The 60,948-nt window shown below is 51.2% G+C and overlaps 3 protein-coding genes across 8 annotated transcripts; 1 reads left to right on the forward strand and 2 right to left on the reverse strand.

The window, feature by feature from the left end:
- Positions 1-7,810: 7,810 nt before the first annotated feature.
- SFRP5 (secreted frizzled related protein 5) lies at positions 7,811-13,395 on the forward strand (the record flags this gene model as incomplete). Its single annotated transcript, XM_081235411.1, has 3 exons — positions 7,811-8,333; positions 10,495-10,572; positions 12,139-13,395. The coding sequence occupies 3 exons, from the start codon at positions 7,811-7,813 to the stop codon at positions 12,483-12,485; spliced, it is 948 nt and encodes a 315-aa protein (XP_081091537.1). The 3' UTR covers positions 12,486-13,395.
- Positions 13,396-19,503: 6,108 nt separating this feature from the next.
- Positions 19,504-42,849, reverse strand: ZFYVE27 (zinc finger FYVE-type containing 27). Of its 3 annotated transcripts, none has more exons than XM_081243932.1 (12): positions 42,611-42,849; positions 40,919-41,116; positions 36,973-37,043; positions 35,217-35,403; positions 32,626-32,721; positions 31,291-31,403; positions 30,409-30,554; positions 29,079-29,150; positions 26,949-27,093; positions 22,611-22,657; positions 22,192-22,273; positions 19,504-21,142 (listed from the first exon to the last, which is right to left on the reverse strand). In XM_081243932.1, the coding sequence occupies exons 2-12, from the start codon at positions 41,113-41,115 to the stop codon at positions 21,078-21,080; spliced, it is 1,221 nt and encodes a 406-aa protein (XP_081100058.1). In that variant the 5' UTR covers position 41,116; positions 42,611-42,849; the 3' UTR covers positions 19,504-21,077. The 3 variants fall into 3 exon arrangements, with proteins under 3 accessions (XP_081100058.1, XP_081100056.1, XP_081100057.1); XM_081243930.1 differs by lacking the exon at positions 42,611-42,849 and adding an exon at positions 41,813-41,906; XM_081243931.1 differs by lacking the exons at positions 19,504-21,142; positions 42,611-42,849 and adding exons at positions 21,173-21,555; positions 41,813-41,909.
- A 12,227-nt stretch (positions 42,850-55,076) lies between these two features.
- Positions 55,077-59,644, reverse strand: MARVELD1 (MARVEL domain containing 1). 4 transcript variants are annotated; one of them, XM_081242950.1, is made up of 3 exons: positions 58,378-59,644; positions 57,434-58,129; positions 55,077-55,661 (listed from the first exon to the last, which is right to left on the reverse strand). In XM_081242950.1, the coding sequence occupies exon 1, from the start codon at positions 59,490-59,492 to the stop codon at positions 58,971-58,973; it is 522 nt and encodes a 173-aa protein (XP_081099076.1). In that variant the 5' UTR covers positions 59,493-59,644; the 3' UTR covers positions 55,077-55,661; positions 57,434-58,129; positions 58,378-58,970. The 4 variants fall into 4 exon arrangements, with proteins under 4 accessions (XP_081099076.1, XP_081099078.1, XP_081099077.1 ...); XM_081242952.1 differs by lacking the exon at positions 57,434-58,129; XM_081242951.1 differs by having other exon boundaries at positions 57,439-59,644.
- Between the last annotated feature and the right edge of the window lie 1,304 nt (positions 59,645-60,948).

The following is a 60,948-nucleotide window of genomic DNA, read 5'->3' on the forward strand; positions in this document are numbered from 1 at the left end:
GAGTCTCAATTTTCTCATATTAAATGAGGATGATAATGCCTCCCTCCTAGTGCTACTGGAATAATTAAATGAGGTAATATATGGGAAAGCACAGAGCATTATGCCAGGCACCTAGGATGCCCTAAAGAAGTGTTCAAGAGAGTAGGGGGAAGGAGGGAGCGGGGGAAGTCTACATGAGCTTAGGGAGGGGGCTTGTCCATCACCCCAAGTCCCTCAGCAAGCATCTCATGCTACTCAACTTACTCTGCTCAGTCCTCACCAGCTCTCCCCACAGTCACCCTATAGCCCCCCTGATCCTCCCTGGGCCTCCCAAGAATTCCAACAGAGACCAAGAAAGGTTAAAGGAAGCTGGCTGCCACCTGAGCCCATCTGGCTCCAAAGACCCCTTTCTTCTGCCGCCTCCTTCCACCAAGCATTCATGTGTCCAGTCAGTCATTCACTCATGCAGCATGTATTGTGTACCTACTACGTGACTGACAGTAGGCTAGGAGCTAGAGGAGCGGAGATGGACAAGACAGGTCTTGCCTCTGTGGAGCCCTCAGCCTACCGGGAAGCCAGAAATTGAAAAAATTCAACCTAGTGAGATGACGAGCAGGAGATGAGGGCTGCACAGGGAGGTCTGGGGTTCTACGAGTGCGCCCAGCCTGAAGGCCTGGCCTACCTGGAGCCTCGGGAGGAACTTTATGCTAAAAGCAATCAGAGCAACTGAGGGTCTTGAGCTGAAGGGTGAGGCTACCATGTTTGCAGTTTGAAATGATTCACTTCTGCCGCATGGAAAACAAGACCAGAAGGCAGCCCCAAGCAGTGAGGAAGGACAGCATTGAGGAGGAGGAACAGTGAGAAAGGGACAGCACAGGTGTATTTACGAGAAATTTAGGAGCAAGAAGCCACAGAATCTGGTGACAGTCTCTAAAGACCATTGTCATGCCCATGTTCGATAGCTTTAACTAACAATTATATAGAAAGCTCTCCTCTGTGCACCACTCCGAGCACTTTTTTTTTTTTTTTTTTTTTTTTGCGGTACGCGGGCCTCTCACTGTTGTGGCCTCTCCCGTTGCAGAGCACAGGCTCCAGACGCGCAGGCTCAGCGGCCATGGCTCACAGGCCCAGCCGCTCCGCGGCATGTGGGATCTTCCCGGACCGGGGCACAAACCCGCGTCCCCTGCATCGGCAGGCGGACTCTCAACCACTGCACCACCAGGGAAGCCCCCGAGCACTTTTTAAATGAACTCTAATCCTCCCAGTAATCCTATAAGGCACTACTGTTATTATCCTCATTTTACAGATGAGGAAACTGAAGCACAGACAGGTTAAATAACTCACCCAAGGTCAAGTAGCATTGAGGAAATTAGAATCCAGTCTTGCTCCAGAGTTCGTGGTCTTTTTCTTTTTTTTTTCTTCTTCCTCCTTTTTTTTAAAATATTTGACCATGCCGACAGCATCCGGGATCTTAGTTCCCCAACCAGGGATCGAACCTGTGTCCCCTGCAGTGGAAGTGCGGCGTCTTAACCACTGGACTGCCAGGGAAGTCCCTAGAGTTTGTGGCCTTAACCCAAACATTTGGCTGCCTCTCTGATGTGCTTCTAGCTGGGCTGCCCACCAGCCACAGCTCAGGGCTCCCAGGTGTGCTGGGGACCCAGAGAGAAGAGGGGAGCATTACTCAGCCTTCTCTCCATCCCAGCCCTGTCCAGAGACTACCAGCCGTGCCCACCCTCCACCCCACTTCTTTTTGTACTTCAGACAGTCATTCTTAGACTAGACCAAGACACAGGCCCAAGACAAGATGGCCTCTGCTTTTTTTGCAGAGCCACATGAGATCCAGGACAAATGGAGAGGCTGCTAGCGTCCAGGTTCATAGAAGGAAGGACTACGTCACCTCCCTGGCCACTCGATTCAGTGACAGTGAGCCCAGCCCCTCCAGGACCAGGCCCCCACTGCCACCAGGGTACCCAGGCCTTCTTGAACTGCTGCCCACAGCACAGGTTGTGCAGCAGGAAGGCTCAGCGCAGCTGGGGGCCTATGGGACAGATGTTGACTTTGCAATCGACAAAACTAAAATGCTGGAAAGTAAAGCAGTGTTGGAGGTGTGGTAGGAAGAGCACTGGACTGGAAGTCAGGAAGGTCAAGTTCTAGTTGCCTCTTATAGAAAGTGGTGGGGGATGGGAGGATGCTGGGGGACAAGAGAAATGGTTCCCTGCTAGCACTGATAGTTCTCTTAACTTCACAGACCACTCACCCTGCGCTCTTTGCTGAGCACTCAGCAGCAGCTGCTATGAAAACAGGTGTCCCAGCAGAGGAACACTGAGACTGTAAAAGGCAGATTAACTCCAGGAGGCTCTGGAATAAGGACAAGATTCTTTCTCACCTCTTTGGGCATCCCAGCCTTCCAGGAGGCAGGCAAGCCTGTGCTGGCAGGACCTCCTCACAGCCAGGGATGGAAGAGGTCCCACCTCTAGCCAAGGCTCCTCACAGCCTCACCTCCATCATCATCCCAGCCCCCTTCCTCTTCATTATCCTCAAGACAGCCCCATGGAGAATGCAGGGCAGAGACTGCATTCCTCCTCATGTCCGCAGATGAGTAAACTGAGACTTGGGGTGTGGGAAGGACTTGCTATTAAGTTGAAAACACACAACTCAGACCTTCGGAATCCAAGCATGGTGCACTCCCCACTGCTACACACTGCCTCTCCCAGAGGCTTTGTAGAGGCATGAATGGGGCAGATCTCTTGGCTCCTGGCTCTGTTATAGCTCTGATCACAGAGCTACTGTACGCCAGGCACTGTGCCAGGTGCTTCTCTCATCCTTTATCTAGTAAATCTTCACTACCACCCAATAAATAAACGTTACTAACCACATTTTACAAATGAATAAACGCAGGTCTAAAGTTCAATAGACATATGTCCAAAGACACACGACTAGGATGTGGTCAGAATTCACCACCAGTCAGTCTGACTCAAAGCCCTGGCTCCTCCCGCTACACTTCACTGCCTTCATGTGTCCGCGTCCTCCACATGGGCTGGGACTGAGACTCTTACTCATGTATGCCTGGCCCATAGCAGGCATTAGCTAAATGTTAGTTCATGGAATTATTTTTCCCAAGACTAAAGATTAAAAGGAACAAAGAAGGCTATTTCATACAGATCAAAATTACAATCCAACCAGAACATACAATAATCACAAAACTTTATGCTCCAGGGACTTCCCTGGTGGCACAGTGGTTAAGAATCTGCCTGCCAATGCAGGGGACACGGGTTTGATCTCTGGTCCGAGAAGATCCCACATGCTGCAGAACAACTAAGTCCGTGCACCACAACTACTGAAGCCCACACACCTAGAGCCTGTGTTCTGCAACAAGAGAAGCCACTGCAGTGAGAAGCCTGCTCACTGCAACAAAGCGTAGCCAAGTAGCCCCCGCTCACGGCAACTAGAGAAAGCCCGCGTGCAGCAACGAAGACCCAAGGCAGCCAAAAATAAATAAATAAATAATTTTTTTTAATAAAAAGAAACTTTATGCTCCTAACAACACAGCTGCAAAGTATATAAAGCAAAATTGAATCAAAAGAAAAAAAAGGAAAAATTAGCAAACCTCACAAAGTAGATTTTATACACCTCTATCAGAAATGAACAGAGGAAGTAAGCCAGTGGTTCTTAAACTTTTTGGTCTCAGGACCTCTTTACACTCTTAAAAATTATTGAGGTTTTAGATTAAATCAAAGCACTTTTGTTTATATAGATATCTACCATTTATATCAACATCTACAATGGTTAAAATGAAAACTGAGAAAAAATGTATATATTAATTCATTTCAAATAACCATAATAATCCCATTATATGTCAACATAAATAACAAATTTTTCTGAAAAGTAATTACATTTTACAAAACAAAAAAATTTAGTGAGAAGGGTGGCACTGTTTCACTTTTTGTTTTTGGCTGAGTTGGATCTTCGTTGCTGCGCAGGCTTTCTCTAGTTGCGGTGCACGGGCTTCTCACTGCGGTTGCTTCTCTTGTTGTGGAGCACAGGCTCTAGGCGCGCAGGCTTCAGTAGTTGTGGCACACGGGCTCAGTAGTTGTGGCTCACAGGCTCTAGAGCGCAGGCTCAGTAGTTGTGGTGCACGGGCTTAGTTGCTCCGCAGCATGTGGGATCTTCCCGGACCAGGGCTCGAACCCATGTCCCCTGCACTGGCAGGTGGATTCTTAACCACTGTGCCACCAGGGAAGCCCTGTTTTATACTTTTGCAATCTCTTTCATGTCTAGTTTAATAGAAGACAGTCAGATTCTTATATCTCCTGCATTCAATCTGCTGTTACATGTTGTTTTGGTTGACATATATGGAGAAAATTTGGCTTTACAGAGAAATGTAGTTGGAAAAGAGAGTATTTTAATAGCCTTTTTAGATATTATGGCTATCAAGTTGATACTACAAAAAAATTGACAGGTGACACTTCCTTAAATGTTGGCTGTAATGTAGAATCTGAATCCACATCAATAAACTTTTCTTACTCAACAGAGTAAAATCCTTAAAATCCATTGGTCTATTTTGTACCTTGAGTGGATCTTCAAATTATGTACAATTTTGACCTTGCGGACTCCCTGAAAGGCACTTGGGGGCCCTCAAGGGAACCCTGACCACAAGGAGAACCACTGACGTAGGCACTAAAAAAATAGAAAAATGTAGGATTTGATAACATAATTAGCAATTTTTTTTTTTTTTTGGCCGCACCGCATGGCTTGCGGGATCTTAGCATGCAGTCCTAACCACTGGACTGCCAGGGAATTCCCCATAAGTAGCAAGTTTAATCTAAGAGTTCTCTATGTAGAACTTTGCTCACAACAAACCATGAATACACATTTTGAACAAGTGGTTCCCTCCATCAGCTGGGGGAAACGTGTGCCTGGACAGACAGCAGACGCTCCAAGATGGACAGATGCCCAGCATGCCAGATGTCCCACCCAGCTGCCTAGGCCCTGAGACAGCCTCATCAGAAAGGGATACGACACCAGAGCGCAGCCTCCTCCTTTCTCTGGCCACAGGGGGAGAGCGTCCCTGAACAGCTACCCCAGGGTGCAGCCCCCCACCTGGGTTCCTTTCCTGTGAAGGGCTTCCCTCCTCAATCTCATCATGGGCCCCATGTCAGGGCGCCTCGGGGGTCCCCAAGGCAGAGTTGCCGGGTAAAGCCTACCCATCCTTCTCTTCCAGGAAGTTTCTAGTCTGGCCCCTCTGCTCTTTGGAGCCCCTGGAACTGCCAGGTACAGACTCCCCTGGCTCTCAGACCATGTGTAGTTCTTACATAAGCAGCAGCAGGAACAATGCCTCACTCTATCCAGGCCAGGCACTGGGATGCCAAGAACAGCACAGGAGACGAGCTACACAGGGAGCCAGCACCTTGTACAACCATCTGGGAGCTCCAACACCCCCTGCCAGGGACCGAAACCAAACCTCCCCTGGAGTGCAGGAGCCCTGCCAAGCCCAGAGTGGGTGGTAAGGGGTAAGCTGGAGTGCAGGGAACAGAACTGCTGCTGAGAGTCCCAAACCAGAGCCAGGGCCAAGGTGTCCGAGGGAGCTTTCAGAACACACACATTTATACCCTAAAGTCACACATCCCTTGGCAATCTAACATCCCTAGGTATCTACGACGTGCTGGCATTGTGCAGGAGGCTTTCTTTCCATGCACCATCTTGTTTGCCCCACACAATGACTGCTGAGGCGGTTCTATTTTACAAACAAAGAAATGAAGGGTCAGAATGGCTAAGTATTTGCCCAAGGTCACTCAGAGAGTATACACTTGGATTTGAACCTGGCTCTTGCCGTCTGCAGAGTCCAGGCTCTTGCACCATTACTACACCGTCTGGCCCTGCAGGGAGTGGTCCTTCACCTTCTGAGTGGTCACCCCCAGAACCTCTTCACGCTGGGGTTGGGAGAGGGAGAAGGGGCAGGAAAGCTTGTTCTCCCCAGACCCAACTAGGTCATCCTGGACATCAAAAGAACATCGTGTCCCACCCTAGGCCTCTGTCTGCTTCATTTTCTTCTGCCTCCTCTGCCCTGCCTTGTGTCTTTTTCACACAACTGGATCAGATGAAGCAGGGCCTATGCCTTTTGTATTTCTGCAGCCCCAACTGTGGGACAGACACCTCGAGCCTTGCACACAGTATGTGCTTCCCGTGTGTCTGCTGACTATTAAGAGAAGTGATCCTTCACCCCTCTCCACTACCACTGCAAGGATAGATCCATGGGAAGATGGGAGCCTGGAAACATTCATGAGGATGGGTATGGGGAGGATGTTAGGGCAAGAGTGGAGGCGGCAAGTGCCCCAGAACTCCTGCCGCCCCACAGCACCCCAAACCCTCCTACAAGACACCTCCCCAGGGTATCTCCCTACCAAAGGCTGGGGAGTCAGTTCCCCAGCTAGGTTCTCAGGAAGGAGCCCCCCACCCCACCCCCAAGCCTCTTGTCCAAAGCTCCTCCCACAGGAAAGCCAATGGAAGGCAGGGTCCAGACAAGGCAGAGACCCCAGACATGGGGTTCCTGAAAGCTGCCTCCTCTCTGATGCCTCCCTGGATATCTTCTTCAATTCCTTCCTTCTCTAGGCTCCCAGAGGAGGTACAGTTTCCTCTCTCAGCGTTTCCTACCCTAGGCTGGAATTTATCTTCGGGCAGAGTAGTTGAACCCTGGTCTTTGGAACCCAACACCTGGACTCAAATCATGGCTCCTTCATCTATTAGCAATGTGACCAACGGCCAGTTCCTTCACCTCTCTGAGCACCTCCCACCGCAGTCATTAAGCCTGCAGACTCAGAATCCAGACCTCCTGGTCATATCTGAGCTCTGACTCTGGAATCAGACTTCCTGGGTTCAAGTCCTGGCACCAATCTTTACTTAACCTTTTTGTCTCAGTGCCTTTATCTGTAAAGTGAGGATAGTAATAGTATCTGCCTACCTAATAGCATTATTATAAGATTAAATGAGGTAGTTTATGCAATATGCTCAGAACAGACTTGACACATGGGAAGCACCCAATAAGTGTTAGCTATCATTGGAAATGGTTGATAAGGCTGTGAAGTGCTGTGCAGTGTCTGAAGCACTTAATAAGCGCTCACTAAATAGTAGGTATGATTATCTTTGCCCCCACTAAGCTGTGATGTCCCGGAGGTGGGTTCTGGATCATATCCCTCTCTGATTCCCCAGCCCCTCGAGCCTTGCACACACTCAGCACGCTGCCAGGCACCAAGCAGGAGCTCAATAAATGCGTGAGGACTGGGAGTGAAGAACTTGCCTGCCTGGACCAGGAGGGTGTGGGCAGCCAGGAGCCTCCTGCCGAGAGAAGGGAGAACCGAGGTGTCAGGGAAGAGGAAACAGAGCAGAGTGGTAAGGGCCGAGACGGAGAGATAACCAAGTGAAGTGAGTGAGAAAAGGAACAGGAGAGGCTGTGGCGGAGAGAGATAAGGAGGAAGGATGGAGAAGGCGAGGGGCGAGGAAAAAGCCTAGGGAAGTGAGGGAGCTCCGTGGAGAGGCGCAAGGCGAGGCTGGGTCAGTGGCAGGGGAGTGGGCGAGCGAGAGAGAGGCACAGGAGCCGGCCCCGAGCGGGACGCGCAGGCCCCGGGGCAGGAGGCGCAGCGGGGGCGCCACCCTGCCTCCCCGCCTCGGGGCGGGGGCCGGGCGGCCGGAGATTGGCTGGGGCGCGCGGCGAGGCCGGGGCTGGAGCTTCAAGGTGGGAGGCGCCAGGATCACTCTGTGCGCGCGGGCGCGGAACGAGGCTGCCACCCACTTGGGCGACCTCAGCGGCAGGGGAGCATCGGGGGCCTGTGCAGCCATGCGGGCGGCGGCGGGGGGCGCGCGGGCGGCCGCGCTGGCGCTGCTGCTGGGGGCGCTGCACGGGGCGCCGGGGCGCGGCGAAGAGTACGACTACTACGGCTGGCAGACCGAGCCGCTGCAGGGGCGCTCGTACTCCAAGCCGCCCCAGTGCCTCGACATCCCCGCCGACCTGCCGCTCTGCCACACCGTGGGCTACAAGCGCATGCGGCTGCCCAACCTGCTGGAGCACGAGAGCCTGGCCGAGGTGAAGCAGCAGGCGAGCAGCTGGCTGCCGCTGCTGGCCAAGCGCTGCCACTCGGACACGCAGGTCTTCCTCTGCTCGCTCTTCGCGCCCGTCTGCCTCGACCGGCCCATCTACCCTTGCCGCTCGCTGTGCGAGGCCGTGCGCGCCGGCTGCGCGCCGCTCATGGAGGCCTATGGCTTTCCCTGGCCCGAGATGCTGCACTGCCACAAGTTCCCCCTGGACAACGACCTCTGCATCGCTGTGCAGTTCGGGCACTTGCCCGCCACCGCGCCTCCAGGTAGCGCTGCCGCCGCCACCACCTCCCTACCCCCAGCCCCTGGCGCCCCGCGCGCTCCGACGGGATAGATGCCGCTCCCCCAACCCCTTCGCACAGCTCTTCAAGCCCCGCGAGGTGCCACACACACACGTCTTTGCTCAGCCCTGCATGTCGCCCGAAGCCTACCAGCCTTCCCACCTGCGGCTGTGGACATTCCCACTGGTTCTCCCCCATTCCAACTCCGTTCCTGAAACCTCCCCGACTTCCCTCACAGCTCCCACCTTCCCAAGCTTCTGGAATCCCTGGGGGAGCCCAATGCTGTCACTCCATCCTGAGGCCTCCAATAAATGCCCCATCACCTCTCTCAGCCCACAAATGCCCAGGATTGCTAAGCACACTCTGGGCTATGATTTCCACCCTATCCCCATTTTCTGCACGTGGGAACCCTAAATTTTCCCACTCTTTCCCCAGTCCCCCAGGTTGGGAGACCTTTGGGTAAGGCTCAGTGCAGAAGAGTGAGCAGATTGCCAGGCTTGGCCCCTGACAAGGAGCCCTTGGGCAAGTTGCTCAACTTTGAGCCTTGGTTTCCTCATCTGTAAAATAGGAAGCAATCCCAGGTTCCCAAAATTTATGAGATCCTAAGTGCCACCTCCCACCCACCCACCCCCAATCCCATTACCCCTAATTCCTCTCTGGCCTCAGCCTCCCCTTCACTGTGCACCCCCTCTGCCAGACTCCTTCCAGGCAGAGTAAGCCCAGGCTGAGCACCAGACAGGAGGACAAACAGTGGCACCAAGCAGGGCAGCTTTGCCTGGGTGGCTAATACCCAGAATCTAGGGAACCCCTGGCTCTGGGACTTTCCCAAAGGGCAGTACCACTCCTCCATTTTCCATTTGACCCGGCCCCCCAGAAACAACTGGACTCCACCACACCCCACCCACCCCTCAAAGCTAACCTCACCCATGCAGTCCCCAGTCCTACACACCCACACAGGACCTGAGAGTTGCAGCTGGGTGGGGGTCCTGTGACCAAAGAGTGTTGAGAGAAGAGAAACCCCCTATTCCCAGGTTAGTAGTGGGACCAGGAAGCAGGGGAGAAAGACCCAGCTCAAGCAGAGACAGCATAGTCCCCAGCAGGGATCCTAGGCATGGCTCCTTTATTCTGGTTTTCTTGGAGCCCGAACATTAACATCCTGGAAAGCAGGGAAATCCCAGGCTTGGATTCCCACCTGGCTCTGCCCTCCCACTCTCACCCGCTTTGAGCCTCTCTCTCCCCCACGATAGGGCACCCACCAGAAGGCAGAGAGAGCGAGGTCAGATGCTGTGTGGTAGGACCAGAGGCAGCCCGAGGTGTCTGTGTGGCCAACAGACAAAACAATATTTCATACAAAAAGAGTTTTGGCTTCCCTTGAAAATTCGGAAGTTCTGGTAATGCTAAACTGGGTGCTCCTCAGTTTACCACAGTCCCTGCCCTGCCGGCGTCACTTATTTACCCACCTGTCTGGAGCCTGGGTTCCTAGAAAGACCCCGCAAACATCCCCACCCCAGCACTATTCTAGGAGTCACAAATCCTGAGTTCTAAGCTCAGTTCTCACTAGCTTTGCAGACTTGGGTAGCCACTCTGGACCTCAGTTTCCTTTTCTTTAAAAGAGGAATAATGGGGCTTCCCTGGTGGCACAGTGGTTGAGAGTCCGCCTGCCAATGCAGGGGGCGCGGGTTCGTGCCCCGGTCCGGGAAGATCCCACATGGCGTGGAGCGGCTGGGCCCGTGAGCCATGGCCGCTAAGCCTGCGCGTCCAGAGCCTGCGCTCCGCAACGGGAGAGGCCGCAACAGTGAGAGGCCCATGTACCGCAAAAAAAAAAAAAAAAAAAAAAAAAAGAGGAATAATGATATCTACTTCATAGGCTGAGGACTAAATGAGACAAAATTTAGAAAAAGACAGTGCACATCATGGTCGCAGCTGCCGGGGTCATGGGGCAATAGTGCCCACCTGGTCAGTTTTGTCCCTTCACGACCTTTTGAACTTCACGACCGCTCAGTGAGCATTATCATTATCATCATCCTGTTTCCTGATGAGGAAGTGGAGGCTTGGCAGGGGGAGGTGGCTGGTCAGTGGGGGAGCCTGAACCCTAAGTGGCTCTATGGACTCTGATCCCCTCTCCCACCCCTGCTTCTCTCTTCAGTGACTAAGATCTGTGCCCAGTGTGAGATGGAGCACAGCGCTGATGGCCTCATGGAGCAGATGTGTTCCAGTGACTTCGGTGAGTGTAGAGCCCACGTGGCCACTGCCCTCTCCCCAGAGAAATGTACCTCTTTTTTGCAGGTCATCCCAGGGGCTTCGAAAGCCCCTCAAGGCCATGGTCCATCCCTGGCCAGGGCTCCGGCAGCCCTCCCTTGACACTCACTACAGAGGGGCCTCCAGGGCTGGATTCTCTTTAGGGGAAGCAGGCTTGGCCCAGAGATGGATGGAGGCAGCAGAGGGGAGAGATGGGCTCCAGGATGGACGTGCAGCCCCCTCGTCCCTGGGCACCTCTGCCTAGTACCTGATGCACCTCTGGCCAGGGGAGCTGTGGTCACCCGTCCCACAGCCTCATCCTGGAGCCTCCCCATTCCTGGGGCAGTCAGGACTTGGCTCCTGTGCGGACCACGCAGCCCAGCGTGTGGTCTTGGCCAGGTCAGCTCCCCTTTTGTGTCTTAGCCTCCTCTGTCTATGAAAAAGAGAAAGCAATGGAATCCTTCCTGCAGCAGGTCTTTGATGTCGTTAGTCTGTTTGGAAAGAGGACACTACTACTGCAAGGTGTGTGCGTGCCCGAGAGAGAAAGGGGGTGGGGGGAGAAGGAAAGAGATTTTATAACACTGTCCTTCCCTGGGCGGCCACAGTTATTCTCTGGCTTCTCCCTGGCTGCTCCCAGAGATGGGCACCCAGAGGCCCGCAGAAGGAGGACGCTGGCCTAAGTGACCGCTGCCAACTCCATTAGGCTCTCTGGCCTTCAACCACCTCCTCCACTACCCCACACACTCACACTCCTACACACACCGCAGACATTCTCTCACACACAAAAACACACAGCACCACACTCCACACTCCCACCCACACTACACAGTTGCACACAGATTACAGCAGTGGGTTCGCCCAGCAAGAGCTGGTGGTATGCGGTGCTTCCCAACCCTGCGCTCCATGACTCAGTGGGTCACGGTGGGAGCACTTACCCATGGAAATCAGCACATGCGACAGAGAAGGCCCCCCCCCACCGCCAGAGCTGGCTGTCTAGCATTTAGAGCCACCACTGCTCCAAACACCAACCCCTGCAAAACACACACACACACGCACGCACGCACACACGCACGCAGCCAGAAATCCCGTTTGGAAGCATCCCCAGAGATCATGAAATCCAGCCTTCCTCCATCACAAGGACGCCCCCTCCACCAAACCCTCCCTCCATCTGGTCAGCTCCACCCCCAATATTTTCCTTTCCCAGGGAGCCCACACCCAGCTCCACTCCCCACGGAGAGCTCTCCACCCTGCACCTGGTGTCATGGAAAGGCACAGGCCAGACCTCAGTTCAACCCAGGCTCTAGAATTCAGGCATATCACCACCTCTCCAAACCTCATTTCCCCACCATGCTTCAAGGATGAAACATGATAATGCCCATGCGAGTCCAGCACATGATGGGAGCTTCATAACTATCAGCGTGTACACGCAGAAGCTCCATCTCCCCAAGCCCCAGGCCTGGAGCTTCAGGCAGAGCACCAAGCATGGGGCCACCAGCATCCTGAGCAAACGTGACGGTTCTCAGGCCATCCCTCTGTCCACCCCAACACACAGTGGTCAAAATGCGCATCAGAGAGATCAAGATAGAGAACACGGACCGGAAGCTGATTGGAGCCCAGAAAAAGAAGAAGCTGCTCAAGCCGGGCCCCCTGAAGCGCAAGGACACCAAGAGGCTGGTGCTGCACATGAAGAACGGCGCTGGCTGCCCCTGCCCGCAGCTGGAGAGCCTGGCTGGCAGCTTCCTGGTCATGGGCCGCAAAGTGGACGGACAGCTGCTGCTCACGGCCGTCTACCACTGGGACAAGAAGAACAAGGAGATGAAGTTCGCGGTCAAGTTCATGTTCTCCTACCCCTGCTCCCTCTACTACCCCTTCTTCTATGGGGCCGCGGAGCCCCACTGAAGGGCACTCCTCCCTGCCCCACCCAGCCAGCTGTGCCTCGTCTTCTGTCTCCGCCCCTGGGGCACACTCTCTCCTCCTGCCCACCTGGCCTCCCCCTACTCCCAGGCTGACCCAGCCCCTGCCGGAGGGTGGTTCGTGCAGAGCTGCTACCAGCACAGGCACTAAGGGATGGACATGGAACCAGGCTGTCCTTGACCAAGGGGTTCTGGGGCCCTTGAAGGTTTCCTCCCATAGGAGCAGAGGTTTCTCAGTTGGGAGAAAGGAGGCAGAGAGAAGAGAGCTCTAAGCAGCCTGAGGAGGTGGTTTCCAGGATAGCCGGTGGTGTCAGCTCCCCTCTGTTGGCGGTGGGGACTCGCCTGGGAGAGGGAAGTCCTGGTATTAGGCTGAGCTACTTGAGGGACAGTGCTTGGCCCCCAGGGCCCCTTCACGTGTCCTCATTGGAGCCCCCCCGAAAGGAAAGGGTCACAGTGCCCTCCAGCCACGCCTCCCCACCTTCCCCGTCTCTGCCCGTTTCCCTTCCCGCTGGACCGGAGAGAAACCCAGCCCAGCCCCGCTCCCAGACGCGCACTCCTCAGCCTCCGCCTGTCCCTTTTATCCTGATGACCAGTAAACTACTGCTACTGCTGCGAGGCCATAGATACTAGACTGATACAGGTAGGGTTTGGTTTTTTTTCTTTTTTTTTTTTAAGTTTTTAATTAAATCAAAGAAAACAAACTGGTTTTAGCCAGGTGATTTCTTTAACAGCGGGGTCCTCGGTGGGGTGTTCAGAAACGACTTCGCAAAAGAGGCCTTTTCGTAACCCACGGCCTGTCCACACAGACATACTTGGAATGCCTAAAAAGAGCAATTCCCATGTTTTCGCAGGATCCCCTGAGAATACATAGAGAGGGTCACCCTTCTCATCCTCATGACGAGATTAACTGAGCAATGGAGATGACTGTCCTTTTGTCTCAGAGGAAGGACAGAGATGCCAAGTTCCCCAGCCTTCTCCCACCATCAGAAGGCTCCCACAGTCCTGCAGCATCTCCCTGACACGGGCAGTGCCTGCTCTGAGGAGCCCCCAAAAGGCTGGGCCACAGGGAACTACTCTGAAGAGCCAGAGGCCTAAACGTGTCACTCCTACCCCTAAAGCTCAAACACCCCTGGGCACTGGACGTGCAGGAGATGATGGTGTGGACAGGTGCTACTCCAAGCTGGTCCCTGGACCAGAGCATCAGTATCACCTCAGAGCTGGTGAGAACCACAGCAGCTCAGGCCCCACCCCAGACCTGCATTTTTTTTTTTTTTTTTGGTGGTACGCGGGCCTCTCACCACTGTGGCCTCTCCCGTTGTGGAGCACAGGCTCCGGACGCGCAGGCTCAGCGGCCATGGCTCACGGGCCCAGCTGCTCCGCGGCATGTGGGATCTTCCCGGTCCGGGGCACGAACCCGCGTCCCCTGCATCGGCAGGCGGACTCTCAACCACTATGCCACCAGGGAACCCCAGACCTGCATTTTAATACATAAACCTTCGAATCATCTAGGGAGCTTTTACAAATTACTGGGCTCTACTCTAAATCCATTAAATCTGAACCTCTGGAGGGTGGTCCAAAATCAGCATTTCTAGATGCCCACTGGGGCAGTGTGCAGCCAGAGCTGAGAACCTCCATCCGGATAAGCCGACCGCTAAGGCAGGAGGGCGAGGGGCTGAGGTTACCTCAGGCTGGAAGGGTCCTGGTCCTGCGTGCGGGGAGCGGACCAGCTATAATGCCTCAGGGGGCTTCTTCAGCGAGCTCAGTGCAGATGGAGGCTGCTACCTTGAGCTGGATGAGGCAGCGAGGGGAGAAGGCTTGAAACGGAGGCGACAGGCTGCTGTCAGTAATGCGTCCAGAATTTGGGAGGGGGGGTGCCCGGAAAGAGTCCTGAGGGGACCGTCAGCAGATGCTGAGGGACAGGGCAGACGTACCCAGAGCAGGGGGCTGGGGACACCCCCAGAAGGCTTTCCTCACCAACTGGGGTACAGCTGGGATGCCACGTCCAGTCAAGGCCTGCTGATCCTCCAAAACAATGGAGCCACGTTCTCTTGAGGCGAGGAAAACCCTGGCTTGCTTCCGCAGCCCTCAGAGGAGCGCGCTGCCACAGAGAAACAAGGGGCCAGTGCGGGCTAACAGGTGGTCTGACAGCCTGCCCATAAATCACCTCCCTGGCAGTCAGGTGCCCCACACAGGTCAGGGGCGGCCGCGGCCTGTGTGTTTCTCCTCACCTCTGAGGAAGCCGCTGCCTCCCACCCTCGCCCAAAGCCTGCCCAGCCCACATGGCTCCCTGAAACCGCCCCTTGTCTCCCAGCCTCCTACCCCGACCAAATATTTACGGGCACTTCTAGGGTCAACCAGGACCAGGGATTCTTTTTTCACTGAATACACAGGACTCAGGCTGCTTCTGGCCAGAGCACAATACTGACCTCTGTCAGGTGCTGGCAGCCCACAAGAGGGAGCGGGCGGGGAGGGGTGCCCTTAGCCCATCCTGCGAGGCACCCCTCACCCACCGCCACTAAGGGGTCAGGCCCTGCCCTGCACCTTGGCTCTGTCCCTGGCACCTGCCACCAGAGCCCCCGGCAGTCTCTTCCCTGGGACCAAAGACCAGGGAGGCCCTGCAGGGCCTGAGCGCACCCTGCATTCAGTTCAGCCACAGAACACTCCCTCCTGGCCAGCCTGAGACAGGCGGCTGGTGGTGCCCAGTGAGCACCTGCGCTGCGTATCAGTGAATGATAGCATCTGACCGCGGGGAGCAGAACCCGCCAGAAACAGCGGGGCTTCCCCACTCAAGAGGTCTGGAGGTGGGAGGTCCGTGTCCCAGGCTCATTCTGCCTTCCTGCTCTGCCAGGGGGTGGTGCCTCCTCCTCCCAACTTCTCAGCCACATTCCAGGGAGCAAGGCAGGAGAGGGCTAGGAGCAGAAGCGGCGCGTCAGCTGCCTCTGGCCCTTTTGATCAGGAAAACAGTAATTTCCCAACAAGTTCCACCTGGTAGATTTCCACTTCTCGCTCACCAGCCAAAACTAAGTCACATGGCCAGTCCTAGTTGCAAGGGAGCAGACGAAGTGTTTCAGCTGGGTGCAAAATGAGAGTTTTGATCGAGAACAGAAGGGATTTGGGGTAGGCCCATGACACTCAGGATCAGGCGAGAAGAGGCCAATTCTGGGTTCCAGTGCTGTGAGTTAATGACCATGTGACATTGGGGACATTTCCCAGCTGGAAAACGGAGTGATCATGGCCACTTCACAGGGTGGCTGAGTGTTAAGCAGGGAAATGTATGAAAAATACCTGGAAACAATGCCCAGCATTTAGAAGATGCTCATTAAATGGTAATTAGTATTTTTATTAACCAAAGGCCTTGACCTAGCACAGTGCCTGCACAAAATAAGTGCTTATTAAATTCCTAACTGATTTGTTAATCAACTAAGAAATGCTACTGGCAGGAAGGCAAGGAAAAGACAGGAACATCTTATCTAAAGGCCAGAACTGTTACTTCCAGAAGGGGGAGAGAATTCACATGTGTGGTTTTGCATCAGAAAATACATCCCCAGGTAGTATGTAGGGCAATAGAGGAGAGAAGACTTACAATACTATAGTAGCATTCAGTATATATCCAGCCCATTAATATATAAATATTCAAGCACTTGGGCATTTTAGTTTAAGCCTCCTGAGGTAGGTACTATTATTAGCCCCATTTTAATGGTGAGGAGACTGAGGTTCAGGAAGGTTAATGAACTCACTGAAGGACATACAGCTGTACTTAGCGGCGTGGTTAGGATTTGACCCCATGCTCTTAGCCCCTGTACTACTGCCTGCAGGGGGCAAAGCCGAGGACAGGTGGGCAGGATTGGTGTACAAGCAGCCATGCGTCTGCTACCCTGCCTCACAGGAAGATTTCTGGGGACCCTGCTCAGATCTCACTCCAAGGGCCCTGAGAGCAGCAGAAGAGCCATCCTTGAACCATGGCTCTTCTCCCGAATCCCAGGGCAGCCCACCCCTTCGCCCCTCCTCCTCTCTCAGCCCCATCAGCATCCAGCCTCTCGGGTCCCACAAAGGAAGCTCACATCCCACAGCTGTTTAGTCGGCTGTAATCCTGGCTAAAGTTCACTCCTTGGGAAATCCAACGTGGGGGGTGGTTGCTGCTGGAATGTGCGTGGCTGGGACCCAGTGTCCCAGCCCAGACGGCAGGCTCTGCTGGGGCCAGGGGAATCCAGAACCTCTAGCCCCCAGCTGTGCCAGAGAATGGAATGTGCTACTCTAGGGTTTTGAAACAGACCCAGCCAAGGAGATGGGGGGTGCTGGGAGCTGGGGGAGCTCCTGCCACAAGGCTGCCTCTGTTCCCCTGGAGGTTGAGCCCACTTCACTAGGGCTGGCGGTGGGCAGGCCCTCCTGTTAGCTCAATGGCTCAGAACCTCCTGGAGCTAGTGGAACAAGGCGGAACAGAAGGGAGGTGACAGCCAGGACTGCTATGGTGACCAGTTTCTCTGAGGCACCCACAAGCACGTGTGGCACAGTTCAAATCGTGGCTCCATGGCTTACTAGCTGTGTGACCTGGGGCAGGTCACTTAACCTCCCTAGGCCTCCACTTACTCATCGGTGAAATGGAGTTAATAGTAGGACCTAGCTTTGGGGACAGTCACGAGGTTTAAATGAGATGACACACTCGGCACACTGCCCAGTACAAGTGCTCAATAAACGTAGGTATTATGATCTTAGAGCCACCAGCTGCAGGATAGATGCTGGAGCCAGGGCCTCGAAGGTTCCATGGAGACAAAGGGATGAAAATGGCACCTCATTTGGCTTCACCTCTGAGAGCCAGGTGACCAACGACCTCAAATCCCGAAGACCCCACAAACCATGGCCAGTTTAAGGTCCGTCAAGGCTCACTGGAGGCTGCGCCCCACCACTAGCAACCCATGAAAAGATGGCCAGAACCCTCAACCCAAGCCAGGCCGTGGGAGCTGGCCATCCATCCAGGTCTGCCCAGCAGGTCCCAGGGCTGTCGCAGACCTGGCTACTGTCCCCTCACTGGGTCCCTGAGAACAAACTGGGAAGCATCTTTTAAACCAGGCATCCAATTCTACAATGGACAATCTGCTTTCCAGGCCATCCTACCTTTGGTCCTCTCCATGCTGTGGACCCCAGGCAGCGGGAAGGCACAATCCACTCCTAGTAAAACCCTCCATGGCTCCATTTTCCCAGTGGCACCTGCACTTTGAAGATGTCCATCACTGGCCTGCTCTGAGGCCCTCACACGCACCTCAAGGGGACAAGGAGGTGGCTTTCCTTCTATGAGGCCACTGACCCCAAATGATGAAAACCACGTTTCTCACACTCTGAATCCCACGTCCTGAAAGCTACTCGTGCTATAGTCTGTATTTCACCATTAGACATTGTTTTCATTTTCCCAACATAAAATATTGACTCTGCTTTTTCAAACTATACTCTGGCTTCATTCTTTCCTGAAAATAATCTATGATTATTCTCTAGTTTAAAAAAAATTGCCGTTCTAAGCCATGCAGGGCAGAGTTATTCTGATATTCCTAAAGATGGCCAGAATGAGAGAAATGAGTTAGTGTTTATTGAGCATTTACTCTGTGCCAGGCACCTCGCTTCCCACCTGGAGTGGACTATCTCATTTAATCCTCACAGCAGCCACACGAGATAGAGATCACTATCTACCCACTTTACAGATGAGGAAAGCAGCACAAAAAGGCTTGGGGGCAAGGCCCCTGCAGCAACTCCAGTGTGGCTGCAGCCAATGGTAGAACAGGGCCAAGTGTGGAGCCGGTCCATCGCAGCACCCGCCTCTACTGTCACCGGGATGCTCTCTGGCTAGTGCAGGCTGCTCCTGCTCTAAGGGAAGTCCCTTCTGGTTCCATCCTCCAGTGCTGAGGGGAACCCGCATCTTCAAATGGGTATGGTGTGGCTCCCACAGTGAGGGGCTGCACTGGATTATCTCTGAGCATCCCTCCAACTGACCTACTATGACACACGCCCTCCATGAGGAAAACCGCCTTCCTGGGCCTGCGCTACCACTGCTGTCCCCTTTTGCTCAAGCCCTACTTCCCACTCCTCCAGCATCTTTACTCTTCCTCTGGACTACCAGGCTACTGAGGTCGCTTTGGTACCTTTTTTTGCCACTTTGGTACTTTTTAAATACTTGGTACTTTTTGGTACTTTAAATTTAAAGAACATGCTCTTCTGTAAAAACTCCTAGGACAAGGTTCTGGCTGCTTCCCTGTCTCTTGGGGCCCCCTCGTACTAGGGGAAGTTCCCAGACCGAGGCCCCAGTGTGCTGCAAGGACCCCTCAGGCACCGCAGTCTGAGTTGCACGTGCGTGGCGTCATGAGGATGTGGCTGCAACCTGACCTCGACTCCAAGGCAGAGTCTCTCCACCCCCCTTTGCTGCCTCAGGCCCAAGGTCTTGAAGACACCGCTCATGTCCAGCTGTGGTCTGCAAAGTGCCATGCCAAGCTTTTTGCAGCCACTGCTTAACCTCCCTGGGCCTCAATTTCCTCCCCTGTAAAATAGGAAGAAGTGCCTACCTCTTAGGGCCGCCTTGAGGGTTAAATGAAATAACGTGTGTAAAGCACGTATCACAGCGCCTGGCACCCAGTAAACACCCCCCAAACCCCAGCTCCCAGAGAACTGCTTCTACTTCCCATCTCACAGCCAATCCTCTTTCCGGCTGGTTCTCAGCCTCCCCCAGGGCTGATCCTTTTCTGCTTTCTCAGAGGGATTAGCTAAAATCTTTCCATTCTAAAGCCTGCATTGCTTAGTATTTACCAAGTTCTGGTCAACCCAACCCCCAGCCCCCACAATGTGATCACAAGTCAATCCAACAGGCATCTCGCTGAGCCCCTCCTGCGCAAGGCACAGCTTTCCTCCCCCAACCCCAGCTCACACCCCAACTTCAGCCTCCGCAGCCCCTCCACCCCGTCTTGCAGACACAGCCCAGGCCTGCAAACTCGGCCAGTGCTGGGTGGGACCTGGCTCTCCAGCCTCAGGGAGAGGGGGCATGCAAGGACCAGGACGAAAACATAGGAAGCTTGAGGCCTTTTTATTGACAATTCTCCATATACACAGACATCCTTTTAGTTCCTCTCCAGTGTAAATAAAGCACAAGCACTTAACTCTCATATCTCCACAGGACAAAGGAGCCCAAGGAAGGGGATCTACCAAGGCCTGCCTGGTTCCCCAGGGACTTGCCCCACTTGGCCTGGAGAAGTCCCCTGGCTCCTAGACTGGTTGGCCTGGAGAGAAAGCTGGCCTAGCATGATCCTTGTCTCCCCAACCTGCCACCTTGTGTCCCTGCTTAGGGTATAGAAACGTCTCCGCCTCCCAGGGTTCTGAGTCCCAGGCAGCCCATGAGTTCAGGGAAGCATCCTAGGGTAGAAGAAGCCCCCGTCCTCTTTATCCCATTCCTTGTGCCACGTGTTCCCGGGAACCATGCAATAAATAAATAAATACTTCAAAAAGGCAGGGAAGCTCCTGGGGAAGGGAGGGGTGCCTGAGCCTGCTCATGGCTTAGGGAGAGACACTGTGCCCCTAAGAGCCCAGAGTGAACGTGAAATTGCTGGAGAGGGGATAGGGACCCCAAGTGGCCTTATCCCATAACTGCCGTCCTGCTGGAGAACAGCCCTGGAATCTGAGACCCAGCCCAGCGAGATCCTACACTTCTCAGGCCCCCAAAGGTTGAGGGCTTCAGGACCTCTGCTCTGCTTGCTGGTCTCACACTCCATGGGACAAGGGGCCAGGGAGGGGAACTGTAGCTCCAGGCCAGAGAAGGGGTGCCCAAGGCTCTGAACGCGGGAAGCAGGAGTGATCTGAGTGCCCAGCATCTACCCGGCAGAGCTGAAAACACCAGAATAACACGTGGGCTGAGATTCTGTAAGTCAAGGTCCCTGCAAGGTGGGGCTGAGGCCCTCTGAGCTGCTGGGGTGCCCATTTTGCTCTGCTTAACACTGAAGGATTCTGCCAGGCCCTCCTAGACACGTCCTCCTCTGGGGGAATTTGGGAACTTCAACCCTGTTTCTAGAAGTACTTTTGGTCTTGAGAGCCCTCGCCACACCCTCTGGTGGGGTAAATGATGAGGTCCTGATGCCTGAAGGGACATTCGAACAGAACTGGGACACGTGCAAGCCCTTCTGCAGGCTCTCAAAGGGCAAGGGCTTGGCCTAATACCCAGCAGGGGAAGAATCTCTTTTCCCAATCTCTGACCTCCAGTCTTCTAGAATTCCCAGGCCTGCAGGGACACCCTGATCCCAGGTGAGGCCAGGCCTGGCTCACTGCTGCCCTCTAACTTATATTCCCTGCCCAACCCTGAGTCTACTAACAGCCCAGAGCAGAGCAGGGCAAACACTCCAGTCCTTGTTTGAGAGCAACCACTACTGGCCATCCGTAGGAGTGGAGAACAGCTCCAGAACCCGGCTGGAGTCAGCGAGGGCAGGAAGGGGAAGCCTACCTAGCATTCAGGCCCCATTTGCCCAGCACATGCCACACGGGGCTAAGGGTGGGGAGAGCGGGCTCTACTGCTGGCCCCGGGAACAGGCGCCCGCTTGGACCCTGGGCCCTCTTCTCACTTGCTCAAAGTCTGGTTACACGAGGCACACACAAACACAGTCTCTCTCTGGGCTTCAGGGGCTGAAAAGGAGGAAGAACTTGGTGAGACGCTTCCTCGTGCCCTCTGGCTCATGGCCCCAAACACGAGAACCTCCTCTCCACCCCCCGAAGCCCCACACAGACCACCCATCGCCCAGCCTACAAGCCCGCTGTCCCAGCTCACTAGCCTGCCCTCAGAGAATTCTCTTTCCATGGGAACTGGGGGCTTTGGGGGTGACCATACCAACAGCAGGCCTCACCCAGATGTTCTATGCATTAGAAATTATTTTAGCACCAAAAGAATACCTTTAAAAATGTTTTTTAAATAAAATACCAGAAGAAAATTTTCCAGAATGTTTTAACAGTGGTTATTATCTCTGGGTGGTAAGATTACAAGATTATTTTTCTCTTCCTTCTTCTGTAATTTCCAAATCTTCTAGAATAAGCGTATGTTACTAGCATGACCAAAAGAATGAAAAAAGGACACTCAATTTAACATTGTAACGTAGTGCAAAGCAGTATGTAATACGTGCTCCCATTTTTTTTTTAGAACATGCACATGTATTTATCCCGTGTGTGACGGCATTAATGACCGGGAAGGGTCCACGCCTAAGAGTTCTCTCTGGGAGAGATTAGGAATGTTTTCCTTTCTTTGGCCTTTTGTTTTGTTTTGTTTACAATGAGCAGGTATAGCTTTTATAGAAGGAAAATAAATTATTTTTTTTTATTTAGTTAAATGCACTACCAAGGCAATGAGAAAGAGAATGAAATTCAGGATGGTGGTCTACCTGGGGAAGGCAGGCGTGGCACTGGGGGAGCCCTGGTGGTGCTGCTCATGCTCTATTTTCTAACTTTAGTGAGCGGTAGGAGGCAGTCATTACCGCGCTTCACGATTCAGATGCGTTATATATATACTCCTGTCCGTGCATCAAATGTTTTCATTTTTCTTTTGTTAAAGGGAGATGGAGGAGATCCCGAGTTCCCTGGACCTCTCGCTGACCCCTGGCTCCCTGCCCACACAGCAGCCCCCAGAGGAGGTGGGAGGCAGGCACGCCCTCCTGCTGCCCGGACCCCCAGCCTGCACCACTCACCTGTGGCCCCCATGGAGGACCTGGGTACCTTGAAGGAGCAGCACCGAGAGCAGAAGCTGTTTCCACAGTTACTGCAGTTCCGCTGCAGACAAGAGCCAGGGTCAGTCTTGGATCACCTGCCCCCGGGCACCTGGAGCTCCTTTCCACCAGCTGGCCCCACCCAGAGAACCTGGGACAACTATGGGAGTGGGGAGGTGCCCGAGCGGGGCAGGACTGAGACCAGATGGGACATCCCACGAGAAGGCTGGTGAAGGCATGGGCACAGGGGCAGGGCTCCGGAGACCCACTCATTTGAGCAAACCTCCGACCAGACCCCAGGCCCAATGTGGCCCAAGCAGTCAGACTTCATCTGTGACCTCGAGCTACTCCCCTACATCTCGTCCCAAGTCCCCAGCAAACACACCCTCAAGAAGACTTACCCTCTTCTTCAGCACTGAGAAGGTGGCCGAGCAGCCCGAACAGCTCCCTGAGAAACAAAGGCAGCAGCTCAGCTTTGACCCAGCCCAGGCCTTGCAACTCTTGCCTTCTCCTGACTCTTCTAAATGGGGACACTCAGGGCGCCAGCCCAGCCTAGACTCCTTGGCTGGGAACGGAGTGCAAAGTCCAGATCCAGAGCCAGAAGGAGGGATTCAAACTAAGAAGGAAAAACGGATGGCCACCGAGAATCAATGTCCCAGACTATACACTGCTGCTGCCCCTGCTCCCACCTGGGGCTTAGAGACCCCCCACCTGTAGGTGCAGCCCAAATCGAAGAGCATCCAGCAGAATCTACCCCCTGGAAATCACACCAAGTTGGCAGGGACTTGACAACAGGCATCCCTCAGAGAAGGTGGCTCCAATGATCTCTAAGGAAACCTGCCTGACACAACCCTTTCCAAAGTGTCTCCTTACAAGTACTCGGTCCACAGCTAAAGACAGAAACGCCTCCTAAAACCAGACTCCTGCTTTCTGTCATCTGAAGATTCCAGGAGAGAAGCTCAGAACCAGGCACCTTCCAAAAAGACGCTCAGGGCAAGAGGTGCAGGCACGAAGAGTGGTGGACAGACGGGGCGACATACAGCCGGGAAAGAGATCCTGCCTAAACCACCAGACACAATGAGTCGACAAGGTTTCAGACACGGTTTCAAACAGAGAAGTCAGTAGCAGCTTAGAAAACAGTTGGGAGGAGGCAAGGGGGTGTGTAAGAAGAGATGAAAGATGGGGAAGAGGGGACCGATTTTTTTTTTTTTTTCCTTTTCTAGCCACGCCACGCAGCATGCAGGATTCTAGTTCCCCGAACAGGGATCAAACCCGTGCCCCCTGCAGTGGAAATGCGGAACCCTAACCACTGAACCACCAAGGAAGTCCCCCGACCATTCTTTTCGAGGTGACGTCAAGGCAAAGGGGCTTAATAGACGCTGTGCTCACCATCCACCCATGCTTCCAGGAAAATTAAAGAAGGAAAAGGTGGGCTGCAACAAGGACACAGATGATGAAGCGGGCACATGCAGGTGAGCGAAAAAAATCAAAAGGATGGAGAAGGAGAGAAAAAGCCACACTGGACCCTTATGACTTCAATGAGCTCCAGAAGCAGAAGCAAAAACTTATGAGAACAAGGAAAGTTGCAAGGGCTGCCGCCAAGAATACTGACTATAATTCAACACAGAAATCTCCATGCAGATGGGGGGCGCTGAGCCAGGGGAGGAAAGGCAGGGGTCCACACTAGGCAGGAGGGTGGCTCACAAAAGGGGACCAGAGAGGCCAACCAAGAGCTGTGGGTCCAGAAGAGAGCCGGCTAGGGTCCTAGAAAAACCTGAGAGGGGACAAGATTACTGATGGAGGTTTCCAGACTTGGGGCCCAAAGGCCTCCTGTGATCTAACCAGAGGAATTATCAGCTTCAGGGCGCACTGCTGGGCCTCTTGGACCACCTGTGTGGCCAGGTACACAGCACCAGGCCTCACCTTCACACAAAGGCCCAAAGCAATGTGGTCCCTTTCTCTGTCCAGCCAGCATCCCCTGCAGCTCTTGCTAAGGGACACTCCCTGCATTCAAGGAGAGGGGACCCTAGCTAGAGCAGGAGAAATCTGACACCAATGGGCTTAAGGTAGATGCTGTTGCTGTCAGTCAGCCCGTGACCCTGGCAGAGGAAAAGAGAGAAGAGCATAGCACCCCGCTGGCTGGTAATGCCAACCCAGGAAACAGGCTGCTCCAAGACTCTGTCCCCCACACTATGAATTAGGTCAAGGCAGCCCACCTCTGGCTCTCCTTAGCAAGGGGCATGGGACAGGGGAAGGGAGCTGCTCAAAGACTGACACTCTGGCCCCTCTCAACTGGATGGAGTACCAGGGCCAACCGCCCCAAGGCAGCCACATGGTTTAGTGAAACAGCCCCGTACCACGCACAGACCTGGAACCAGGGAGGGCTGTGTGTGCCGACGCCAGCTCAGGCAGGCACGTGGAGGAGGAGGGCACCCCGGTCCCTTCCGACACCGACCAACTCTTCCTGCCCCTATTTTCAGCCAAGGTCCTGACTCACCATGTGAGGATGCCACGGGGGCAGAGAGAGCAGGAAGGAGCCTAAGACTACACAGACCTGCCGAGGCAATGGTCACGGAGCCTCCAGGATAGAGGGGGCCCTTCCCACTAGGACTCTCCCACTCGGAGTTCATGGAGAAGCTCGTGAGCAGCCTGCCCTCATTCCTCCCGTGCATCCCCTTCATCCACTCACAGCCAGAATGGAACGGTCCCAAAAGCAGCTCACTCACCCCGGCCTGTGGGAGGCAGACCCAAGACAGAGCTGCTACACTTGCCCTCATGGCCCAGAGCTTAAGAATATCTCAAGGGAGGGACAGCAAGCAGTCCTGAAGAATGGAGAGCTAAGGGGGGCTTAGGAAAAGAAGCATTTTCTGCCTTTGCCATCCTCGTGGGAACCTGACAAGCCTTCACCTGTCCTGGTTGGGATTATCTGAACCAAAAGCCAAATACAGAAACAGGATAGGCATAAAACCAGGGCACTTCAGACACCAGGGCAAAGGGAGGATGACGAGTTAGAAAGAACATGGGGACTTCCTTGGTGGCGCAGTGGCTAAGAATCCGCCTGCCAATGCACGGGACACGGGTTCAAGCCCTGGTCCGGGAAGACGCCACATGCCGCGGAGCAACTAAGCCCGTGCGCCACAACCACTAAAGCCCATGTGCCTAGAGCCCATGCTCCGCAACGAGAAGCCACCGCAATGAGAAGCAGGCGCACCGCAACGAAGAGTAGCCCCTGCTCTCCGCAACTAGAGAAAGCCCGCGTGCAGCAATGAAGACCCAGTGCAGCCAAAAATAAATTAATTAATTAAATTAAAAAAAGAAAGAACATGAGAGTCAAATCAGATGACCTGGATTTGAGTCACAGCTCGACCATGTACTGGCTGAAGACTCTGGGCAAATCACTCTTGTCAACCTCAGGTTACTCACCCACCAAATGGGAACAGCTATGGGGCTATACTTACAATTCATAGATATAAAAGTATAATTTGCCAGAACAAGAGTATTAAGTCTTGTGTAATGTCACTTGGGACTTCCGGAACCCGGCTGCTTCTAAGGACTAAATGAGACAGTGTACGTGAAAGCGCACTGAACACAGAGCGCTCGGCAGCAGTCAGCGATCATCACAAATAAAAGCAAGGGATCTTGAATGACTGGGGATGTTCACAGAGCAGAAAGAAACAGCATGTCCAGGAGGTCTAACGCTCAGGAAACAACTGCCCTGGCTGCTGCAGGGGCAGGAAGGTAGGCCCTGAGCGCCCGGGGTCAAATGCCTCAAGATAAACCCCAGGGGCTTCTCCCAGGGCACAGCACCCGGAACTCGCTCCCACCAGAACCAACAGCGCAACCAGACCAGACTGTCCTCCTCCTGTCAGCTGACAGCAGGCAGAAGCAAGGTTCTGCGTCAGGACCAGCGTGACTCCCAAGTCACCGGCTCCCCCAGGCTTCAGCTACGACGTCATCAAAATGGCTCAGCTTGACTCCCACTCTCCTGATCGGAGCCAGGTCTCTGAGCTGTGCTAACAGCCAAGTCCGCCCTTCTCCAAAGCTACCTTCCTGGGAGCACCTCCGTGCCCAGTACAATAAGGACTAGCCAATCTACCAGCTTGGCTGGCGAGAAGAAACATCAGGGCTCCATCATCCCCAGGGGAAGACACTGTTTCCTTTGACTTGCTTCCAATCAGACTGCAAAGATCCAGACAGGCTCCTAGGCACCTGCGGGATGGACCAGGGCCTTTCGCGGCAACAGCGCCCCTTACGAAGCACTTACTGCGGACGTGCCAGCACCTACCAAGCATTATCTCGCTCGAGACCTACAACGACCCTGCGAGGTAAGAACGTGTACTATCCACCTTTTACAAAGGGGAAACTGAGGCACGGGGAAGTGAAATAATTTGCTCAAGGACATCCAGCAGCGCTGCAGTTTGCACCAGGCACTCAGACTCCACACTCAGTTCCCAGCCATTATGCTCCGCTGCCCACCACAGCTCTGCCTGCCTCAGGACCACACCTCTCTGCAGTCCCGGAGTGGCGCTTCTGGAACTGAATTCCTCATCTTGCCGCAAGATTTCATAAGGACAGAGACACAAGAAGGAACCCACATTCCCTCCCTCTCAGTCCCTCTGTGCACGTGCTACCTCCCCAGGGTCCTGTGGACACAGCTTTACTCCTTGCTCTCCTCGTAACCCAGCACCTCTGGCCCCACGGCTGGGGCGCCCCCCAGCCAGCCCTCCCCTGGGCCGTACCGAAGTTGTTGGTCGGGTACCGCTTGCGGAGCCGCTCTGTGAGCCTCGACACCTTGTTGCGCAGCACCTCGTTCTTGCTCAGGAACCCGTTGTCCTGCAGGGCCAGCTCATCCTCTGCCGGGCACGGGGCCCCCTCATCATCGTCCTGTGGGAAAAGCTGCTTCCAGTTCCGCCCACCTTGTAGCAGGGCTCCGGGATCTGCGTGCATGGCGGACCCCGAGAGGCGTGGCGACCACTGGCTCGGCCACCCTTCCCCCCATCCTGCCAGCCCCTGCCCACCTCACCAAGGCTGCTACTTACCAGCACCACCAAGTGTGTCTCCTGCCTCCCAAGGTGCGGGGGAGAAGGAGAGAAAACAGAGAGAAGATAGCAAGAAGGAAGCTGCTGGGAGGGGGGCCCCCAAAGGAAAGGAAGCACAGAAGTGCTACACTGAGTTGTCTGAGAACATCCCAAAGGGTGACGTTAACAGAGGCCCCTGTAAAAGGACCCCAACATCAAATAAGCTTGGGGGAAGCTGTGTATTACTGTTTTTCAAACTGGGTGAAATTAATTCGGTCATTATCTTAATAGAACAGAATTGAACAGGAAAGAAAATATCCCTTACAATGTATTTTTCAGGAAACTTTCGTTTCATTTAAGTTTTTCATATTTCACAGACGTAAGTGTGAACTGGGTCAAGATGTAAAATGTGTTCCTTACTCTAGGTCATGAACAAACCTGCTTGAAAGCCCCTGCTATATATATTCCCTACCACCACCACCACCAAGACTCAGAGTCCGCAGCCGCTTCAAGTCTTAAGAGAAATCTTAGCAGTTGAAAATGTAAATGCCCACATGGACGAGGCTAATGTAGTAATAGTAAAGCGGGCTGGGTGTAAATCATAGGCCTAGTGAAAACTCACAAAACCTCCATTTCTTGTATCCCCCACTTTACAAAGAGACATAAAGAGAAGTGATTTCCTACTATAAGAAAAGCCATAGAGCTTCCCTGATGTCACAGTGGTTGGGAGTCCACCTGCCAACGCAGGGGACACGGGTTCGAGCCCTGGTCTGGGAGGATCCCACGTGCCGGGGAGCAACTGAGCCCATGCACCACAACTACTGAGCCTGCGCACCTAGAGCCCGCGAGTCACAACTGCTGAGCCCACGTGCCGCAACTTCTGGGGGCCACACGCCTAGAGCCAATGCTCCGCAACGGGAGAGGCCACCGCCGTGAGAGGTCCGTGCACCGCAGTGAGGAATGGCCCCCGCTTGCCTCGGCTGGAGAGGGCCCACGCGCAGCGGCAAGGACCCAATACAACCAAAAAAAAAAAAGTAAAATAAATTTTTAAAATATATATTTAAAAAAAAAAGAAACGCCATAGTGCAAACGTGACAATAAATGGCAACTGCCACTAGGACTCAAGTGACCGGGGATGACAGGAAGTGGTGAGGACTACGTGACTTCTCTAAAGGAGACAGTCACTCCTCGGCTACATTGACTGCTACAGACTCAGGGCTCCCAGAGCTTCTGAGTTTTTAGAAAAACTGAAAATCTAGAGTTTCCACCGCAATCTCTCCATTTTTAAATATCGACTCAAAAAGTTATTTTAAAGCTTCTCATGCCAAATAAAACACTTCTGTAAACTATCAGTGTGAACCACTGTCCTAAAACCAGGAAGACTGTCTAACTCTCTGACTTGGAGCACTTGGCCATGCAACTGCTTTCTCCAACCTCCCATCCTCACACGTCAAAGGGGCATCTTACAGACCTCATCCTTCAGAAGAGCAGGCAGAGACCCCAGCAGTGCCCTCCTCCACATCTGCCTTCCCTACATCTAAGGCACCAAGCCCACAGTCTCCAGCCAAGGCAGTAAATGACCCACCTCCCCCAGCAGGGCGTTTTCCAGAGGCTTCCAGAGCCATCCCTGCCCTGGGCACCCAGGACAGATGCCCAGGTCAGCAAAAGGATGGGTGGAGGTTCAGTGGCACCCTTTGAACCAGTGAGTTTTAGCTCAGAGCAAGTTTCAGCTTCGCACTTGGACGTAAGAGAACTTTAAAAACCCAGACTTGGAATGTGAGAAGCTACATGGCTCCAGGACCACCCAACTTCTGACCTGGTCAGCTGAGGGTGCTGGGGAAGGCCACCCACCTCAATTGCATCTTTAAACTCCTCATCAGGCTCGGCCTCCTCAGCCTCCTCCACACTGCCTGGCGTGAGGTCCTGGGGAGAGAGACTCTATTACAGTCAGAGAGATGGTAGCCCTGCCCCCAAGGTAGAGGCCACCTCCCCGGAGCCAGCATCCCGATTTCTCAAAACAATGGTTCAAGGGACTTCTCTGATGGCGTACTGGTTAAGAATCCGCCTGCCAATGCAGGGCTGCAACTACTGAGCATGCGCTCTAGAGCCCGCGAGCCACAACTACTAAGCCTGCACGCCTAGAGCCCGTGCTCTGCAACGAGAAGCCACCGGAATGAGAAGCCCGCGCACCGCAACAAAGAGTAGCCCCCGCTCACCACAGGTAGAGAAAGCCTGTGCACAGCAACCCAACACAGCCAAAAATTTAAAAAATTTTAAAAATTATTAAAAAAAAAAAAGAGGGACTTCCCTGGTGGCACAGTGGTTAGGAATCTGCCTGCCAATTCAGGGAACACAGGTTCAAGCCCTGGTCCGGGAAGATCCCACATGCCGCAGAGCAACTAAGCCCACGTGCCACAACTGCTGAGCCTACACTCTAGAGCCTATGCGCCATAACTACTGAGCCTGCATGCCACAACTACTGCAGCCCGCATGCCTGGAGCCTGTGCTTTGCAACAAAGAGGAGCCACCGCAATGAGAAGCCCATGCACCGCAACGGAGAGTTGCTCGCCACGACTAGAGAAAGCCCGCGCACAGCAACGAAGACCCAACACAACCAAAAAATTAATTAATTAATTTTTTTCAAAAAAAGAAGGAAAGGAAAACAACGGTTCACGCCTCAGAGTAAATGGCACAACTGCCAGAAAGGAAGAAGTCAGGGGAAAGAGAGCAGTCTCTAACCTAGCAGGACAGGGAGATGGGACCAAGGCCACAAAAGGACGTACAGTGGCTGGAGAGCATTGTGGTTGAGAGCACAGGCTCTAGAACCACAGGGCATGGATCTGAGACCTGGGCCCACTGCCCCTGGACAACCACTCTGTGCCTCAGCCTTCTCTTCTACAAAGGAGAATAATCTCATTCTCAGAAATAACCTACACCTCCTGGGGTTAACGTCTATAAAGTACTTGGAACAGCAGAGTAAACACTCAATAAAGCACAGCGTAGCTCTTGTTACTAGTTAACTATAGTCATTACCATTAAGCACTTCAGAGGAGACGGGCCTGGGAAGGAGCAGGAACTACAGAGGCCAGCCCAGGAGTTATCTGGTATGAACAAGCTGGTAATAGGGAGGCTGGGAAGCCCGCCCGCAGCAGGCTCTGCCCGGGTGGTTAGGGGCGCTCACCTCTGTGGGCGTGGGCGCAGGTGCAGGTGTGCAGTCCGGCAGAGCGCCCTTCCCCCCGGCATCCGACGGTGGTGGGCTCTCAAAGGCACTCTCTTCCTGCTTGGGGTTCATCCGCCGCTGCAGAGATGCCCTATACTCAGACACCACTACCCAGAGCAAGGAGAACAGGGTGGGAGGCAGAATCAGGATGGAATGAGCAGTGCTCTGGGGGTACCCACTACTGCAGCCAGCTGGCCGCCTCCTCCAGCACCCACTCTCGGCAGCAGGAAACAGTCGCCCTCCTAACTCTGAACAAGTCACCTAACCCAAGCCTCATAAACAAGACAGATGTACCAATACCTACCCCATGAGATTGTTAAAGAGAGATTAAATGTAGTAAGTGCCCGATAAGTCATGGCTTCTATGATTAATTTCCAACCACAGGGAGGAAAACAAGTATAGCAATCACCCCAACATATGTACAGGCCCAGGCTTCTACGGCTCAAGGCCCCTCCAGACTGTTTCAGTGCTTTAGAAGCCAGACGGCAGACAGGTACTCTGGGATCACACAGAGATGAGGCAGCAATTCCTGGGGGGCTGCATCCTGGGAGGCGGATGGCAACACCGGGAAAACATCCCTCCCTCATCTCCCAGAAGCCACCATATCATGTGAGCAGTGATTCATCTGTCTGGGGAAGGGAAAGGGACCCCTAGTAGCAGCCTCCCCTGTATCCCACTGAACATCTGAGAGGCAGAGCCCACTGCTCTCCAAGGGAGGACCCTAGTGTGGTGCTGCCCCCTTGTGGAAGGTACAGCAAACAGATGATCGGCCGTAGAGATACCGGGGAGCCTAACCAGCCCTCAGAGCCGGGTCCCATCTCTGTCAGGCTCTCTAGGGCTTACCTCGGAAGAACTCCACATTTCCCAGAAAGAGTGTGCTGTTTAAAAGGGCAAGGACCCAGCACAGCGGCAGCAGATACAGCATGAAAACCGTGCCCAGCAGAGCCCCATAGAACCTGGATCGACAGAGAGGAACCACAGGATCAGAAATTCGTAAGATCAGAAGGAAACTGGTTTAGGGCACATCCACATGGGGGTCTGGGCAAGAAACAGCTATGGGAACAGTTAATAAGCTGACAAGATCTGCTAATCAAACAACTGGAAAGTAAAGTGAGGAGGAAGGATTTACAACCACCAACAGGTCACAACTGACACGGGCGGGGCCGCCTAAACTGGTCCAACACACATCTCCCCTCAGGATCTAGACTCTGAAGTCTAGAATAAGACAGACTTGGATCTGAATCCCGCTCTGCCACTTCTTGCTGTGTGACCTTATGCAAGTCCCTCGGCTCTCTGAGTGTTACTTCCTTCACATGTAAAATGAGGACTAAGTCTTCCCTGGTGGTCCGGTGGTTGAGAATACGCGCTTCCAACCCAGGGGGCGTGGGTTCGATTCCTGGTTGGGAAACTAAGATCCCCCATGTGGAATGGTGCAGCCAAAAAAAAAATGGGGACTGAAATAGCACCTGCCTCATAGGGTTACTACCAAGAGTGAGATAGTACCATGGAAAGCCTTGAGCACAGTGCCTGGCACCAGGGCAAGGCCAAACAAGTATTAGTTGTCATTAGTATTCATAGACAAAGAGCCTTAAAAACATTCATGTCATTGGATTCAAGAGTTCCATCCTAGCATTCTAAGAAAAAAAAATTTCAAAAGATTAAAGCTATACCCATAAAAATGTGCACTACAGGGTTAGTAATAAAAAGTAGAAACTGACTAAATATATCACAGAATGGTTCCATAAATTATAGTACAATCACCATCTATATTAATGTGGTATTACACGTAATTCCAAAAGCTATGTAGCAACATGGAAAACCAGTTATATGATAACAATAAGTGAAAAAAAACGGGTCCTCACATACACTATGAGCTATAGAGAGCATTTGCATGTGACAAACTCTACAAGGCAATCCAAACATGAGACTGGCTGCTATATCAGGGTGGGAGATTCCATGGTGAGTTATTCTTCTATCATTAAAATATTATGACCACACTTAAAAGAAGGTGTCTGAACAAAAGCAGCGCATTCAAGCCCACAAGCCTACGTACAGGTCTGCACACAAGAGCCCAATGGGCTCTTTTCCCCTGAGCTAGGGCATCAGGAGCCCTCTCGAGGCAGCTGGCTTTGCCTGGGGTCCTCAGGGCAGCGGTGGTGGGAGCGGACAGGCACTCACTGTGAGGACACGGTGGGGTTCTCCCAGTGCAGCACGCGGTAGGCGGCTTCACAAGTGCAGCACAGGCGGCTCAGGAAGGCCTCCAGCTGGATCAAGCTGCAGACACAACACAGGGGGTTTGTGCAAGCTATACGCCCTGCTCACCCAGAGGGATCGGAGAGTTTGGGGAAACCTCGTACACTTCAGCCCCCTTTTTTGAACCCTTGCCAAGGTTCCTGCTTTGGTCTCTTCCTAGATGTTGATGTTGGGCTGGCTACTTAACTTTTCCAAGGATGCAGTTTTCCTCTATAATAGGAGGAGCAGGGTACCCACCTCCCAGACGCACTGGAGCTGTGAGGATAAATGGCAGGATGCAGAGCAATGTATCTCCACCTGGGATGTAAGGTAGACTGACCTGAAGAGTTTTTTTAAATGGATGCCCCCCAAAAGCAAAGAGCACACGCTTGTGAAATGAGAACCCAGATCTTGGTTTCTGAAGTGCTCCTCGGAGAAATGGCTGATTCTAGAACAGGGCAGGGAATGTGCAAGATGAATGTGAACATTGTGTTGTACCACAGAATAAGGAAGCACTCAGAAATGATGGGGACGTATTGAAAGAACACAGGGGCCAGTTCAAAAGAGCTCCATTGCCAAATCTAGGACTGAGATCAAATTTAACAATGACAATAATAAATTATAACCCATTGAATAAAATTTAAAATTCCTACGTTCATATTGATAATAAGGAAAAGCTCTTTCTTATAGAATGTCAGGTAATAATGACAATTAGAAAATCACCTTTGCAAAAGAAAAAAAAAGAAAAAAAAAAAGAAAATCACCTTTACAACCATCATAGTAATAAATTGATGAAAGTAAGACCTATCAATGGATGTCAATGTAGTGGGTGTATATTTGATGAGGAACAAGATATTTACAAAGTCTCAAAGTATCCCCCCTCAGATTACTAACTCCAGAGGGTAAAATGAATGGTCACTTTACAGTGGAGAAACCTGCACCAAGGTGACCAAAGTTAGTATCTCCCATAACAGACAGTGACATCATGTACCTCTTGATACGATACAATGACGTCACTTGTCACATTCTTGCCAAAAATGCAAAACCTGAATCTAATCATGAGGAACCAAACTACCACAAATGCAGAGAAATTCTACAAAATAATAAACATGTTCTATTTTAAAATGTCAAGTCATGAGAAACAAAGACCAAGGAACTATTCCAGGCCACAGGAGACTAAAGAGACATAAAAACTAAATGTCATACATGAGTCTGGATTGGAGTCTAGATCAGGAGAAATTTATATAGAAGACCTTATTAATACAAATGGCAAAATTTGATCATGAACAATTATTAGATATTAGTACTAATGCTAGTGTTATCAATGTTAAATTTCCTAATTTTGATTACAGGACTCTGGAAATAGAAGAGAATATCCTTGTTCTTAGAAAATGCATGCTGAAGTATTTGGGGTAAATAGGCAAGATGTTTGTAACTTACTTTCAAATCGTTCAGAAAGAAAAAAAATAATGTCTTAGTGTAGAGAGATAGATGAAGCCAACGTGGCAAAATGTTAATAATTGTTCTATCTGGGTAAAGGGCATGTGGGAGTTCTTTGTACTATTCTTGGAAATCTTCTGTAAGTTTAAAATCATTTCAAAGTGAAAAGGTTTTCTGAAAAACTGCAGATACCCAGGCCCCACTCCAGATAACTGACTCAGAATTTCCGGGGTGGGGCCCAGCCCTCCACTGGTTTATAAGTTTCCTTTGGAGCTCCACAGAGGCCTTTGCTGCCCAGGGAGGGATGAGAACCCCTGCTGTATGTCAAGAGAGCCACTGAAGTTGTTACGGTTAATGTTATCCAACAGTCTTAAGGTGTTTCCTCAGAAGTAACAGCTCTGTCACATTTAGGGAAGTTCCTCCACAGCACAGAGATGATGACTTCCTGGATACCAGACAGTCATTTAATTTTCACAACCACCTATGAGGTAGGCCTATAATTATCCCATTTAACAGATGAGGAACTGAGTAACTTGCCCAATGTCACAGCGATTAAATGGCAGAACTGAGATCTGAACCCAGGCAGTGGCGTGTGTGTGTGTGTGCGCACGCGCGCGCGCGCGCGCCCAGTCAAGACCCTAAACTGTGAAATCAGCTAGATCTGGATTCCCATCCCAGCTTGGTCAATTGCCTTTTTCCTCGTCCATAAATGGAGGACAATCATAGTAGCTACCTCCCAGAACTGTTAAAAAGATGAAAGGAGGGGCTTCCCTGGTGGCACAGTGGTTGAGAGTCTGCCTGCTGATACAGGGGACACGGGTTTGTACCCCAGTCCGGGAAGATCTCACATGCCACGGAGGGGCTGGGCCCGTGAGCCATGGCCGCTGAGCCTGCGTGTCCGGAGCCTGTGCTCCGCAACGGGAGAGGCCACAACAGTGAGAGGCCCGCATACCGCAAAAAAAAAAAAAAAAAAAAAGATGAAAGGAAATAACATCCACGGTTTGCCCACTACGATGTCTGGTGCCCAGCAAGCACTCGGTGTGGTGGCAGCTGGTACTGTCACTGTCCCTCACCTCCCTGGTCCCTTCCATACTCACAAGCTCTTCACCTCAGCTACGGCCTCAGGGCGAGACAGGCGAACTCTCTGCAGATCCTCCTGCCTCACGCTATGATACTTCCTCCGCATCAGCTCAGACTCGGGCAGCCGTGCCCGGCAGACCTCCTGAAGGTAGCCCAGCAGGGCGGGCACTGAAATCATCAGGGCACCCACTGAGTACCATGCACCTATGGGAGCAACAACACTGCAGATAAGCAGATAGCAGGACCAGGAGCCTCCGCCCACCCAGATGTCCACGTGCTCGCTCCCTCACCTGCTCCAGGTCTCTGCCCAAAAGACCTCCCCCAACCACCCGGTATGAAACAGAACCCCACCCTCGGCCTCCAGCCCCTTAACCCAGCTTTAGTTTTCCTCATAGAACTTATCACCGCACGGCAGATTACACATACGGTCGTTGGCTCCTCCGTGAATGTAGGCTCCTAAGAACTGGGACGTTCCCCCATCTGGTCACTGCTGTAGCCCCAGACCCTTTTTTTTAAATATTAAAAATCACTACACTAGCACACAGCACACAGCACACAGCAGGTGGCTCGTGCCTGGAGTCTGGCCGCTGGGAGCTCCCGATGACCAACAGTCTGACCTTTGGGCCACTAGGGCAGATTGGAAGCCTTCCTTTGGAGTTTAGGATACCACAGACCACTGTGGATCGAGCAATGGTGAGGCTAAAAGAAAATCCAAAGAAGGAACTTCTTCCACGTTAACATGGTACCCACCAAAGCAAGCTAAGAGAGCACTGGGCACAGAGTAAATGCTTGTTAAATATCTGTCATCTGAACTGATTTACTTTGGAAATATATTCAGAAAAATCTAACAGCCTGGGAAGGATATCTGAGTTTCAATCAGACAAAGAAGAGTCCTACTAAGACATAGAAGATGAGGTTTTATGTGAAACGGGTTTATTTTAAACCCATTGAAACCACAGGAGGCAAAGGAGACACTTGAGAAATGTGAATTCAATAGAACAAACGCATGAAGAAAGGACTCAGCTCCTCAGAACGTTCTGCCCCAGGCCCTTCACTCATTTCCTCTGAGGGGTTTGGCTTTTTCTGCAGCCATCTGCCAGTTCCGACTAAAAGGGCTGGGTCCCAGCATACCTTGTCATAAAAGGTCCCTAGGAGACAGCACTATCCAGGACCCCACCAGCTACCCACCTGTCCACACATCAACCTCAAAGGCTTCATGCCACAGACCCCTCACCACTGGTGACTGCCCAGCAGCCCCGGCCAGGCTCACTTGCTGAGCCAGAGAAAATCAACAGATGTGGCAAAAATCCCTGATCAGCTCACCTTCCTAGTACCTTCACCCCATGTCATGTCCCCAAATGACCCCAGAAACCAAAATGGGAAAAGGTTAATGCATCAGCATTCAGTCCAGAAGGAAATAATAGTAATAGTTATAATGTGTTGACTGCTTATTCTGTGTCAGGAACTATGTTAAGTGTTATACATAGATTATCTCATTCCTCACAACGACCCTCTGAGGAAAGCACTGTTACTATCCTCCCTTCAGAGATGAGGAAAATTAGGCCTTAATGGACAGGTTCAAGAACTTCCAAGGCCACACCAGTGGCCCAGCCGGGATTCTAGGTGGGTCTCTCAGGAGCCTGTGTTCTGACATCGAGCAGACACAGAGGGAGGCCAACTCCATGGCGAGACAGGCAGCTCCCTCACATGGGCCGCTTCTCAGAATTCCTCCCCACATTCATTCACAAAAAACCCCTGGCCCCTGATTCTTACCCTCATTCAAGGTGAGGAACAAGATGTTGAGGCCCAGGCAGGTCAGCAAGGAACACAATGGTGTCTGCCACCTACAACACAGAGAGTCCTGGTCACTGAAGACAGCTGCCCCTCCAGCCGGGAAGGGGAGACGGGCACACAGGCGGGTCTTCAAAACCAGGAGGAAGAGGAGGCCCTGGAGCTCAGAGGGTCAGGGAGAAATGAAAAGTGGGTCTCTCACTTGGACAGGCGACCGGGAGAGGAGTTGAGGTCACACCTTAGGCCCTGGCGTGAGAAAGGGCATCCTCTCAGAGCCAGAAGACCTGTAGAACCTTTTCCCAGGAGGAGGAAGAATTTATGAAATTATCTGTTAATGTTATAACCCTGTTTAACCTGTGTTTTGTAAGGTTCTATTCTCTTTAAGAGGTGCCGATGACATTCTTCTTAAAAGAGTTTTCCTTTATTCTTTGTATTTACTGAGACAGTTGATATGTAACGTCTTCTTTTTTTACAATTTCGTAAGAACACATGCTTACTGCACAAGACTCATCTAATACGGAAATTGAGAGAACAAAACAGAAAGGATTTCTTTGACCTTGTTTGCGACTTTCTCTTATTTCTGTGATTTTGAGAGTTTGTTTTAAACATACATTAATTCCAAAGGAAAGAAAATAATAAAGATTTCATTTCAACATATAAAAAATGAAGACAAAACCAGGGTTGGCAGTCCCTCAGCAAACACGCCCAAAGTGAACTGGAACTTCTAGAAGCAAACACAGACCCAGCTCCCACCACCTCCAAATGCCAAGCAGAAGCCCCCAAAGACGGAGGAAAGAAAATCAGAGACAGGTTGCTGAGGACAAGCAATGCTGCTGGCTTAGTCCTTGATAAAGGACATTTAACAGGGTAAAGGGAGCACAGACGTAATCACAAAGCCACTGACACCTACATCCTAAAGAGCAGTGTCAGTGGATATAAGGTGGGCCCGCAGAGGAGAGAGTCAAATAGAAAAATCGACAGGTAAGTTGCAATGTATTCAAAACTTCAATGCATTTTCTTTTGCTCTAATTGGGATATTTCACAGCTACTAAATGAGGTTAACTAATTTATGGGGTGCTTTTTTATAACAAGAGTTATGAGTAAAGAAGTGAAATGACCTCTCTCTGCCTTTGTCTTAAAATTCCATACACTCCAACTACACCACCCTAATTAGGCCTCAGACCCATCTAGTGGCCGCTACCAGGGTAAAAGCAAATTAAAAGTCAGGTCTAAGGCCAATCCCATCTCAGAAATAAAAATATCACACAGCCACTGAGATCGCTTTCATTTTAAAAACTCTCTCTCTCTTTTTTTTTTAAAGATCTGGTTGTTTATTTTTTGGCCATGCCATGTGGCATGTGGGATCTTAGTTCCCCGACCGGGGATCGAACCTGCGCCTCCTACAGTAGAAGCGCAGAGTCCTAACCACTGGACCGCGAGGGAATTCCCAGCCTCTCCCATTCTATCTGATGTCTTTACCGACACTTTGGTCATGGAGACCCACCTACTGGAGTAGCTGATCCCAGAAGAGAGAAGTCTTTTAAAAATCTACTGTAGCTCCAGGCTTCAGACCTCATAGAAGCTCAAGATTAGATCCCTCTGCAAAGTCAAATCCTCTTTACTAAGAAAAGGACAACCAAACACACAAACTAATCTGACAGCCACTTTCACAGACCAGCGCTCAATCTCCCAGCGGCTCAGAGACCATAAGCTCCTGGGGGCTTCCGAGTCCCAATGCTTAATCAATCCCACCACATCCTCAGATTTCTAATTTCATAAAATGGAAAAATCCTAATACATTAGTGCCAAGAAGCACTAAGAGACCAGTGCTGGAAAAGGAGAAGGGCGGGATATAGTTAACTTCTGTGCTTTGCCATGAAAAGGCAAAATACACATACGTACATACACACGTATATACATACACACAGGTGCTTGCGCGCACGTGCACACACACACACAGTAGAAAATGCCAGAGAGCACAGCCCCGTGGTTTCCAGAGCCCACACACTCCCCTAAGGAAGACCACAATTCATTTCAGCTAGTTGGTCATGGTGGGATTACAAAGCGAGCCCCTCCTTACACCACCTCCTTACCCCTTACATCAACAGCATGGTCTTCTAAAAGTAGAGAACATTGATCTGGAACACTGACCAGCTCATCTCTAGGGATAATGCCATAAATTAAAGGGGTTCGGGCTTCCCTGGTGGCGCAGTGGTTGAGAGTCCGCCTGCCGATGCAGGGGACACGGGCTCGTGCCCTGGTCCAGGAAGATCCCACGTGCCACAGAGCGGCTGGGCCTGTGAGCCATGGCCGCTGAGCCTGCACGTCCGGAGCCAGTGCTCCGCAACGGGAGAGGGCACAACAGTGAGAGGCCCGCGTACCGGAAAGAAAAAAAAAAAAAAAGAAAAGGGGTTCTGGGGTGAACAAGAAAAACTCAGGGCCTTGGTGAGAGTTAAAAATAAACCTCCCGGGCTTCCCTGGTGGCGCAGTGGTTGAGAGTCCGCCTGCCGATGCAGGGGACACGGGTTCGTGCCCCGGTCTGGGAGGATCCCACATGCCGCGGAGCGACTGGGCCCGTGAGCCATGGCCGCTGGGCCTGCGCGTCCGGAGCCTGTGCTCCGCAATGGGGGGGGCCACGGCAGTGAGAGGCCCGCGTACCGCAAAAAAAAAAAAAAAAAAAAAAATAAACCTCCCACTATTTCCAGACTGAGGTAAGAATAAATACTCCAGAGCACTCTGAGAGGTTAACCCAACCCTACCCGCCCTTGTCTCCTACCTGTGTCTCTCAGGCATCTGAGATGGTTGAAGGCCTTTAAAAGAATCTGATGAAAACTAGAAGCTTCTCCCTAGAAATACACACATGTGTGCCCACACTTTACATGCAGGTTCAGGAGATTCACTGACCCCGAGAGCCCCACCCACAGGCTCTAGATGAAGAACATCTGCTCTTTAGGACAAGCTGGTTTTATGTGACTTCCATTACAATGCAGTATTAGGAACACATAACCTTTGCACAAAAAAAAAAATTTTTTTTTTTTACTCAAATCTAACCCAACCTTTAAATTTAACTTCCAGTCTGCACCAGGAAGAAGCAGCAACCAGACAAATCTAGGTAGGAAATTCTACAGCAAGTCAGTGTCGTGAAAGAGACCATTTGATTGAGAAAGACCTAAGAGACATAATAACCACACAGAATGCATGGTGCTGGATCGGAGCCTGATTTGACCGAAACAATGGTAAATGACATTCTTGGGCCAACTGAGAAAATCTGAATATGAACTGGGTATAGGGTGACATCAAGGAATCATTGTTAATTGTGTTAGGTATGATGTTACCTTATTTTTTTTTAAAAAAGTCATTATTATTTAGAGACAGACTAAATAATGTGTTTAGGGAGCAGAATGGTATGTATCTATAATTTTCAATACTTTAGCATAAGAAATAAAGTGAGCTGAAAGGAGAAAAAAGAAAATTACCAAGGGTGAAAATCAAAACAGAACAGGAACAAAAACTTTTGAGAGCCATAATCCTAAAGGATTAGTGAAAACAGTGCCTGCTTATTCATAGTTATTTGCATCCTAATTTTAATATGCATTATGCTAATGTTGGGAGAGAAGGGAAAAAAAGCCTGCTCTGGATAGAGAAGGCCCAATGGTCAAGGCTAGCTAGCAGTCCTGAGGTATGAGCTTATTCAGCCACAAAGAAGAAACCCTGGTGAAAGGCCAGATGGTTCCCAGTGCCTGCCTCTCCTGGGTTGGGCCCGAGACACAGGGTCTAGAATAAGCCCAGAGGCCCAAAGGACCTCCCAGAACTGTTCCTCACCAGCGCAGAAAGGATAACCCAGCCACTGCCTAAGTGGCCAGCGCAACTACAAAGCAGAAAGGCAGAAGGCCCAGCAGGTTAGAGCAACCCTAAATAAAATCTGTACCTGAGCAAATACCGGACACCATCACCTGCATCCTTCAGAGGTTCCAGGTAGATCTCCAGCCTCTTGTAGGATAGAACCAAGTTGAAAAGATCAAATGCTGGGGACTTGGCAGGAGCAGTTGGAGACTCCAGGGGAGCCTCGGGGACCATGCTGGGGCTCACCTCTGGCCCACACCCCTCTCGCTCTGAGGTCTGCATCCTGTAATCATAAGAATTCCTGACATTTGCATTGCACTTCCAATGTCCAACACACTTCTACTTGCATTATTTCATGTGGTGCCATAATAAACCTGAGGTAGGCAGGGCTACAGGTGGAAAAGCCTATTTCACAGAGGAAGACACATTCAGCAAGGTGAAGTGAATGACCCAGATAGAGCTGACCCTTGAACAACATGGGTTTGAACTTCATGGTTCCACTTACTTTGCAGATTTTTTCCAACAGTAAATACTACAGATCTACACAATCTGCAGTTGGTTGAATCCTCGGATGCCCAACGGCCGATACGGAGGAACCACGTGGAGGGAGAGCGTACTGTAAGTCATACTCCAATTTTTGGCTTCACAGAGAGTCAGCGCTCCTAACCCCTGCGTTGTTCAAGGTTCAACTGTATAAAATCCTGCTCTTCTGACTCTCCATCTAATGTTCTTTTCCCCACAGACCCATCAGGAGTATAAACCATAAAGACCAAGCACACATGGTTGCTGGTGAGAGGGAGCCTGGGGTCTCAAGTGAAACGACGTCCTGAAATATTTTTCTCCCACTCTTTAGTTAATTCCTACTCATCACTCAGGCATCGGCTTAAACACCACTCCCTTGCTCTGAGAAGTCTTTGCCAACAACTCCAGTCTGAACTGGGAGACCCTCCCCAACGCTCCCAAAGGATCATGTACTCACCCTAACAGCATTTATCACACCAAAGCAAAACTCCCTTCTTTCTTGCCAGTCTGCCCCTCTTAACTTTGAGTTCCAGCAGGTCAAAGACTACGTCTTCCATTCACCACTGTTTCCGCACGCAATGGGAATGGAATAAATGCTCGCTGAGTGAATTAATTGCCCGCCCTCCAGGACCCCAGAGCTTTCTTCCACCCTGCTGCATCCTCTAAGCTTTCCCTCTCCCTTCTGTTCCCAACAACCTCCTGAACCATCCCTGCCCATTACCCGCCCCTTTTTCCCCTTGAACTCTACGGGGCAGTCACCACCTTCCATAAAACCACATTCCCTTCTCTCTTCTCTGATGGGGATAGCCACAGAACTCTCACCCTCTCTCCTAATTTCAAAGTCCGACCCAAACGCTAAGCAGTAAATAAGGAGGTAGACCCTTGGCCCACAGCAACAAAAGCCAGTTCCAGACAAGGGGCTGCGATGTGGGACGATGGGGGAAGGAGGGTGCTTGAAGGAGAGGGTAACAAAGGGGCCACCAGGAACCCGAGACCCCCTCAGGCGGAGCTAGGACGAAAGGACCCAAGGCGGGCGCGAGGCAAGAGCCCAGGAAGGGGTGAAGCAGGTCTGCGCCAGCACAGGCCAGACCATCACCCCTGCAGCCCAGGGAGCCGGACGGGGCCCTGAGACCCAAACCACAGAAGACCACACCCAAGGTCGCTGGGCCAGCAGGTGGCGGCCCCCGCGGCGTTCTGGCGCCCAACTCTGCACAGTCGGCGGACACACCAGGGTGGGGTGGGGGTGGCACCTCACCTACGCGGTCGCTGCGATGGTGGGGAAGGGGCGGGGACGGCCAGGAGGCACTGATAGGGCCACTGGACCCCGGCGCGTTTCCTCAGGCCCGCCCCACCACGAAGCGCCTCTTCCCAAGGCCGCTCTGAAATCGCAGTACTAAGAACCTCCGCCGCCTCCCCAGCCGCCGCTTCCGGGACGCGATTGCTCGGCGGCGGCGTGCCCTTGACGTCATCGCTCCCGCCCCGCCTCCGGCCCGACTCCCGGGTTTAGCTCCGCCCGCTCTAGGACAGGTGAGCGCCCTCGTTCGCACTGCGCCTGCGCGCCTTTTCTTCCTCAGCCGGGATCCTGGGCTCAACTGTAGTCCCGTCCGACAGCGGTTCGCTAAGCCCTGGGAGCTTAGGGAATCCCACCCCTCGCTGCCCCCACGTCGTTTTGGATTCCGGCAGGGAACAGTTGGAGAGAAGCTCATCTGAAGAATTTACGTCTGCATCCTCCCCCCACCAAATTTGGCACTTACCTCACCCCCTGGGGACCGTGAGCTTAGAAAAGGCAGAAACCATATCCCTGCATGCCCGATGCCTAGCAGAGAATGCAATTCCGTTCAGCGTTTCCTGAGTAGCTACTGTGTACAGGGTCCTGGGCAAGCCCTTCCCAATTCAACACACTTCTCACTGTGTTGCCCGGTTAATCGCCCTTAAAGCATGCATCCGATGCCTTTGCATTAATAATAATAACACTAACATTTATTTACGGAGGGCTTACCAGGCGCCAGGCACTGGACTAAGCTCTCTGTAGGCATTATCTTAGCTAGTCCTCCTCCAACAATGCTATTAGGGTTATCGCCATTTCACAGATGAGGAATCTGAGATTTGTCAAAGAACTTCAGTGTCTCTCAGCTAGTACGCAACTGTGAGCTGGAATTTTAACCTCTGTGTCATCTGACCCTGGTTCCCCCAACCATACCATCACCACCTTAGTCTGCATTTACTGGCCTCATCCCCTGCTACTCCCCTACAGGAGCCTCTTAACTTCAGCCAACTGAACTCCTCCATTGTTACCTTCAAGTGCCCCTTGCATTCTGGTCTTACATTGCTTGTGCTGTGAGCTCCGGGAGGAATGCCCTTCTCCCACTTGTGCTTGGGTCCAAATCCAACCCATTCATCTAGGCAGGAGTCAAATGTTTGCACTCCTTCCCAGATTGCCCCAGCCAGAAGTAATCACTTCCCCCTCCAAACACCCAGAAGGTAGACAGATACAAATCAGCCACTCACCACTAAATCATATTCAGAAATCCTCTTGCTTTTTAGAGGAATGGGCCTGGCTTTGTGGCTGGGCCAGGCTTGTCTGATGGACTCTGCCTCTCCTTTAAGATGAGGCTAGGAGAAGCAGAGAAAGAAGAATGTTTTTTCTTCATTATCTTTACCTGTAATTCCACCTTCAGTAATTTACTCCAAAGGTAGATTTCACTTTCTTTGAAATCCCTCCTTCTTAGGTCTGCCTGGACCATTGGCCTCAGGCTGACTGTAGCTAGTAGTTTTATTGGTTCTCTCTCCTGGCAGCTATAGAATTGAGGGATATCATTCCAGAACTCCTAGACATTATTTGAGGAAAACACTGGAGAATACAAAAAAGCTCTAAAGACCAGAAGGGGACAACAGTCATGGCCCATCAATGAACAAAGGCTTCCCCTGGTAACTAGAGACTGGTCAACTGGAGTCTGCTTTCTGGGGCCTGACTCTGATTTTTCATAATCAAGTTCTCCTGGTTCCTTCTTTCCCTTCTCCAGCATTCTGAGTCTTCACTTCTTGCCTCAAATCCTGGTGCCACTGATGTTTTCCCCTGGATAGCTGATAGGTGGGAGAGACTAAGGGAGAAAATAAAATAGAAAAAGAGGATAATTAATACCTTAACATGACATTTTTCGGAGGTTAGTCTTTGAATCTATAAGCAAGGGTGTATATGGCCCACAAAATTGAATTTCACTGGGGCTCTTGGAGAAATATTAGCAAGAAAGAGAAGGGAATGTCTAAGCACAGATTTCTCCACCAGATGGCGCTCTCACCCACTCTTACGCAGACTTGTTCAGAAACCTCTCTAAACTTGGGGTTTCTGGCGGTGGTCTCTCATGCCACCATTTCTTGCATATACCAGATCTTCTCATGCTTCTAGCTGCATTAGTTATCTCTTGCTGTGTAACAATTATTTCAAAACTTACTGGCTTATCAGAACCGCAAAAAAACAAAAAACTTAGCAGCTTAAAACAATAATAAATATGTATTATTTGGCTTTTGGATGGTTTTTGCAGGAAACTGCAAGCAGCTTGGTGGGTGGTTTTGGCCCAGGGGCTTTCGTGAGGTTGTACTCAGATGCTGGCCAGGGCTGCTGTCATCTGAAGGCTTGATGGGGCTGGAGGATTGGCTTCCTCACATAGCAGAGCAGTTGGTGCTGGCTCTTGTGCTGACAGGCTGGCAAGGGGTTTCAGTTCCTCTCCACCTGGGACTCTCCAGAAGTCATCTTGAGTGTCCTCGCGGCATGGAGGCTGACTTCCCCCAGAGCAGGAGATCCAAGAGGGAGCAAGGCAGGAAGCTACAAGGTCTTTTATGCCATATCCTCAAAAGTCACACACTGTCAATTTCACAATATCCTGTTGCTTTTACGGGTCCGAACTAGTCAACATTCCAACGCATAATGGGAATATTATACAACAGCATAACTACCAGGAGGTGAGAATTATCGGGGCCATCCTGGAGGCCATCTTGGAGGCTGGCTGCTAGGTGCTGCTCTGTCGGCTTAGATTAACCTTCCTTCCACCTCATCTCCCCCTGCTCACCTTTTAACATCCAGCTTGAATATCAGGTTCTTTGTAAAGACTTCCCCAAATAATTCCTCACTTCCTCCTCTGTGTTTACACGGAACTCTTTCATCTCTATTAAGCACCTATCACCTTGCATTTCTTTTCTCTTTCTTTCTTTTTTTTTTTTTTTTTTTTGGCCACGCAGCATGCAGGATCTTAGTTCCCCGACCAGGCGTCAAACCTACACCCCCCTGCAGTGGAAACTCGGAGTCTTAACCACTGGACCGCCAGGGAAGTCCCTCACCTTGCATTTCAATCTTTCTCTTGAACATGACTATTTCCCTCATTGTGTCCTGAATTCCTGAGAGCAGCGGGACTGTGACTTAACATCTTGCCAGTCCCAGTTTCTGCCAAGTATATAGCACAGCCCTGGCATAGTAGGTACTCAATGCATGCTTATTTTAAAATAAATGAGTAAAACAGAAAATAACAAGTGTTGGTGAGGATGTGGAGAAACAAGAACCTTGTGTGCTGTTGGTGGGAACGTAAATGGTACAGACTCTATGGAAAACAATATGGCAGTTCCTAAAAAAGTTAAACAGAATCACCATATGATCCAGCAATGCCACTTCTGGGCATATACCCAAAAGAACTGAAAGCAGGGTCTCGAAGAGATATTTGTACACCCATGTTCACAGCAGTTTTAATCACAAAAGTTGGAAGCAACCCAAGTGTCCATTAATGGATGAATGGATAAACAAAATGTGGTGTATACATACACAGTGGGCTATTTTTACTTAAAAAATAAGGAAATTCTGACACATGCTACAACATGAATGAACCTTGAGGACATTGATGCTGAGTGAAGAGCTCGGCCAGTCACAAAAAGACAAATACTGTATGATTACACTTATATGAGGTATCTAGAGCAGTGAAATTCATAGAGACAGAAAGTATTGAATAGTGGTTGTCAGGGGCTGGAGGGAGGGGGAATGGGGATTTATTATTTAATGAGTACAGACTTTCAGTTTTGCAAGATGAGAAGAGTTCTGAAGATGGTTGCCCAACAGTGTGAACATATTTAATACCAATGAACTGTACATTTAAAAAATGGTTAAGATGGGGACTTACCTGGTGGTGCAGTGGTTAAGAATCTGCCTGCCAATTCAGGGGACACATGGTTTGATCCCTGGTCTGGGAAGATCCCACATGCCACGGAGCAACTAGGCCCGTGAGCCACAACTACTGAGCCTGCGCGTCTGGAGCCTGTGCTCCGCAACAAGAGAGGCCGCGATAGTGAGAGGCCGCGATAGTGAGAGGCCCGCGCACTGGGATGAAGAGTGGCCCCCGCTTGCCACAACTAGAGAAAGCCCTCGCACAGAAACGAAGACCCAACACAGCCAAAAATAAATAAATAAAAACAAATGTGGGTTTTTTTTTTTTTAAATGGTTAAGATGGGAACTTACCTGGTGGTGCAGTGGTTAAGAATCTGCCTGCCAATGCAGGGGACACAGGTTTGATCCCTGGTCCAGGAAGATCCCACATGCTGTGGAGCAATGAAGCCCGTGTGCCACAACTACTGAGCCTGTGCTCTAGAGCCTGCGAGCCACAACTATTGAGCCCGCGAGTCACAACTACCAAAGCCCACGCGCCTAGAGCCCGTGCTCCACAACAAGAGAAGCCACCGCAATGAGAAGCCAGTGCACCGCAACGGAGAGTAGCCTCTGCTCGCCGCAACTAGAGAAAGCCTGTGTGCAGCAACGAAGACCCAACGCAGCCTAAATAAATAAATAAATAAACTTCTTTTTTAAATGGTTAAGATGGTAAATTTTATGTTATGTGTATTTTGCCACAATTTTTAAAAATTTTAAACGGAAGGATGATGGATAAAGAAAGTGTGATATATCCATTCAGTGGAATATTAATATTTATCATAAAAAGGAACAAAGTATTGATACATGCTACAACATAGATGAACCTTGAAAACATTATACTATGTAGACACAAAAGACCACATATTGTATGATTCCATTTACACTAAATGTCCAGAATAGGCAAGTCCATAGAGACAGAAAGTAGATTGATTAGTGGCTGCCAGGGACTGGGGGGAAGAAGGAACTGGTAGTGACTAATAGGTACAGCGTTTCTTTTTCAGGAAATGGAAATGTTCTGGAATTGGATAGTGGTGATAGTTGCACAACTTTGTGAATATACTAAAACTACTGAATTGTACACTCTAAAATGGAGAATTTCTGCGTGAAATTTTATCTTATGGGAACTGTTTCAATTTTTTTAATGAATGAATAAATGAAAGAAACATTTGACTGATATGTATTTTTAGATTCTCTTTAATATTGGGGTTTACTCTAGTATTTAAACTTAATATTTGGGTATATTTTTGGATTAATAACTCACTGCCATTGCTCTGAAAAGTGTTCAGTAAATAACATCTTTATGTTCTTGTACCTGGGAAAGAAGCCCTCATGAGTAATGAGTTTTCCAGCTGTGACACAGTGAGTTATTGGACAAACACAGCAAGGAAATGAATGTCTCCTGTTATACTCTTACTCAACAGCTCTTGGCAGCCATGAAAACAACCATTCATCAAACACAGGGGCAAAAAAACTCTCAAAGAGAAAGGCAATGAAAACCTCAGCAATAAAACCTGTGGCCTCCCAGGAAAGAAGCAGTTAACTGTCCACCCAAAAGTCCTTTTCCCTCTTCCAGGGTATAGAGTTGTAGCCGGGCAGCTGTTGCCCCACCATGGACTACACCTTCCAGCCTCCTTGCATATAGATTATTCGGTCATGTGACTCCCCAAAAGAAGTGAGTGATGAGAGTCACTTCTAGTCCAAGGCATTTAAATGTCAGAAATCTACTCCTCCCACTTTTCTCCCAAATGCCAGCTCAAAGCAGAGGGGATGACTGGGCCATAAAGTGGAAGGAGCCTAAGTCCCTGAATCATCGCATCATGGAAACCTCCCACTGACCTGGAATATCCACAATAGACAACTATGTGAGGCAGAAATAGATTTGTATGTGAACAACAAATAGACTTTTGTTATATTAAGCCACTGAAATGTTGAGGTGTGTTTGTTACAGCAGCTAAACACCAATATTCATTCATTCCACCAAATAACTACTTATTATGTGCCTTTCATGGGAATATAAAGAATAGCCTGGAATTCTTCCCTCAAAAAATTCTCATTCTAAATTGGAGAATTAGATGAGAGAATTAACGGGAGAGACAACTTGAATAAAAATGCCACGAATGGAAAGGCAGTAAGTGAGCCACAAAAAACCCGGCATAGACCAATTACCATTAACGAAACTGAGAGAACTAACCAAAAAACTTCCTAAAAGGGAGTTCCCTTGTGGCCTAGTGGTTAGGACTCCAGGCTTTCACTTCCATGGCCCCGGTTCAATCCCTCATCGGGGAACTGAGATCCCACAAGCCGCACAGCTTGGCTAAAAACAAATAAGTAAAACAAAAACAGCTTCCTAAAAGGCATCAGGACCAGGTTATTTTGTTGACAATTTTATTAAACCCATCAGTAAAATGATATGGTTAAACTATTCCAGAGAACAGAACAAGATGGAAAACTTTCCAATTTATTCTGAGTCCAGAATTACCATCCATGATACAAATGGCAGGCAAGAGCACACACACAAATAAACAAATTTCATCTGGAACATAGGCAATAAAAATAGCAAAAGAATACACCTACCACACAGCTAAGCCACTCCACTGCTAGATATTTAACAAAGAGAAATGAAAGTGTATGTCTTCACAAATATTTATGCATGAATGCTCACCGCAGCTTTATTTGCAGGAACCAAAAACTTGAAACAACACAAATGTCCATCAACAGGTGAATGGATAAACAAATTATACTATATCCATACAATGGAATAATACTCAGCGATAGACAAAAATGAATGAACTATTGGTACAACAACAACATGAATGAATCTCAAAATTATTGAGTAAAAGAGGCCAGACACTGCCCCCTCCGATGGCGGGGGGTTGAAATCCCACATACTGTACATTCCACTTATATAAACTAATCTATAGTCATGGGAAGCATCAATAGTTGCCTGGGGTGGGGAGATGGAAAAGGGAAAAAGAGATTACAAGGGGGCACAAAAAAACTTTGGGGCACAATGGATATGTCCACAGTCTTAACTGTGATGGCTTCACAAGTGTACACATACATCAAAACTCATCAAAGTATACATTTTTTTTTTTTTTGGTTGTGTCCTGTGGCATGTGGGACCTTAGTTCCCTGACCAGGAATCAAACCCATGCCCCCTGCAGTGGGAGCACAGAGACTTAACCACTGGACCACCAGGGAAGTCCCCAAAGTGTACATTTAAGCCATGTGCAGTTTAACATAGAAGTATACCCTAATAAATCTTTGTGTGTGTATATGTATAAATATAGAAAGATAGATAGATACATAGATAGATAGGTAAACACTTCACCTCTCTGAGCCTCATCTACAAAATGTGGTTATTATCTATGCTGTTTATCTTTTCATATAAGGATGAGATGAAATAATGAATGTAAAAATATCTTTGCAAGCTGTGAGTACAAGAGATTGGGACATGTGTAATCTTTATTACTATTAATGCCATAATCAACAATAGTATCATCATTTTTATCATCACTATCACAGTCACTACACACAGATCACATCACCTCAGCTTTCTGGCCCACTAGGTTAAGCTCACTGAGGTAGTTCACCAATTTAACTTAAAAGGAAAAACAAACTCAGCAAGTTCACTAGTTCCTAGGGATGGCTGGGAGAAGATGCTGACAAGCTGAAAAATACAACAGAGTTTACCAGGATGTGAGGAAAGACATGTTGTGAAATGCCCAGATAGGAAACAGCTAGGGAAGCCAAGCAAGTAACTGTTTCTGGCAACGCGCTGTGTTCCTGGAATAATTTTGACTTGAATGCAATCATGGAAGATCTTGCAAACACATAAAGAGGGGAGTCTGTGAATGTCCCACTACTGACACCTGAAAACTCATGGTCAGTTCGTCTCTCCAGATGGACTGGAACACCAGGAAACAAGATGAGAACAGTGACTCCTTTCAGACTGAAAGGAGGCAGAACTTCTTGGAGCACAGAGGCTCAGCCCGGGAACTGCCAAAGGGAATAAAAAGGAGAGCAAAGATGGACCTCAAATTCCATAGGGAAGAAGGAGGTCCTGACCTTCAGGAAAGTGACAATAATTTTTAACACCTCTGTGCATCTTTTCAAGAAAACTCAAATGTGGACACAAGAAAGACCAGTAGAGGCTTCATTCCATGGCTGGTGAGATTGTCATTCCAACACGGAATCAGGGCAAGATTGCAAAAGACAGAGTTCAGCATCCAAATGTTCAGAGTCAGATCAGATGGCCATACCTATGGCACCGGGTCTCAAGAGGGAGAAGGGCAGGGTGGAGGAGCAGTTTCACAAATGTTTCTTACATCCAGCAGACAGAGGGAGAGTGACCTCAGCACGGTGAGCTGATCAAACCTGAAGGTAGGGCTTCCCTGGTGGCGCAGTGGTGGAGAGTCCGCCTGCCGATGCAGGGGACGTGGGATCGTGCCCCGGTGCGGGAGGATCCCACATGCCGCGGAGCGGCTGGGCCCGTGAGCCATGGCCGCTGAGCCTGCGCGTCCGGAGCCTGTGCTCCGCAGCGGGAGAGGCCACAACAGTGAGAGGCCCGCATACCGAAAAAAAAAAAAAAAAAAAAAGAAGTTGGATAATTACCTTCAGGTTTTTTGTTTGTTTGTTTTTTGCGGTATGCGGGCCTCTCACTGTTGTGGCCTCTCCCGCTGCGGAGCACAGGCTCTGGACGCGCAGGCTCAGCGGCCATGGCTCACGGGCCCAGCCGCTCCGCGGCATGTGGGATCCTCCCGCACCGGGGCACGATCCCACGTCCCCTGCATCGGCAGGCGGACTCTCCACCACTGCGCCACCAGGGAAGCCCAACCAACTTCTTTTTAAACCAGGAAGAGAAGCTGAGATAATTCAGATTTGTAATAATATAATAAACTTTCCTTCCTGCCTTAGCTTAAGATATAATTATTACAAAATCTAGCGTAGATCTGGGTGAAGTCTTTGGATGGCTGGAAGAAACAGCCTTCTGGGAAATCCTCTGAAACAGCAGAGCATGGTAGCTTAGACCTGAGTTTGAATCTTGTTTCTGTTACTTAGTCAAGTGCCCTAGGGAAATCAGTTTACCCTTCTGAGCCCGTCTCCATGTCTGTTAAATAGGGGTATATGCACGGGCTTGTGAGAATGATAAGGACGTTACATAAGGCAACCATCATTTGTTCCCTTTCTCCCCTCTCCCCCACTTTGTCTCAGAAGTACTTTACCTATGGCATCAGAGAGCCCCCCTTCAGGACACCTGGACATGGCAGCTAGGACAGCCTGCCTCCCACCCCCAGGGAGATGCAGCTATCAAGCTGCAGAGGGACTGCCTCTGGCAGCTGGCCCTGCACCTCAGTGCTGGGGAAGGAACACCACAGCCTTGGTGCCTACAAGATCCCAAATAGCCACCCAGTTCAAAAGGAATGTGGTCATACATATATACACTAATAGGTATAAAATAATGAGAACCTGCTGTATAGCACAGGGAGCTCCACTTCGCTGTACAGTAGAAATTAACACAACATTGTAAAACAACTCTACCCCAGTAAAAATCAATATATAAATAAATAAATAATGGGGAAAAAACAAAAAGGAATGGGGTCGTGGAACAGGGAGGGCAAAAGAGCTTTCAGATTAAGAGCCCAGCTGGAATTTCCACAGGCTGATGAGGTTGGTGTGGTGGCCCTTGCCCTCCTGCTGGCTATGCCCAGGTGGCCTCTTTGGGTTCTGGCCACCTCCCCAGCATACCTCTCCTTTGCTCCACAGGGTCCAGAGGGTTGTCAGGCCCTCCACACGTCTCTCCAGCTGCCCCCACTCACCCTAGTCCCTGGTGCTCCTCTTCCCAAGACTGGCCGTGACGCCAGATACAGCCGTCCTTCTGCTCCCTCCCCTCCTGGCTACTCTTGGCACCCTGGGGGTAGAAGGAGCACAGACCCCGGAGAGCCACTCCCCATCCTAAGCCTCTATTCCTCATCTATAAAAAAAGGGCCAGTTTTTACTATGATCTCTATAGAAAGCAACCAAGGGAGTTAGCCAAGGTGAGAAAGTTATAAAGGCTCCCGAAAGCCCACAAAATTCTTGCAGTCTCTGACTGTTTATCTGAACATTTAAAAAGGGCTAGAGGGACTTCCCTGGTGGCGCAGTGGTTAAGAATCCACCTGTCGGGCTTCCCTGGTGGCGCAGTCGTTGAGAGTCCGCCTGCCAATGCAGGGGACACGGGTTCGTGCCCCGGTCCGGGAAGATCCCACATGCCGCGGAGTGGCTGGGCCCGTGAGCCATGGCCGCTGAGCCTGCACGTCCGGAGCCTGTGCTCCGCAATGGGGGAGGCCACAGCAGTGAGAGGCCCGCATACTGCAAAAAAAAAAAAAAAAAAAAAGAATCCACCTGTCAATGCAGGGGACATGGGTTCGAGCCCTGGTCCGGGAAGATCCCACATGCCATGGAGAAACTAAGCCCGTGCGCCACAACTACTGAAGCCCGTGGGCCTAAAGCCTGTGCTCAAACAAGAGAACAAGAGAAGCCACCACAATGACAAGCTCACGCAGCGCAACGAAGAAAAGAGTAGCCCCTGCTCTCTGCAACTAGAGAAAGCCCGCGAGCAGCAGCAAAGACCCAACGCAGCCAAAAATAAATAAATAAAATACATAAATTTAAAAAAAAGAATAAAATAAAATAAAAATTCCCACTGTGGTAGTGGAACTCTTTCTCCAAAAAAATAATAAAATTAAATTAAAAGGACTAGAGCTATATTATTATATCATAGAACATTAGAAAGTGTTTAGAACTATATTATTGCTAAATTTTAAAAGCAAGTTGTAGAAGAGTCTGAATATATATGTGTGTATGGGGGTGAGCATCCAGATATTTCATTAGTTATAAAAATTAAGGAAGAAGGCTTAATAGTGAACAATGGCTTATTGCTCAGGTGTGAGGTTAGGATGATCGAATGACTTCTCTTTTTAAGTTGTACACTTCTGTACAGGTAAAAAAATTTAATGGGTATATATTGCTATTTTATTCTACAAATAACAATTGTAACAAACAAAAACAATAAAAATATAAATAGTGCTAACGAGACCTTTCTCCCATATCCCTGCCCTTTCCTTTTTATGCCTGAAAAGGAATTCTTAATTCTCCTTCCTCACCATTGACCATCCCACTCCCATCCCTAGAAAAGCAGGAAAAGTAATAGATAGAAATGAAGAAATCCCTCGGATTCCCCAGACCCAAATGGGCTCAGTTAAGTCCCCGAGGAGCAGTGTCTTATTTCAAAGTGCCCCCAGCATTAAACAGGAAATGTCAGATTAGACCATTCCTGAACACCTGGTCTCTAGGAGGGAAAACCAAACTCCACCTCTACCTCAGAGCCTGCCCAGAGACCCACAGGGCTTAGCAACTGGCTGCTCAGGATAGTAAGAGAACATCTACTTTCCAGGCCCAGTCCTGCCACTTGCCAGCTATGTGACCATGGATAAGGCCTTCTCCTCTCTGGGGCTCTATTTCTTCTACTGAATGGGGGTGACAATGCCAACCTCTAAGACTGGTGACAAGATCAAATAAGGTAATGCAAGTAAAGGCACATTTTCAATTGCAAATATTCCACCGAGCTAAAGTAGAGCAGGTGGCTTACCAGCCTTTGCATAAAGGCCACTTTTTATTTTGTGGGATATTCACTAATTGACACAAAGGGAAGAGGGGAGAAAGGGAGGATCTTGGGCAGCTGGTGGCATTCTCCTCCAACGTGGAAATGCAAACCATGGAGAGGAGGATGAGAGAGAGAGGGAGAGTTTGTGCTGTATTTTGAGGAGGGTGCTCTGAAGAGAGTGGGTGTGGAGCACACACAGCCTCAGACCCCTGCCTGGAGCTGTTCCACGTGTGTTTTGAGGTCTGCCAGTAGAACTCTATGTCCTGGCTGTGGGCTGCAGGCCCAGGTCACAGGAGGGAGGAGCCGACAAGAAGCCTGTTAACTGCCCTCCAGCCCTTTCCAGGGTAGCTCAGTCAGCAGGCTGAGGCTGGAAGGCAGAGAGGGGGGACCAGATTGGGTGTGTCTAGAAGGCAACACCAGAACAATGATCTGCAGGAAAGAGCCTGGGCTCCAGGAGACCCCACGCTGGCCCCAGCCAGCTCTGTGACATTAAGCAAGTTGCCACTCCACCCTGGGGTTCATTTCCCCTTCTGTAATATGATGGGCTTGGACCAGAACAGGACCCTCTGGCTCCGGGACCATAGTCATTCTGTGCTGCCTATCAGGCAGTGGAACTTCCCAAACAGAGGGCCCATTGAGAGCAGGGGTGGGAGCTTCTGGAATTCCCTTCAGCCTCAGTCAGGGACAGACACAGGCAGTTTTCTTCCTGATGCCTGTGTCCTGCCCTAACTGTACTGGAAATCTATGACCTCATTTTTCTTTCCCTCCCAGAAAGAAGGGGAAGCCAGGGAGGCAGACAAGTGTGGCAAAATGAGAAGATGGAGGGAGGCTAGGGGACCTGACACAGAGTGTTACTGCAGGGGGCAGGAGAGAAGACACATACACCCAGATCAGACAAACAAACTTTATTCAGAAAAGCATATTAGTAATCACCACTAAACTACTGAATGAGGCACATCGGTCCCCTCTCCCTACCCTCCCTCACCCTCCCACGCACACCCTCTCTTTGGCCTTTGTAGAATACTGAAGAAATCCTCTCCTGGGCCCACAAGTGGTCCCAGACTTTTGGGCTGGGGGCAGCCCACAGCAGTGTCAGGTTGGATCGAGTCCTGGAGTCCAAAGAGGGAGGCCAAGGAGACTGCCTCCAGTATCCAAAAGTTCCTGGCCAGCTCAGGTAGCCATTCCCATGGCACAGGGCCCCGAGGAGAAGGAGAGGATGGGTGTGGGAGCTGTCTTCATGTCTTTCTCACATCTGGAGAAGCCGCAGGAGGCCCAGTGGGAAGGCACATCTAGACGAGCCAATGAGCTCTGGAATGTTTCAGGCACATGTGGCTGTATAGGTACCATGAAGGCCAAGGAGACGTCTGTTCCTGAGTAAGGTCAGCTAACCACAGACAAAGCACTATGGGCTGGAGGCTTAAGAAGAGGTCCTCAAAGGGCTGGATCTGAGCTGAGGATGCAGCTTATGTGATGATCTAAAAAAGAGAAAAGAACACATGCTGGAGCTCAAAAGCTGTTGTTTAGGGTTCAGGGGTGCACGGCTCAGTTCCAAGTATCTGGAAGCTTGTGCCCAAGTCATAACGCAAGCAGAATAGGAATTTCTCTATGTCAAGGCAAAATGAACCTTCACCATCTTGGCTCTTCCACTGAATGACGTGGAAAGGGAGCTGCTGGGCAAAGATTATTCCCTCTCCCCATCTCCTTATATGGCCAGTGAAAACACTGAAACCCTCTGCTGGCCCAGGGAAGTGGGCCCTGGGAGAGGTCAGAATGACTGGCTCTGGGAGTCTCCATGGCCTCAGCGACATGGAAACCTGCAACAGAAGAACCAAAGTTGCTGGGCTTCCAAGACACCCCCAGTATCCCAGCAAAGGCCACCCCCAGGTTCTGGCTGGCACCAGCGGTGGGCGCTGAAGAAACAGGTACCCTGCCTGGAGCATGGCAGCAGGACCCCAGCCTAACTGAGACGCTTAAGGGCTCAGTGTTCTGGGATTTCCCGGAGGACAGAAAACAATAGCAACAACAATAACACAAATAACCACAATTTTAATGGATACAGAGTTTCAGGTTTGCAAGATGAAAAAGTTCTGGAGATGGATGGTGCTGATCGCTGCACAGCAATGTGAATGTATTTAATGCCATTGAACTGTATGCTTTAAAGACCGTTTCGATGGTCAATTGTATGTTACGAATATTTGACCACAATTTAAAAAAATTTTTTTTCCAAAGATAACCTTGGGGATTCCCTGGCTGTCCACTGGTTAGGACTCCGCACTTTCACTGCCGAGGGTGCGGGTTCGATCCCTGGTCTGGGAACTAAGATCCCACAAGCCACGTGGTGAGGCCAAAAATATTAAAATAAATAAATAAAGATAGATAGATAACCATGTTAACAGTATCTAACATGTACTGACCCCCTACTGTATATAGCACAGCCTGGTTCTGAAGGGGTCAGACCGCCAGAGTTCAAATCCGAGCTCCACCACTCACCACTCACCAGCTGGGAGACTCTAGGTAAGTCACTTAACCTCTCTGTGACTCATTTTCCTCATACAGAATATGGAAATAATACTAGAACCCAGCTCAATAGGGTTGTTGAGAGAATGAAATGAATACGTAAGTGCTTTGAGCAGCGCCGGGCACAAAGATGTAAAGATGGTGACTGTGTAAAACTCACAAAAGCGCTCCACGTCCCCACCCAGATCTTCACCACTACAACAGAGAAACCTAAGAGTTTTCTTCCTAAACTCTACAAACACGCTCACAAAAACGCATTCTGGCCTCCCCTATTCTAGTTTCTAACCCAGAGAGGATTGAACTTTTCCAAAGAGCAGACCTTTGAAGGATTTAGCAAAAAGGTTGAATTGTTGTCATAACCCTTTGGACACTGTGTTTATTACTGTCACCCCTTCAATTTGCTCCTGAATAAAACGTTTAACATTTTTTTTTTTTTTTTTTTTTTTTGCGGTACGCGGGCCTCTCCCCGCTGTGGCCTCTCCCGCTGCGGAGCACAGGCTCCGGACGCGCAGGCTCAGCGGCCATGGCTCACGGGCCCAGCTGCTCCGCGGCCCGTGGGATCCTCCCGGACCAGGGCACGAACCCGTGTCCCCTGCATCGGCAGGCAGACTCCCAACCACTGCGCCACCAGGGAAGCCCAAACCCTTTAACTTTTAGAAAAGGAGCGGACTCTGGGGGTTTTTTTATTCAAAGGCCTATGACCTCGCCAGAAAGCCAAGAGGCATCTTACCTTACCGAGGCTGGGCCAGCTGTTCATCCCAGATCCCGAGTTTTCTTCTCTGTTTGGTGTGACCCACCCCTGCCAGTTGCTTATGGTCAATGCCAGCATCTCTTACAGGTGATGTTCCTTTTGACTGGGAAACCAGGAAACCATCTGGACAACCTTGGCTTCATTTCCCAAACAATGTAAAGGAATGTTCAATCCACAGTTTCCCCAGGCTCTCGCTGGTCTGGCAGGGCCGGCTATCTTCTCTTTAATGGAGGGGGTGCGGGGCCTCCCTCTGCTATAGAAATTCCCTGGGAAAGAGAAGGAGTGCCCCTTGTCTTCAAACAGACCCCAGCCAATGGGTCGGGACCCTTGGTGATAAATGAGAGCCAGGACGAAACACGGATGCTTGGAACCTTAGGTGGAAAAAACTGGTCCAGGTCCAGAGGCAGTTAACACTGTAAACTAAGTTACTTGGGCTTCTTTTAGAGCAGGACGTCTCAGAGCCTTTCATATGCTAATGAGCATTGTGAATCTTCAAGAAGGGGAGAAAGCACCTTAGACAAACCCTTTGGGCCTTGAAACCCTCTATTAGAAGGTAGCTCCAGAGTCCGGATTCCTGGGAACAACCAATGCTTTAAACAACGCTAGACTGGGAGTCCAAAGACCAGGTTCTAATCTTTTTCTGGCTGTTCGCAAGAGCAAGCTCTGAGTCTCCATCTGCAAAAAGAAGGGGGTGGGGTTCGCCTAACATTCCTTGACGCTGGTATGGTATCCCTAATGCAAAAAAGATACTGGGAGGTGGGGACGGAACAGAAACCTGTGAGAGGAAGGCTGGGAAGGCGAGGCCAGGGAAGCTAGTGGGCGTTAGGAACTGGCCTCCGCGAACCGCGAGGACAAAGGCGGAACAGGAGGAGGAGAAAGAAGACTCCAAAGGTGCAAGGGTACAGCCCCCTATCCATCCTCACCTTTGCAGATGGGCCCCAGCTCAAGACATCAAAGCACCGAGGGATGGCCCGGAAGGACTGCGCAGGATGCCCGCACAATCCCAAACTAAAACCACACCCGTCGCTCATCCCAGGACCAGTGGAGGCCCGTCCCCAGCTCCGCCCGCGGCGTCATGCCTGCCGTTTTCAGCACTCGGGGCTGGAAGAGGGGCCAGGGCAAGGGGGTGCTCTTCCGAACGCGGAGCGGGAGGGAGGGGGCAGTGGCGCCGCCAGTAGACTGGTTCCAATTTGGGAGCCTCCCCCGGATCTACGCGGCGCCTGTCCACGTCTCGCTCTCGGCCGGGAAGGGGAAGAGGAACCGCGAGGCTTCGCCTCGGGGCGGCCCGCCTGAAAGAGTGCGTCCGCCCCTCGGATGCGGCTCTGCCCTGGTCCCAGGAGACGGCGCAGCTGTCCGGACTCTGGCCTGCGGCGAAGCCGTCGGACGGGAACTGTGATCCGGGCGCCGGGGCGCGGGCGGCGGCGGGAACGCAGGGCGAGGGGAGGGAGCCGGGGCGCACGGGCGCGGGGCGGCGGCGGCAGGAAGGACGGGTCCCCCGCCCCGCGGCGCAGCGACCTCACGCCACCTCCTGCTCGCCCTGGTAGTGGCGGCAGCAGCCGTAGAGCGCTGAGAGCAGGTAGAGGCCGAGGCAGAGGCCGCCGCAGACGGCGGCCGCCAGGAAGGCGTGGTAGGCGCAGGACATCTGGTAATCCTTGAGGTTGCAGTAGCTGTGGCTCTGCGTCTGGCTGATCATGATGCCCATCGCGGCGCCGTAGAGCGCGGCCGCCAGCAGGTCGTGCGCCACGTTGACCACCAGCCAGCGCGAGCCCAGCACGGGCACCAGCTCGTGCTTGCCCAGCAGCGTGAGGAAGTAGAGGCCCAGGGTCAGCAGCCAGAAGAGCACGGACACGAAGAGCGCGAAGTGCACCGGGCCCTGGTACCTGCTTGTGGCGATGGTGATCCAGAAGGCGGCGCCGGCCAGCAGCTGCAGCAGCCGCAGCACGCCCAGCGGGCCGCGCAGAAAGGCCCGCTGCAGGCTCACCGCGCCGCGGGCCGCCCGCGCCTGGGGCGGCGGCTGGCGCGGGGGCGGCGGGAGCATGGCCCCCGGGCGCGGTGGCGGCGGCGGCGGCGCCCCGAGCAGCGGAATGGCGACGTCTGGCTCGCGGGGGTGGCCCGGCCGACGTGCCCCTGAGCCCGCCGCGGCCTCCTCGCTCCCCTCCGAGTCCTCCTCTCTTCCTCTCCCCTTCTCCCCACTCTACCTCCCCTCTCTCCTCCCCTCTCTCCTCCCCGCAGCCCTCCTCTCTTTCTCCGTTTCCCTCTCTCTCCACCCCTCCTGCCCGCCCTCTCCCTTCCCCTCCTCCCTCTCCACCCCCACTTGCTCCTCCAGGCTTCCTGCCTTCTCTCTTTGGGCCTCGCCCACCACCCTGGTGCCCCCCTTCCCGTTGGCGCCAAACTCCCAGCTCGGATTCCTTCCTCCTCGGGGCAGGGCGGAGGGCACCCCAGCTGGCCGCGGGTCTTCCGCTCTGTCTGACTGGGCCGAGTTTACCACAACTGCCCACCCTGCCTGCCCTGGCTCCCTGGCTCCGGTCCAGCCTCGAAGCTGAGAGCCGTCTTCTGGAGGTGGAGCGTCCCCTCAGTCTTAGGCTGGGCCTTTTTCTTTCTCCTCCCTCCTGTCCTAATAGTTCACTAGGGCCTCCCGGCCCTTCCTTGGCTCTGGAGGAGAGCAGTGCCAGGCTTAAGCTGCCATCTCTTCTCACCTGGACATCCGAATATCATATCCTGCCAGTGCCCACCCCAAACTTATTCTGTCCAAAGCTGGGCTCAGACTTTGTCTCAGCCATCCGAGTTCTCATGTCAGTGAAAGGGACCATCACCTGCTCCAGGCCCCACTGCCCCTCGCGTGCCACAAAGCAAAGTCCTATTAGTCCAGTCTCTTTTTTCCAACCTTCTTTGCCATCGAGCATATTAAAAATAGGCTTCCCAGCATGACCAGGACACAAACCCAGCTCTAAGAGACAGCAAAGCCCAACAATGCTTTACATTATTGCTATTACTGTGCTTTGCAGGAATTCTCATTTAAGCCTCAAAGAACCCCCGAGATACATACAATTATTTTCCTCATCTTGCGGAGGAGAAAAACGGAGCCTAGAAAGGTTAAGACCATGAAACTGGTAACTGCTGCTGGTCTCTCTTCCCTCCCCTTCTGATCCAACCTTTGTGCACTGTGGCATCTTTCTAAAACACAGACCTGGTTGTATATACACTGCTTCCCCTACTGACCACAGAATAGGGTTCTATCTCTTCTCTGGGGATGTTTCACAATCTGGCCCCAACTGACTTCCAATTTCCTGGTTTTCCACCTCCTTTTCTTTCTTTCTTTTTTTTTTTTAAGAAGATGTTGGGGGTAGGAGTTTATTAATTAATTTATTTTTGCTGTGTTGGGTCTTCGTTTCTGTGCGAGGGCTTTCTCCAGTTGTGGCAAGCGGGGGCCACTCTTCATCGCGGTGCGCGGGCCTCTCACTATCACGGCCTCTTGTTGCGGAGCACAGGCTCCA

Source organism: Mesoplodon bidens (assembly GCF_964165515.1).
Source record: "Mesoplodon bidens genome assembly, chromosome: 1".
NCBI classification, from domain to species: Eukaryota; Metazoa; Chordata; class Mammalia; order Artiodactyla; family Ziphiidae; genus Mesoplodon; species Mesoplodon bidens.

Bases quoted from the DNA above. Each gene is read 5' to 3' on its own strand.
- ZFYVE27 (XM_081243930.1), bottom strand. The intron at 27,094-29,078 runs GTGGGTGGCCTT...CTTTTCCCACAG, and splicing joins AGTTTAAAGATGCAATTGAG to GACGATGATGAGGGGGCCCC. The intron at 22,274-22,610 runs GTAAGTCTTCTT...TCTTGTCTGCAG, and splicing joins TCTCAGTGCTGAAGAAGAGG to CGGAACTGCAGTAACTGTGG.
- MARVELD1 (XM_081242952.1), bottom strand. From the start codon at position 59,492: ATGCTCCCGCCGCCCCCGCGCCAGCCGCCGCCCCAGGCGCGGGCGGCC.